Source organism: Lygodium microphyllum, chromosome 14, assembly GCF_053477565.2.
Source record: "Lygodium microphyllum isolate KBCC chromosome 14, Lygodium_microphyllum_v1.1.10, whole genome shotgun sequence".
NCBI lineage: Eukaryota > Viridiplantae > Streptophyta > Polypodiopsida > Schizaeales > Lygodiaceae > Lygodium > Lygodium microphyllum.
In genome coordinates, this window is record NC_141148.1 from 115,539,331 (window position 1) to 115,611,419 (window position 72,089).

Below are 72,089 nucleotides of genomic sequence, written 5' to 3' on the forward strand. Positions count from 1 at the left end.
GAGTGGACTATCTCTAAATCCTTGCTAAAGACCCCCCATTGGATATATCCTAAAGATCCATGACTTAACCACGTTTCATTGTTCATATCAACTAAGCTATAATATTGGAAATCAACTCCCAACTATGGCAATGCACCCGATTCCATTGTGTTTTCGAGTTAGTCTAGGGCAAGAATGTTGCTTAGATATTTTCCAATGATGAGAAAAAAAGTACTCTCCTGAATGTCCTCATAGATGCAAGATGGTCCTTTATCTATCACTCAAGCTACAACCCCCATATCACCATCAGGCCCCATAATATCATGAATACTATCTTGAGAGCTCTCCTCCAAAACTCCTAGCTCTGGGATAGTCCAATAGGCAATGTCTATGTGTCTCCTCTGGCTCATCACATCATGCTCATGCCACTAGGTCCCTACCATATCCAAGCCAAGTGCCAACTACTACATTTCTATAGGCTAGCAACCATAGAAAGAGAAATCTTCCGAGTCTTCCAAAAGTTTGATAGTTATGAATATAATAGATATTGTTATTGGACTTCACACTCAACCTAGCAATTTTTTCATTAAAGATAGTTCATTAGCTTTCTCCTAACCCATTAAGGGACTACTTTGTGATCCCTACTATACAACATAGCTATGAATGTATTAGTCCTTTTGCTCATTGAACTATCTCCAATATACGGTAAATCTTTGTTGTAAGCTCTTACCCCAAGCTTGTCTAAATAGTTTAGGTGATAGTTAAAATCATTACTTAATTAGTTATTATTAGTTTTAAGCATAAAAATATAAGTTGAATTTTATTTTAGCCTACTCACATAGTTCTATGTCATCATTTTAAGCTTAGGCGACCAAACTACAATCTTCATAAATACAATCTTTCACAACATTAGAATCCAAAACCAAACTACAATCTTCATAAATTCTATCTTTCACAACAGTAGAATCCAAAACCGCTTTCCTGTTTCCCCCTTTTTTTTCTTTCTAAAATCAGCTATTAAAAAAAACAAAATGAAATGAGAACTCACATCTTGAAAGACGAGTAAATTACACCTCCCTCCATAATTAGCATTCAATCAAATTTGATTAGCTTCAATCAAATTTGATTAGCTTCAAAAACTTGCGAGTGTTCATCTCATCCATAGCTTAAAACACATGTATTCAATTTGCTTAGATATGGGTTAAAACACATTCAATTCAGCAAGTTAATGATCTATTAAAAGAACAAGCATTCAATTCTCCCATATTACAAAAGATGTGTATTTATTTTTTCCTAGATTCCCCAAAGTGAATGAATAGTGTTACCCCAAACTTTGATAGCATTGCAAGTTGGGGGTACTTCATTCACTAAAATGTGGCTACAACATTGCTAGCCTACTCAATAAGACCATTTTCCTACACACAAAGATGTGTTCACATTCCATCACATTACTAAGGAGATTGCAATAAATATACTCCAATGTCACAAATTTCATACAAGAAATCGTTGTTTAAGCATTACAACCTTTTGATGATAACACACACTACTGCTGACGTCTGACTTATTCAGGTTGCTTGTAACAAGTGCTAGGCAATTTGACGTGAGTTGTCTGAGGTTCTGGTCCTGGATTTTAAAGTTGCAACAGTAAGCTTTTGGTACTTGATGAAACATCCAACTGTCTCTGTTCTGTAAAAAGTACAATGCCATGGCCAGGAGCTTATATTCTAATTCCAGATTGGAATTACAGGCCCATGAGATAACACATACAATAACACTGGATGTCAACAGCATTACAAGTTGGTTGCACTACAAGACACATAATTTTAAGATAGGATATTGGAGCCATAACATGCTGCCATTGGTTACAATGATCGATTGGTTCACTGTAAGCTTTGAAGCCCCTGCATTGTGTTTTTGGGAGCTAAAAAGGTAACATGCAGGGTTGAAGGTTTAAAATCGCCAATGGGCTAGTAGAGTGACACTTGTATATATGCCATCATTCCTTATATTTGGACACATCAGCTTTTATGACCAATTCACCAACACAATTTGAGAGTTAATGGTAGTGCAGCAGTACTCTTTCAGCTCTACACAGCCACACAAAAGTGACTATTTTGGGGGCCTTTACTTTATCAGCCTTCGTATACTACTGTATTCCCTGAATGTGGTTGAACTTTCGTTTATCAGCTCAGAGTGTTTTCCTATGCAAAAACAAGTATCCGCCTTAGGTCATGGCATCACTTCGCTGTCCACCACAGTATCCCATCTATACACAAAGCATACAGAAACTTGGGAGACTTACATTAATATATTCCCTCGTATAAACAAGCATACATTCAGGCTTCTTATGATGCACACGATCACCATTTAAGCATTATATAAATGCCTGATCATAACCCATGCCAATATATTCCACTGCTGATGTCTGGCTTATTTCTGTTGCTTGTTAAAAACTACTGGCTAATTTGAATTAAATTTTCTGAGGTTCTGATCTGGGATATTAGAGAAGAGGGGTGTTCGATATTTTATAAACATCCAACTGTCTCTGTTCTGTAAAAAGTTACAATGTCATGACCAGGAGGGTATGTTCTTATTCCAGATTTCAGATTACAGACCAGCAGGTATCACATATGGTGGAGAGTAACTGGATAACAGAGGTCCCTCAGTGGATGGCAGTCAAAAGGGAGCCCAATAAAGGTCAGATAGGCTAAACAAACTGCCAAATGCAAATGAAGAATACATGTGAGCCTGGAAAAATAAGTGTTTACAATGGCAGTGCAACACAACCAGAAAAAATACAGAAGACCTCAAGACCAGGCAGGATAAAGGACCTGACAAACAACAGGGAGAAGAAATACTAGCTTGAGAAAAGATGTACAGATCAAGTGACACTGTAAGCATCAGCAGGAAGGTAATACCAGCACATTGGAAATATTAGATATAGGCCTGCTGAAGTCTTAGGGCTTCACAATCCACTTTGCATGAATCAAGTAAAATTTATGCAGTGTATCTACTAGAAGGGGGCTTCCAGTGGTTCATCCCAGACTTCACCGCTTCCATTTGAAGCATCCTCGCCATTTTCTTCCATTGACAGCCGTATATATTCATGATGTGCAAAACGGTCCCACTCTGTAAGACTTGGCTCTTCCCTCTCCTGCCAAATTTGAGAAGGGGCTTGTTATACAGCTATCAAATCACTCCAGTTAGACATGAAAGTAGGTTGAGAGAATGGAATACCTGACGGACAAGTATTGGATCCCTGGTCTCGAATGCCACAAATTTATTTAAATTGAAGAGGATGTTAAAAAAGTTTCCTGATAGTTTACACCTTTTCAGGTCACGCAGAGTTAATAAACCTTCCTTCTGCAAGAAAAAACCATCACCTTGAATCAAGACTACTGAGTTACCATTCCACTTCAAACGAAAACACAAATCAACCAGAAACTGCAGGGTCCTAACATATATCCTACATCAACCAGCCCATAAAAACCCTCCTTTTTCAAATATTTCCACAAAATCATATTAATAAGCTTGCACTATGAGCCATGCCAATTCAATTAACAATCTGTCAATGCTGATGCAGTCACAAGGTTCAAACCCTAACCTCCGGAGAAACCATGTCAATCATCTGGCAAACTATATCTTCAAACAGAACTGGTTCATGTGCCATGCACTCCATGCGATGCAGTTGCTCCTCATAAAAATATTGCATCTCCTTCAATGTAATTACTCCATCAGAATCCAAGTCAATGCACTTGAACCTGAACATTCAAGGATGGTATCAAAATGCTTCTCCATGAGAGTTGTACAATTTGTTAGTTAACAGCTGTCTTTGCATCAACCACCCTAACCAGCCAGGAACACAATACCACTAAACCTGTTGGCAGAGGACAAGCTGCATACCAATACTCCAAGCTTGCTTCTGATGTTTTATCTTCCTCAGAGAGTATGAACCAAACAAAATCTTCGTAGCCCATCTTTCCTGGCTCTTTACAGGTGAACTTTTTAGGTGCCTACACCAAACTTCAAGGCCATTTTAGCCACATGAACACTTTCCACAGAAACCAATATTTGAGGCAAATATTCCCACAGTCATACCTGAGAGAAAATTCTATCCACAATACGGTATGTCAAAGAGTGGTTCCCATACTTCAGGAGGTCATCCTTATCAATCTTGAAATCGTGATCTGTGTCGAGCTCCCAGAATTTGCAGTATATAACATAGAAATGTTCGTACGAAAAGTACCTATAACATGACAACAAGTTAGCTTTCATTTAGAAGCATTCTCAAAATACAAATATTGAAATTTATGTAGCCATGGAGGATTCATTTTCCTTAGTTCCTTGCTATTATTTTCCTTTGTACGGAATCTTCTACTGTCAGTCATAGTTTTGACTCGTGTGCTTTTTAGAGAACTTTCTGTTATTGGAGAACTAAAATTGATTTTGTTGTGACTTTAAGGTCGTTTCCCACTCCAGCAAAGCAAAAAAAACATGAAAGAGACCAAATTCCAAGTAAGAGAAGTTGGCATGCCACGTGCAACAAAAAATACAGTTAGGCAAGGGCTTTCTTTTCCTGAGAAAAGAAAATTCTACTGATCTCACCTTGGAGAAAAATCCACCTGAGGTACAAATACAGTGTTCAAAGAATGCTCTGTAAAGAGCAATTGAACAAATAATACGTACAATGGTTGCATGAACAAAACTGGTGGGCTATAGTGCCACATTATATGAGGGGCTAGGTGAAAGATGCTGCAAACCCATCTCCAGACTCCACATGAAAGCATCTCTCCTCCTTTCCCACTCAAAACCATACTACAACTTCTCCCATCGCTAGTGGAAAATATGGATCATCTATGCCCATATCCCAAAAAGAGCCTTTGCAACGGATGTTGAGTCAATGCTTAGCTGTAAACAGGCACATGCACATGGATGCACACAGTGAATAATAAACAGTGAAAAAGAACTTAGAAGAGAGATTGTTGGAGGTACAATCCCTACGGTATTATAGTACCATACCCCTGAAGTACAGTACTATAAGGTCAAAAGTGCTCGTTTATAAGGGGGCATTCACACTATAACAACAAAAAAAACGCAATGAGTATACTAAAACCCCCTCAAAGTGAACGAGATGAGCGTACACAAGGAATGTCAGATCAATCCCCCGAAGGTAGTAAGTCTAAAATAGTACAGAAGGCTTCAAACTTTTCTCCTGAAAGAGCATTAGTAGATACATCTACCAAATTGTCCTACAAAGGGACATAAACCAAGTCAATCACCCTTGCATGGATCCTCTCTCTTATATAATGATAATGCACCTCGATATGCTTACTGTGAGCATGAAACACTCCGTTTCTCACAACTACCATGGCACTCCGACTAGCAATATACATAGTGTGAGACTATTGTCCCACGCTAAGGTCAACCAATAGGCGTCTGACCCATACACATTCCAATGTAGCTCTAAATGTTGCCCAATGTAGCTAGATGTGGCCACTATAGACTATGCCTCTTACTCAACCAAGAGATGGATGAATCACCAAGCATGAAACAATTACCACTAGTGGACACTCGAGTGTCAAAGCAACTAGCCCAATCACTATCTACAAATGCATGCAACCAAAGAGAACCCCCCCAAGGCTAGAAGAGCCTCAATGACAAAGTGCCCTTGAGATACCGAAAGACAAGTTCAACTTCTTGCCAATGCTTAGTAGCAGTGTTGTGCATCAAGCATAACAACTTAGAAATCCCGAACTAAATATCTAGCCATGTATTGCACAAATACAAAAGACAGCCAACTACCTACTACACAGAGAGATATCAAGGGATCTCTTGCATTCTGAAGTGTAAACATCTAGCCTATCTCAACTAGAGTAGGGATAGGCTTGCAATCTTGCATATGAAAATGATGATGGAGCTAACCAATGTACTTAGAAAGTCTCAAAACAATGCCCCCCTCAACTGCAATGAACTATATGCCACAATAGCAACACAAATGGCCAAGATTCATAGCACCAAACGAATGTTTGATTCGGCCTTCAAGGCTGAAATATGCATCAATAGCATATCATCCACATGAAGAATGAGAATCAAGAGATCATCTCCATTCCTAGAACATAGTGTGCGAGGCACTGAACCCAAGAGCAATCAAGTGAGTATGTATCTACTTGTACCATGTCCTAGATGTCTGTTTCAAGCCATACCAAGCCTTCTACAACAACTAGCACACCTTTGCTTTTGACCCTTTTTTAAGAAAGCCAAGATATTGAGTGACATAGCCCTTCATATCCAACCAATGTGCATGCCAATCAAAGTAAGCAACCAAAGCAATAATACAATAAATGGCCACCATACCTAAACTAGGGGCAAAGGTCTCATCAGAGTCAATCCCATGTTGTTGGGCATACCCTTTGGTAATTAGCCTTGCCTTGTAGCAATCAATGCTACCATCATATATGTGCACAATCTTGTAAACCCACTCAATGACTACAAGATGCTTGCCAAGAGGCAAGTCACATAACTCCCATGTGTCATTTCTATCAATAGTCCAACTCTAACTCAATGGCCACCATCTAATGCTCATCGTCCCAAGCATCCTCAAAAGAAATAGGCTCCTTGATGCATGCAGTAGCAGAAAGTATATACACAACCAAATTGCCATGTGCATAGTGAGTGGCTATCTACTTGAAAGTGAAATAGATTGTTTGTTGTGATGTAATGTTTCCAACAGCTATCTAGGGACTGTTTATGCCTCCTAACTAGCAACCCTCTTTATCAGCCACTTCATCATCAACTATGGCTTGATCAGTGGGCTGTAAATCAAGCTGTTGTCTGGCATGAGTATACTCCTAATTTTGATGCTATATATGCTCAATAGGTTTTTGAAATTAACAAAACTCTAGTGCTAAACTAATGATAGAAAATTGTCAAATGTATCCGTGGGACCCATATTTGGCTGATATTTGTAGTTCATGAAGAGTAGATTAGCATATCTAGAAAGTACCACATCTCCACCAACAAAATTTTCTATGTATAGGGTTCCTATAAACACTGCCCTTTACATTCTACACTCTAACCAATAAAATATATTTGAGAGTCCTATCTTGCAACTTGTGACTTCATGGCTATTGACCAAAGCATATACCAAACAACCAAATACACACATGTGACACCATTGGCTTCCATCTATTCCAACCCTCATAAGGTGTACATTCAGCCAATGCTTGTCAACACATGAAAGCATCCAACCAAAATTCTTGGTGCAATGTCACAAGGTGTGAAAATTTATTGCGTTGCTTAGCATTTGATTAAAAGTTAATCAAATGTCCTAATGTGACTTACACATGTCAGGTGCAAGTTAATTATTTTACGATGTGAAATCTACGACCCCAAAATATCAGTTGGTGCCAAAGGCAGAGGTTGTAATAAGTTATGTTTGACAAGCAATAGGTGGAACCCAGTGTCAAATTTTAGTCTAGACCAATTTATTGGCCACTACTATCAATGAACGTTAGTTAGTTAATTAATTAATTAATACTAGTCCAAGGGCTAATAACTATTCACGAATACTTGGAAAACAAACTGGTCTAGCCAATTTAATTACTGGCTAGTGAAATTATTTTTTTGAACGCAAGAATAATTGTTAAATTGATTTAGGCGACTAGTGGGATACCTACTACATTCATTGTGAGACAAAATAAGTATGTTAGAGCGCAACGAGATCCTGTTGATGTGATTTGCAGCCACTAAGGCCCAATCCTACAACATGTCATAGTAGTTTGAAGCCCTCTAGGTGCAAGTGACAATAGCCCAAGGTCCTTCTGGAACAAGTGATAACATATATGAGGAGGCACCAACCTTTATGAAGGTCCTAAGCTTTAGGTGATAACTTCCATGGTTATTTGAGCAAGGCAACATCATCATCATCATCATCATCATCAAAGCCATCTGAGTGCTCATCAATCTCATCTTACAACCATCTCTCAAGTTATCTCAACAAAATCCAACCATGTGAGTCATCAGAGGTGGAGATATGGAAAAATCTATATTGTAAACCCTAATTTATAGAAATTAGATTTTGGCAAACAACTCCGGATGTATACTCAAAATTAAGGGTCTAAGACTTGAATTCTAGCACCTGAAATTAAAGTATTTCAAGGAGATTCACGAGGCCAGCCAACCTATATCAAATTTAGGGCCTAATTTGTCTTTCAAGAAACAGGGTAAAGATCAATCTCCAAGTAAACCAAGAGGCAAATCGGTTTGAAGACTTGTTGGTCAGTTTAGAAAACAAAAGACACTTGGATTAGTCGATGAAATCAAAGAATCTCAATTGTACTCCATCCATTTGCGAAAAAGCAAAAGAAATACTACAAGGGGCACCAGTTTTGGGGCCAATAAGCTGTCCATTGTCTAAGATTAAAGTGGTAAACTGTGTATTTTCAATTTATGTGAATTTCTCCTTGCCAGAATTGTTGATTAATCAAGTCATTACCACCCAAAGAAGAAAGGCTAGTTTCACATAGCTTATTGTGAGTTAGCATACCTCAAGCCATCTACACGAGAGATCTATTTTCCCTCTCAATCACACCATTTTGCTATAGCCTATAAGTCAAGAAATTTTTGAAGCATAAAAACACCCCTAGCATTTTCAACCACAGTCAAGAAATTTTTTAAGCATAAAAACACCCCTAGCTTATGCTTCAATGTATATCACCAACAATGATGTGACATGTCATCCATGAAAGTGACAAAGTACAAGTATCCTTCAATAGATCAATGTGCATCGCACCACACACATCACTATATACAAGCTGTAATTTTTTATCAACCACATTAGATCCATTTTTACGAAAGCAAACACTATTTTTTTCCAAAATACAACCCTCACATATATCATTTACTAGTGCCTTCAATTTACAAAGATCTAGCACCATATCCTTGCTTCTAAGAAGAAGCAAACTGCCATAGTTAAGACAACCAAATTAAGCATACCACAACTCACTGTCATCCATGGCCAATGCATCCTATGATGTTGTCCTCTCATACATATCAAGCTGATAAAGACCATTATACAATATGCCTATAACTACAAGATCTTCCCCATCACTACAATCATGCATGCTACATTATTCATGTGAAATTTTACCATGAATCCAACACATGCAATCGTTGAAACTGAAAGTTAGTTCTTTAACTCCCAAGTACATGCAAGACATCTAAGACCTCTAAGCACAATGGTAGCCTCATTCACTGCACCAATCGGATAAGCACAATGGTAGCCTCATTCACTGCACCAATCGGAATTTATCAATGTTCTAGACTTGACAATAACATCTCCATCCTGAGATCATATACAAAGTGCAATAGTCATTCCCGAATCGCAACCAATACTGATCTGTACAAATCCTTGAGCCAAATAGAATGTTTGCTTCATTAACAATAATAAATTCATTGATTGTCCCAATTTGTAAACCATCAACGCCCTTGACAGCATAAGAAGAATTATTGGCCAAGAATGATAACTTTTCCCTTGGGTGTATTTTGCAAAGAAACAAATACGCTTGAAACCAGCCTTCCTTCTCAAAGAGGGTGGTAAAACCTCATCAAGCACTTAATTACAGCAATTAACAACTAAACATAAACTAAAATGCACACTTTACCATTACATTCTTGGACATTGGACACCCTGTCGGCTCCAAAACTGGCACCCCTTGCGGTATTCCTTTAACTTATATTGCTATGCTATTGGATGGAGTACAAACTGAGATTTCTTAATCTCCTTTGCTGATCCCAAAGCCCCTTACTATCACAACTGATTAGCAGGACTTTCTAACAATTTGCCCCTTGATCTTCACCCAAGACTCATACAAATTGGACCTCTAACTAGCCAAATGCAACGCCAAATCAAACGCGATGGGCTGGCATTTAAAATTCCCGGCCATTCCTCCTTGAATTCCAGCTACTCATTTCAATGTATGATGCCTCTAACTATTGGCACAAGTCCCAAGGTGGCCACTAAACCCTAATTTCTGTTGAAAATTAGGGTTTACAGCATAAATCTCACTACTGTCCACACCAAATCTAGCTAAGAAACTCTTCACATAGCTAAGAAATGCTAAGATACTCAGAGAATGGACTGGGGAAGGTACAAGATTGCTGAGCAGAGAGAAATTTCTGAGTTTTCATGCGGGAAAACACCTAATGATAACTGATGTCTGCCCTAATCAGCCCCAAATGCTATCATCTGCTGCCAAGAGGGAGTCAACCTATTGTCGCATGCATTAAATGTTGTGGCCTGCATCTGTAGGCATCATAAAAATTTCACGTCCCTGTGACATACAACTAAAATACACACTTTACTGTGATATTCTTCGACATTGAACACCTTGTTGGCCCCAAAACTCGCACCCCTAGTAAGATTTCTTTAACTTGTATTGCTATTGGATGGCATACAAAACTGACATTTCTAAATCTCCTCTACTAATCCAAAAACCCCCTTGCTGTCACAACCAATCAACGAGTCTTTCGAGCAATTTGCCCCTTGATCTTCACCCAAGACTTATACAAATTGGACCCCTAATTGGTCAAATGCTGCCCCAAATCAAATGGGATGGGTTGGCATCTAAAATCCCGTGCCATTCCTTGAATCCCGGTTGTCGATTTCAATGTACGATGCCTCTAACTACTGGCTTGCGTCCCAAGGTGGCTACCAAACCCTAATTTCTATTGAGAATTAGGATTTATAGTAGAAATCTTCCTATTGTCCATTAAATCTAGCTAAGAAAATCTTCAAATGGTTGAGAAATACTGAGATACTCAAAGAATGAACTAGAGAAGGTGAGAGACTACTAAAGAGAGAGAAATTTCTTAGTTTTTCACACAAGAAAACCCCTAAAAATGAATGTTGCCTACCTTCATCGGACCCAAATATTGTTGCCTACTGCCAGAAGAAAATCAACCTACTATTGCCTAAATCTGTAGGCATCCTCATAAATGTCCCCAACAGTAGCAAATTCTCCTCGACACCCTCTCTCTCTCTCGCTCGCTCTCTCTCTCTCACTCTCTCTCTCTCTCTCTCTCTCTCTCTCTCTCTCTCTCTCTCGTTGAACACACTCAATGAGTCTCTCCCAACCCCAAACAACCTGCTCTCCAATTGCATCACCATTTTTGCCAAGTGGCTGCCTTCTAATCCCATTTTCCAACAATTCCCAACCATTTTGTTAATTTTTAGAGTGTATTAATTATGAAAATTATTTTCAGTCCTTCTAACCCTACCCAAAATTGAGTGTGCCCATCCACTATGTAGTCCCTAGTGTCGCCACTGACACTTTTGCTCCATTAATTATCCTAGAGCCAAACTAACACCAACTGACATCCAAAACCCAACTGATATAACTTGTCACAACTTTTGCCTTTGACACCCGTTACTCCTTCAAGTCCTTGGTCTGTTACCATTAAATAATCGCCGTGTGCATCACATGTGCCTTACAACATTGCACATTAGATAATTAAATTAATCAAATGTTACTAGCAAGAGCTATCATAAACCAATCAATCTCTAAAATATTACAGCAAAAAACTGGCTAAAACAGCTCCAGGATGCCTAGAAAAGTTGATTCAAGGCCTTGATTCATGTCAGTCATGCAAAATGAAGCATAGAACAGCAAAAATACAATATACAGGGATTGGTGAGGCTAAACAGCACCATGTTTGTGAACAATTGCACTCTTATGCTGATCTCCAGGAAGAGTGCCTGGTCAGGCTTGCAATTAAGCACTGCATACAAGTCCATGATCCCTAATACCAGCTGTCAATTTGATACTTCCATCGAGGCAGAATCAGTTTAACAGCAGCAAAACTTACCCCTCAAACTTGTAGTCAACACACTACTATCCACTTGGGTGCCCATCCAACCCTGTCAATCGACTGGTCAATTCAGGAGTCACTCTTATTTTGGAGAATACCTCAGATAGTCCATCCATGTCATATACATACATTTATTTGCAAAGTCAGGTCGGTTTCCATCTCTAAAACAACTCTCTGAAGTGGCTGCTTCCACTTGAGGGAGTTTTTAATAGTACTGATTATTTGCAGGATCCACAATACAAAACGAAAAGCAAATACAAGAACAGGAAAAGCAAATACAAGAATAGGAAAATCTTCACACAGTTGAATTTAAAGCAAACAACGAAACCAAATCACATAGCTAACCAACCAATGAACTTTTCTTAACCAATAAATACCTTAGAACTTTGTTAATGTCCTCTTCTTCATCTACTTGCTGCAGTGCAGCAACCAGGTTGCTGCGCTTTAGTTCCCTGAGCTGCAGGCAGCCGTTTCCACATCTATTTAAATGGTAAAAGATTCTATATATCACAGTATCAGCTGTTTGACAACCAAGACAAGTGAAGGTGAGACTCTCAACTCTCAACACACACACACACACTCTCTCTCTCTCTCTCTCTCTCTCTCTCTCTCTCTCTCTCTCTCTCTCTCTCTACCATGAGGATATTCTCTTGTACATGGATACGTCACATAGGCTGAATTGGTCTTCAGTAGCATTAATCTCTTTCTCTGTCATAGGCTGATTTTTGTCTCAGAAGACGAAAATCTCTCTCTCTTTTTGTAAATCTCTCTCTCTCTCTCTCTCTCTCTCTCTCTCTCTCTCTCTCTCTCTCTCTCTCCAAATCAGTGGATTTAAACCAATAAGCCCCTCTCAACACATGGGCGAATATAGTGAAACAAGCACAAGCCGAAGTGGCCGAGAACTCCAAATGGATTGAGGTAGCCAAGAAGTCACCAACAAAGAAGGAGGAGTTTGTGAATGCAGCACTGGAGGAGGAGAAAAGGAGAAAGCTTAGAGCGCTCCACATCCGGGTGGTCGGATGGAAGGAAGGGGATAGCCCCTTGGCAGACGCCAAGCAGATATGTGAAAAGCTGGGAGTAGAGGACCCTCAAATAGTGGAGAATGCATGGCGCGTAGGGAAAGACCTCACCAAGGAAAGGCCTCTTATTCTCAAATTTGCCAACTTAGAATCCAAACGAGCCTTCCTCTCTAAAAGGACAGCTCTAAAAGGGGAAAAAGTCTACCTGGAGGATGACCTCACACCCGCACAGGTGGCACACCGTAAAGAATGCATGCCACAGATCCGGGAGACTCGCAAAGCGGGAAAATGGGCAGTATACAGAGATGGTCATGTCATCATCACAGATAAACACCAATGATGGGGCGCGGCCTATGAGACCCACCTGAGGTTTGCAGTGTGGAACTGCAACGGAGCTATGAAAACAGATGCAGGATTATTCCAGGAGACCTTCACCAGCAAGGACATCGTCCTCTACACAGAAACCCACCAAAGCCCAAGCACCTACTTACCAGAAGTGAGGGGATATAGATGGGAGACTACATGCCGCCCTAGAGCCCGAACAAAAGGAGGGAGCCGAGGGTCCGAAGGGGTGGCTGTGTTGTACAGGGAGGAGTTACAGCCCATGGTGCAAGTCATGCGGAAAGATGAGGAAGCCCGGTTCATGTGGATCCGGATACATACAGATCGCCCCCGAGACATATACATGGCGGTGTGCTATTTCCCACCAGCACACTCCCCATACGCATCACCGAAGGGCGAGTCACCATACCTACCACTGTACGAGGATATCATGCACTACTCCAGCTTGGGGGATGTCATGTTGGCCGGAGACTTCAACGCACGCACAGCACAAAGGCAGACCCCCTTCTTCAAGAGCGAAGACCGCATGTACAAAGAGATCACATTGGAGGAGATAGGACTCAAGCGGGCATCACAGGACACAGCTGAATGCACCGAATATGGTGAACACCTACTGGCGTTAGGGGGGGCACACGAACTAGCCATCCTCAACCGTCTCGACAAATGGCTCGGGTCAGATGCCCTCACATGCTTCCCACACAAGCACGCAGCCAATTGCATCGGACGGGGGGCACATGGAGCACCCACATAGAAACTGGGAGCAAGCACAATGGACTATATCCTCGGCCCTCTATCACTTATCCCCGACATCCAGTCCTTTAAAATATCACCTCGCCCACTCGCAGTGGCTGCCGACCATGCCTACCTGCAATTTGACATAACATGCAGGTATGACCTAACCCCCCCAACAAGCAACCCCCCAAGATTCCCCATGAACCACTTTACCAGGCTAACTGCGAGCGCATACTCCGACCATCTCTACTGGAGCCTGCATCTCTACTGGAGCCTGCAGGAAATGGACCCCCACGCACCCCTGGAGGAGGTCACAGCACAGTTGGCGGGCACACTACACACCTCAGCTACCGAATACTTCCCCCACACATCCCCCCACTCCACCCCTCCGAACAAGAATGTCCCACAGAATAGCTGGTACGACGCAGAGTGCAGGGAAACCCGGCTCCGTCTTCAACAGGACGAAGCACGCGAAGTACACACGCATAAACATGCACACTTGATCTTCCGTCGTCTAGTGTGACGGAAGAAACGAGCCTACCTCTCCAAAGTGGAACACGAATTCTACCAACTATTCTTAGGACAGGACAGCAAAGAGGCATGGAAGGCGTTTCAGAAACCCCGAGCCCAGACACCCATCACCTCCCCGAACACTTGGCACGCATATGCAACCTCACTATACCAAGTACCCAAGCAGCCCCAGCTACCCCGGCCCTTTAGGGAGCAAACCCGGATCATCCACATTCTTCAGCATGGAGCGGGTTCGGGGCGCCATTGATAGACTCCAAAATGGCCGTGCCCAAGACCACGAAAGCTTGGTAGCAGAGCATTTGACCCATGCCAGAGACATACTGGCACCTCTCCTAGCACAAATGTTCAACAGAGCCCTATGGGAAGGCTTCCCTGCCAGCTGGTCAGCCAACACATAATACCTATCCTGAAGGCCGGAGACCCTATGGTTCCCACGAACTACCGAACAGTCATGGTTGGCCATGTACTAGCCAAGCTATATGGATCCATACTGGACCACGAGCTAAGCAAGTGGACAAAGCAACACCAACATCGGGCGGCAGGACAAGCAGGGTTTAGGAGGGGGTTCTACACCCTTGACCATATCCTCACACTGAGAGCCATCATAGAGAGGGCAGAGCACATGGAAGACGGGTGTATTGCTGCTTCGTGGACTTCCACAAGGCCTTTGACATAGTCCCACGAGCGAGGCTCATGCAGAGACTCAGGAACTCGAGGTCCCAACCAAAATGTGATGGGGGATACTGGCACTATACGAATCGGTAACGGGCCGAGTTCGAGCACCAGGAGGGCTATCAAAGGAGATAACCAGCACCATCGGAGTCAAGCAAGGATGCCCACTCTCACCCACCCTATTTGGCCTCTACATTGATGAGATCTCAGAGTACATAGATAGATTGGGCGAGGAGGGATCGAGCCTGGGAGGGACACTGATACCCATCTTACTATATGTGGACGACATAGTCCTCATCTCCAGCACACCCGAAGGGCTACAGCGCCAACTGGACGCACTACACGCCTTCTGCCAAGACAAAGACCTAACTGTGAACCTGGGAAAAACCAAGGTCATGGTGTACATCAACCCAATTGCTCCGACAGTCGGTACCCCACTTCACATACGACGGAGAGACCGTGGACGTGGTCCAAAGATACGTCTATCTGGGGATTACATTCTCTGGACCGAGATTTACCCTGAGAAAAGCAGCAGAAGATAGACTAACCCGAGGCTATGCAGCCCTCGGGTCAATGGAGAACCAATGTGCCCGCATACAGTTCCAGGAACCCCGGACAAAGCTTTGGCTTTTTGACACCTTGGTCACACCAGCCCTCCTGTACGGGGCTCCCATATGGGGTTCCAGTCTCTACTACACGCAGAGGGCCCCACAGGATCAACCACTGCCTAAGGAGGAGGCCACCTATGAGGGATGGGAGCAGATGGAGAGACCCTTAATACTTATGATCTCACGGATGATCCGAAGCAAGCCCTGCGTACCACACGAGATCATCCGCGCAGAGCTGGGGGCACCGCCCCTCGTGGCTAAGGCCCTCTTCCAGACCGTGACCTTCTTGCACCGAATATGGGACCTGCCCCGACACCGATACCCCAAACTCACCTTGGAGTCATCCAAACAGCTAGCAACACAAGGAGACACTGAGTGCTGGTATGCCCGAACAGAGACCTAGCTATGGCTCCATGGCCTGCACATGGACCACCTCCCCGCACTACAATACAACCTAGACTGCCCACACTTGGAGCTCAGCCGAGAGGAGGTGAATCGCATCATCAGAATGGATATCATCCAGACAGACACAGCCAGGACATGGGTGACCCCCACGTCGGAACTAGGAACCAAGAAGGCTTTCTACCGAGAGCACTTCCTGCACATCTCCCCGGATGGCTTCATCACCCACCCAAGCTACATGGACACACACCTGTCTCACGGGGTCAGAAGTGTCATCGGACAGATCCGCATGTCTTTACACCAACTACGGGTCGAAACGGGCAGATATAGGGCCAACCCCCTCCCCCCAGAAGACCGAATCTGTCAGCTCTGCCATCTCGAGCCAGAGACAGAGGAACACTATATCTGTAGATGCCCAGTGTACTACGAAATCTGGGGACGCTTCCACTGCCTATTCAGCGAAGGATTTGGACCACTCTTCAAGGTGATGGAATTCAAAGACCAGAGATGCCTGGGGCTCTTTCTACTCGAAATACGACGCTACAGAGACCACCTCCTACGAACCACGAAGCAAAGACAAGGAGCCACCAACCAACGCACACTCAACGAATTCTACCAAATACTAGCTACCCTCCCCACCACCGAGCCCTTACTAGCCCAACTGGCCTCCCGACCCTGGGGGACCACCTTAGAAATAGCCACAGCGAGAGGCAAAGCCCGGCGCCCACACCCCGCCGACCCCCATCCCCGCAAAAGATACATGTCGAAGATACAAGGGATACTACGCCGCCATCGAAGGGTCCTGCCCTGACGCTTTAGTCTCTCCATGTTAGACCGACCCATGCGAGACATCCTAGGATGAACACTCCAGGAGCAGTTCCACACTGCACTGGGAGTACCTCTAGATTGTATCTAGTCTAGATATCATTTTGTACCTACTCAATTTAGTCCAACATAGCATAAATGTTAGCTTCACTGGGACTTTTGAAATCTCCCAGACATTTTGTATGCAACATTTTGGTCTCATAGGCCAACTTGGCCTATTGTAGACGTTAATATAACTTTCTTTCTTCTTTCTTCTCTCTCTCTCTCTCTCTCTCCAAATCAGTGGATTTAAACCAATAAGCCTCTAGCATTGCATACATATATATAGACAGCAACAGAACCAGATCAAATGTTTTTCACTCTTGTGATGCATCACATGAGGCCCCAAAACTAACTACTACTATCAAGCACCTATCTTCTAGCTAATCACAGGTCTTAAGCTTGGATTCATCTATCTTGATGCTCTTCTTGCGAGCAGCCTCCTTGCCAAATGTGTTTGTGCTTACAAGCCCACCCTTGCGGCCCATCTCCTATGATAAGCTTCCCTCCCAATTCGCTCCAAGTAACTCTACATTCCCTTGCAGCCTCCTTCAATGATTTTTTGTTGAGCCACCTCTGATATATCTCCCCTTGCCTCTACCTCCTCAAATGGCTTGTAGCTAGGAGTGTTGTCCGCCTTTGTAATCCACCTTTCATCCCATCATTGTGCACCCTAGCTTGAGCCTCCTTGGACAGGCTGCCACAATCATCAGACATGATGGTAATAGTCCTATGTGGTAAAGCACTCAATAATCCAAATCGAAAACACACACACATTCTCTCTCTCTTTTTTTCGTGAAGATAATTGAATTAAGTAGTAAATATTTACATCAGACCATCACGTCAGCATTCTCTCTATATCTCTTACTTTACACACACACACACACACACACACTCTCTCTCTCTCTCTCTCTCTCTCTCTCTCTCTCTCTCTCTCTCTCTCTCTATGCGTGTCATCCTTGCGCAGGGGCCATGCTAATCTTCTCTGTATCGTTCCAATGTTATCAGATCTCTCTCTCTCTCTCTCTCTCTCTCTCTCTCTCTCTCTCTCTCTCTCTCTCTCTCTCTCTCTCTCTCTCTCTCTCTCTCTATGCGTGTCATCCTTGCGCAGGGGCCATGCTAATCTTCTCTGTATCGTTCCAATGTTATCAGATCTCTCTCTCTCTCTCTCTCTCTCTCTCTCTCTCTCTCTCTCTCTCTCTCTCTCTCTCTCTCTCTCTCTCTCTCTCTCTCTCTCTCTCTCTCTCTCTCTCTCTCTCTCTCTCTCTCTCTCTCTCTCTCTCTCTCTCTCTCTCTCTCTCTCTCTCTCTCTCTCTCTCGTGAAGGTAATTGAATTAAGCAAATGTTTTGCATCAAACCATCAGGTCGGCTTAGAACTCTCTCTCCAAAAAATATATACATCAGACCATCCGGTCAAGATTCTCACTAAATCTCTTACATTCTGTTACATCAGACCATCAGGTCCTCCAAGAAAGTGACGAAAGACTATCAGGACTTTAACACAAGAAGAAAATCACACTGCTGGTGTAGAGCGAACAATAGCCAGCCAGGGGGCAGCAATGTCAAGAAGAATGAGGTCAGCTGATATCATAGAAGAAATCTGCCATAACACCAATGTGAAAAGCCCCAAAATTTCTGCAGTGAATCTGCTCCAATTGCATCAATACATCTTCACGAGCATCAAGTACGAGCTAATGTTGCAAAAATTTCATGATTTCTGCAAAAGCCCCAAATTTCGGGGTCCAAGAGTACACAATTTGCAAGAAATTTGCTCAAACAAGTAAAAATTTCACATGCATCTGAAAATCCCCAAAATTTCTGAGACCCGTGCACTCAATGTCTGCAATTTATGGTTCAAAAATCACTAAATCATGTATCTGACTCCAAATTTGGGAAAAGCCCCAAATTTTAAGGAGCAAAAAAGTATAGATGTATGGTGGTAAGAAAGTCACTAGTGGAAACAGCTTAGGATCCACTTAGGGGTACTCTACACAAAGAGATACATATATATATACTACATGATGAGAATGCATTGTTGAGCTAAAATACATTACAAATTGATTAGCTCTTTAAAACCCTAATTTGGGAGGATCCTTCTAAATCTATAAATAGACTAGCTGCCCACCATTCAGTCAATCCTTGTCTTGCAGATTTCGGCCATCAACCCTCTTCCACTAGCTATCCCCCGGCCCCTAACGACAGTTGCTATGTGGTCTACAGTTGTCGCCCAACCTCCCACTATTGTCCATGATCAGCTACCATCATCTTCAAGCAATGACATTGCTGCATTTATAAGCTCTAGAGACTACTACATTTTGGTTTCCAGCCTACTTCCCTTCCATTTACAGCATCAGCCTGATTTGTGTTTGCAAATGTATGTCACTTTTGTGTTTTCAACACTTTTCTTCATCAACCTCTACTCCCATCGTTGGTGGTTATTGCACTCGGGATCTGTCTTTGGTAAACCACACACATTGACACCTCCCTCAGTCCACTCCCATAAGAGCCACCGGTGGACAGCTCATCCCTTAAGCATTCTATACATTCTCTCATTCATTTACTCTTTCTTCTCTATTTGTATTTGTGTTTTTGCTTTTTGTATTGCATGTTGCATTTTTGTGTTTTACGTTTTGCACTTCACATTTAGGGTTTGCATTTATTGTATTACTATTTGAGTTATTATGTGACAGTCGTGTTCATACATTCTGTGTTTTCTCTATGCAAACCCTAGCGTATCTTCACATGCACAAGTAGCAAGGTGCCACTTAGACAATGCCCCCCAGGAAGATTTATGATGATCATACAATACAAAGGGTACATAAGACAAAGAAGGAAGGATGTCAAGGACAAATGATGGACTTGTAAATACCAATGAAGATTAGAGACCCCCTCTCATCCATAGATGCCCATGCTAAAGGAGGAAGAGAAACCTAATGTCGGTCTTCATGTGGTGCTGAGAACCACTATGTAGAATAATGTAGGTGGGCCTAACACTCCTTAGCTAGAATAGCCAAAAGAGAATCTACCATCTAGTACACAAAGCACGCATGTACTTCACCTTGGGAGAGGAATCCTATGGAAGTGGCATCGGTAAACCCGGATCTCAACCTCGAGAGAGGGCATATGCTAGCCAAGAAGTGCTAAGATAGCAATCCACCATGCAAAAGGAATGAAGAAAGAAGACCTGACAACCCCCCAACTAAAAGAGTGAGGAAACCAAGGTGATGGAATGTGCTTGTACTCAATCTCAGATGATGGCTCCAATGTTGATCAATTCTCTTGGACATGCTTGAAACTCGGCCTCGAGAGACCGGTCCTATACCAATCAAGAATATGAAGGCACAACCAACAAGGTAACATTCAACCTAACATGAAAAATAAACAAACTACTAGCATAAGAAATAGTATTAAATAATAAAAACACCTCAACTAAAAGGAAAGAAACACAAGTGCTAAGAGAAAGAAAGAGATGCCCAAGGCCCAGTCTCGGAAGAGAAGATACCATCTCCATCTCCATCTCCATGCTAATGGAGGCAATAATCACCGAGGCAAGAACTGATAAATCAAACCTTCAAACCAATTAGGACCCCTAATTATTTACAATGTTACTCTTGAATTAAAATACAAAATCTAGCATAAAAGATCTAACACCCACACCAAAAAAGAAACCCTACATACCATATGTTTCATATTGAGATGCTTTGAATGCTATGCCAACTTAAAAAGAAAGCAAAGAGTGTAGGATACAATAGAAGTAATTGAAAATAGTGAGAGTGAAATAGAAGACTTAAAAAAAGTTAAAGATACAACTACGCCTATGGTAGCCTAAAGAAAGTGGAGCTTACCTAAGGATCTACCACCCACACCAAAAAAGAAACCCTACATACCACATGTTTCATACTGAGATGCTTTGAATGCTATGCCAACTTAAAAAGAAACCAAAGAGTGTAGGATGCAACAGAAGTAAATGAAAAAAGCGAGTGTAAAATAGAAGACTTAAAAAAAGTTAAAGATACAACTAAGCCTATGGTAGCCTAAGGAAAGTGAAGCTTACCTAAAGTTCCCAAGGATGACCTAGGACTTCTAAGAAACTAGCCCAATGGGAGGTAATGACCGAGCTAGTTAGAGATGTCATAAGGCACTGACTTAGGGGCAAATCGAGGATCCGTCGCACCAATGGCTAGCCATTCATGAACACAAATACCAAGGGGTGAAGAAACTATACAACCTCCTTGAGGAACACCCTCTCTGAAGGCACAGACCTAGGGGCAAATCGAGGATCCATCCCACCAATGGCTAGCCATTGATGAACACAAATACCAAGGGGTGAAGAAACTATACAATCTCCTTGAGAAACACCCCTCTGAAGCTCCTTAGAGTGGCACTACCACTGCTGAAAGGGATTGAGGTTGGTTTGGAAATTGGTAATGGATTCAGCTTTGGAGTGGGTAGAATACTCTTAGCTATGGATGGTGTGATTTTGGGTGTGGGTCTAATAACCTTGGCCTTTGAGCGAAAATTGCCACCTATATGGCTCAGTTTATGGCAAAAGGTACAAAAACTATTCTTTTTAGGCAAGTAGTGCCAAAAGGACCTTTATGATGGTTGAACTTTACCACTCTTTTTCTTTCAAAGAAGAAGACTGAGCATCAACATGAGAACGTGGTTTGTGTTTAGGATTAATCAAGAAGGGCAAGATAGAGTCTAAATATGCAAATAATTTATGTCCGATCCCTTAGTCTTCCAAGGAAAAAGGTGACTCAATAGCACAAGAAAAGGGTTCATGTGTGTTTGAGCAAGCGGGGAGGTTGGTACTCTGTGCAACAGGGCAAATTCCCCACACAAAAGGACCAGAGCGAAGAGAATGGCACACTTGTAGGCATGGAAAAGGTACATAGTACAAGGATAGCATTCTCGACAACAAAGCACCAAGGTGGGGTGCAAAGTGGCACACATCTAAGTGTCTAGTTATGGCCTAAAACCTAAATGTGTATTAAAGCCAATGTGAGCTAAGAATGGATAACCTATGATAGTCCTAAAGTAGGGTTCTAGATGGAAGGGAAAAATTGAAGTGGGAAGTGATAGTGGCAAGGAAGGGCAGGAAATGTAAAGATGAATGTGAAGCACCAAACTCAAACTCAAATGAAAGAGAAAATAAAGGATCACCAAAATTGCTTATGGAGAACTTGAACTTCAAGTTGTGTCCAAAGTGGATAGTCTTTCCTTAACTAAGAGGTGATCAATCTCGTCAATAGCGACCCAACTGATACAATATTTATAATTGAGGCTGGTCCATGGCATCCGTACATTGTCAGACCTAGACGCCTTGCCCAACCGACAAGTATCAAAGCACATAGCATTGCAATTGGAGGTATGAGATCTATCTGGGTCCCACAAGGTGGCATATCTAAAAGGTTCACTAACAATTGTCGTTCTACAGAGAAAGCCTTCAGAAATGTTCCACCTTAGTAGAGCTATAGTCATCCATCATTCACTCCCCCAAGTCATAGGGAGCAACTTCACAGAGCTTGTAGTATCTTCAAGAGCTTTGGCAACAATTTATTCATGCATGGGCATGCCACACCATGTTCCTCTCACTATAGGATGGCAAACCTAATAATGTTACACTCCACCGCATGCCTACTTTCACCCATACCCCCAAACTGCCCTATTTTATTGATTGTATTTAGACTATTGGTTATGTCTTAAAGGAGACAACAAAGAAGTAAAAACTTATAAAGTTCCTTGCCAATGTGCTTTTTTAAAGCTTTATCATAATCTAGTTGTTGAGCTAAAACTGAATTAGCTTAACTTAAACAACCCCAAAACATGCTTAATTAATGAACCAAACCTTTTATTTTAAAAAGAAACGCAATCCTAGATAGTTATTGTGTCCCACATGCAAAAACCTAATTTGGGTGCCCCGAACTTCCTATAAATAGGCATTCAGCCCACCACTCTCCCTCAATCTCATTTTTGCAAATTTCAAGTCCTTCACCTTGCTGCCCACACCTGGGACGCAGAGGATGTTGCGATCCAAGCCGGCCATTGCTATCTACAACAATCTAGTGCCTATTTACAACCGATCACACATTGTTCGGAGCTGATTTCAGCCGGCTGACTGTTGTTGTTGCTGATCTCCTCACTTGTGTTTTAAGTCTTTCTCTCTCCTTACCTACGTTTTTAGTCTTTCTCTCTTTTACACTACCATTTGCATCAGATCCAGTCTTCCTTCGTTGTGTTTGCTGGCGTTCGACATCTAGAGGTTGCCTTGTTGCATTTCGAGATCGGTTCGGAATATGACACACTCTTCAGCTCATCATCCCTACCCTAATCCTCAAGATACAGGAGTTGTGGTACCATAGCAACTAAGAAACATGTTTCTTTCAGTTTGAAACTTATAAAACGTTTTAAAGAATAAAAAACGTGGGTGTTTTCTTTTTTGTGAGTTGGAACCCAAAACGTGGTTTTTTTGGTAAAAACTACTGGGCAATGTTAAATATGATGATGATGATGTGTAATGACCCGTGAGGGCTCAAGATTTTGGATGAGAGGTTGATTTTTTTGTAGTTTTGTTTAGTTATTGGACTTTGTTAATCTAGTATCTATTCTTGTCTTGAGAATTGATTATTATACGACTTTAGTCTCATTTATGAGTTATTTATGATATATTATGATTCATTCTTGATTTTGACATTTCATCAATTTGTTTTGAAATGAGAATCATAATGTTGCAACTTGACTCAGTCTATATTGTAGATATGGCTATTTACATATTTATTTCGATTTTCTTTGTATGATATATATGAATCATAATGTTTGAGTTCTAAACCATAGTATAGCTTGTTCAAAGACTAACTTTGACATAAGCGACAAGTCAATAATGAATCACGGATATGTAACGTATTATTCTCAATTGACTCTATTATCACTTAACCTCAATTGGCCATTCTTTATTTAAGAGAGAGTTCCATAGAGGTTTATAATATCTTTCTCTAGTTAAAACTATTAAAAATCCCTATATTAAAAAACCGACGTTTCTTATTTTACCTCTCTTGAAAAAAACTTACAAAACTCATTTCTAACATTTCGTTTCTAAATGTTTCTGACATTTCTGACTGCTATGTGTGGTGCAGTATTCACTCTTTACATAGTGTATTTACTACATGAGCATTGTATATTCAACAGTCATTCATTTCATTATTATCTATGTTCAGTCTTTGAGTTACCCTAACCCTAATTGTGTTCTGCATTATCAGCTTATGTTTGTCGTACGATTAGTATTCTATTTTTATGTGTGAAGCATCTCATCACATGGTATCACAACATCTCGTCCATTGCTAATTCCATCCGTCTTTGCAAGACTTCGTAGACTCCTCGGAAACCGACGTGCACCCTCGGTCCGATACCTTGGCCTCTCTGGGGTGATCAGTTGGGCTCCCTTGGTAAGATAACCATCGCCTTTGTAGTCTTGATAGGTCACTGGGCAGCCGATGTTCTCCCTTTGGCCAATGCCCTAGCTGCTTTAGGGTGGGACGTCTTGGGGTAAAAGACTATATATGTTAAGGTTTTATTTCTCATGGCTCTATTTTAAACCTAAGAGAGGATATTGAGCTAAAAATGCATTAGCTTAACTTTAAAAACCCCAAAACATGGTTAGTTAATAAAGCAAACCTTTTATTTTAAAAAGAAACGCGATCTTAGAGAATTATTGTGTCCCACATCCAAAACCCTACTTTGGGTATCCCAAACTTTCTATAAATAGGCATGCAACCCACCACTCTCCCTCAATCTCGTTTTTGAAGATTTCACATCTTTCAACTTGTTGCCCACGCCTAAGACGCAAAGGACATCGCCATCCAAGTTGGCCATTACTGTCTACAACAGTCTGGTGCCTATATCCAACCTACTGCACACTATTTACAGCTCATTTCAGCCTACTGACTGCTTTGCTAGTCTTCTCACATGCGTTTTTAGTCTTTCTCTCTCCTACACTGCCGACAACATCAAATCCAACCTTCCTTGGCTGAATTTTCTAGTGTTCAACATCTGAAGCCTGCCTTGCTCCATTTTGAAACCATTCAAAGTACAATACACTCTCTAACTCATTACCCTTGCCCTAATCCTCAAGATACAGAAGTTTGTAGTACATTATTCACTCTTTGCATAGTGTGTTTGCTGCATGATCAATGTATATTCAACAGTCATTCGTTTCATTATTATTTGTGTTCATTGTCTCTCTGTTACCCTAACCCTAACAGTGTTTTGTGTTATCAGTTTGTGCTTTGTCGTATGATTGGTATTGTGTTTTTGTGTTTAGAGCATCTCGTCTCCATTGCTAATTCCATCTGCCTTTACAAAACTTAGTAGGCCCTTGGGCAACCGACACACACCCTTGGTCCAATGCCTTGTTCTCTCTAGGGTGATTACTTGGGCTCACTTGATAAGATAACCATTGCCTCTATAGTCTTGGTAGCTCACTAGGCAACCAACATGCACCCTTTGCCCAATGCCTTGGTTGCTTTGGGGTGGATCGCCTTAGGATAAAAGACTATATATGTTAAGGGTTTATTTCGCATGGCTTTGTTTTAGATCTAAGAGAGAATGTTGAGCTAAAAATGCATTAGCTTAACTTAAGCAGTCCAAAAACATGCTTCACTAATGAAGCAAACCTTTTATTTTAAAAAGAAATGCGATCCTAGAGAGTTATTGTGTTCCACATGCAAAACCCTAATTTGAGTGTCCCAAACAATCTATAAATAGACATGCAACCCACCATTCTCCCTCAATCTCGTTTTTGCAAATTTTAAGTCTTTCAGCTTGCTACCCTCACCCCAGATTTCAGCCTACTAACTACTGTTACTGTTAGTCTCCTCACATGTGTTTTTAGTATTTCTCTCTCATGTGTGTTTTTAGTCTTTCTCTCTCCTATACTATCGTCTGCATCAAATCTAGCCTTCCTTAGCTGCGTTTGCTGATATCCGATATCTAGAGACCGCCTTGCTACGTTTCGGAATCCATTTGGAGTACAACATACTCTCCAACTCATTATCGCTACCCTAATCCTCAAGATACAAGAGTTTGTGGTACAATATTCACTCTCTGCATAGTGTGTTTGTTGCATGAGCATTGTATATTCAGTAGTCATTCATTTCATTATTATTTATGTTCATTGTCTTTGAGTTATCCTAATCCTAATTGTATTCTGTGTTATTAATTTGTGCTTTATTATACAATTGGTATTGTGTTTTTATGTTTAGAGCATTTCATCATACTAGTCATAATATTTTTTGTCTAAAAGTGTATTGTGTTGGAATTTGATTATCGTGTGCTTTGTTTGTGAATAACAAAGTTAGTTAGTGATAAATGTGTTTCAAGGGGTAAGTGCAGTAGATCCTTTTCATCCCAAGGTATTCTTCTTTTGTTGAGATATAGCTAGCATAAAAGAAAATATATTTTTACCTATTTATTAAGTGCTTTGCCTTGACAAACATTGTGTAAGATCTATTTATCCTCATGTATGAACACATATTATTGTCTAAAAGTACATGTTTAGATGTGAACATCTTTTACACCATTTAGCATTAAATAAGGGTCAAAGTTATAGGTGGATACCTTGGCCTATATATTCAAGCCCTATCACTTGTACTTTCATCTCACTCATCTCATCTATCATTATCAATCTATCTTTCAATTTAGTGTGCACTTGCAAGAGAGCTCTCTCTCTCTCTCTCTCTCTCTCTCTCTCTCTGTGTGTGTGTGTGTGTGTGTGTGTGTGTGTGTGTGTGTGTGTGTGTGTGGAGTTCTATCCGCCAATAGCTTGCTGGTCACACGTGAGCTGCATGCCCGACACCTTGTACACATGTTTGATTTGATCAGCATTTAGCTCTAGCTAGATTGTCAAGCACTTGTAATTCCTTGAATTTGCTTTTGAATAATATACTTAGCCATGTTTATTTTGCCCAAAAAAAAAAAAAAAAAAAAATTCTCGATTCTTCCAAATCATCTCATTCCCTCATTTTTTATGCTCTTCTTTGGCTCATTCATGCACCTCAGCCCTATTTTTCTGCTGGCATTTTTGGTGTTCTTCCTTCACCATCGTCTACCATGCCTCCTAGAGTTGAACTCTTCATGCCCCATATGCATACAAGCACTCTCTGATGCTTCTACCATACACACGCTCTACTGATTGGGTTTCTCTCCATGTTTTCTTTTTGCTCTACAATAATGATTGAGCCCAAGATAAGTTGTTTCCTTCGAGCATCATCAACCATTTGCATGCATGTCCTATTGTTTTGTGGACAGTCCCTGCTGCTGTTTTTGCATCATATAGGGATTTTGAACTCGAAAATTTTCACTTAAGTCAGTGAAACCTTAAAGTATGACCTGCTGAACATAGTAGAATTCCCAAGTGGACAACCAAAATGTGGTTTCACTCAAACAATCCATCCAGGGAAAAGAGGCTGCTTGCAGCATTACTTACATCCTTCTTGATGACACAGTCATCAACTCAGTTTCTATTTGTAATGCTACTTTAGATTCTGCTAGCTGCAATTAAACTCCAGAGTACCTAACTGCCTGATGTTGTCCATATCACATTCCTAAGAAACTGCATGATCAAGATATGAAAATGACTATATAACTCCCACACAGCATTTGCTTTTTCTGAGCAAGAAGTTAAAAGTAATAGATCTACAAAAGGCTTACGAAAGGGCTTATGAAAGACCTCCTTCAACAAGTCTGAAATGGTGAATTGTACTCACCATATCTTTCTTGAAATTCTAGTGTCTCTTGCAGAAACTCTAGCCCACGATGAGTTGCCAATAGCTCCCTTAAAACTGGCCTAAAGTCATCCTGTGCATGAGGCAGTCCCAGAAATTTTGTTGAATATCACCAGTTAGTTTGATAAGTATGTATGTGCATAGAGCGACAGCAAAGTAGTAGCAGCAGTAACTTACTTGTGTCAGATAATTTTTATCAGGTTGTTTCAGAACTGTAAAAATTCTGGTAGCCATGTCAGCTGAGACCATGTTATTCCCCATCCAATAATCAAGAAAAGATTTTCTGCACAAAACAATTAGATGAACCCTTAACACTCAAAACAAAAGCAAGAGGGAAACACAAACAGGTAATTTCTACAATGCTGCTTTGCTACTAAGTAATCACATGGCCTTTACCTGGATATGCCCCTTCCTATAAGTGTAATGAAACAAATACTATCAAGTACTGAAGTACATACTTACAACCAAAGACACAGGTAAGCATATGCCAAGAGCATGAAGCAGTAGCAAAGAGACAAATGCCATCCTGAAGAACTGAAAAGTTTCAACTGAATAGAAATACAATCATATCCCTTGCGTGTTTGATAGACTATCTAAAAAAGCAGAGCCTCTCAATGCCTTCCACAGCTTGGTTGAGGCTCTCATGTGTACAACACACAAGCTGCTACAGCAACCTTATGATCTTCTATGCGATGTGCAAAGCATGTCTAGCATGGGCCTCTGATTCTTATGAGCATGGAGTCCACTCTCGTGCATCTCAATATGCCTAGAGCATCTAAGATAATGCTCCTAGACATATCAGCATACAAGACAAGACTAACTAACACAATTGGGTAGGCCATTTCAAGTATATTAATGTGGTAAGATCAGCAGATACCTTCACAGAGAAGTATACGTCCTTAAGATTGGACTTGAACATAGCACCTCCAAATCATAGCAGACGCAGTTCAATGAGGTGACACTCTGAAGAAGCTTACTCCTTATAAGACGATCATGAGTGCCAGAAAATGCGTCACAAGCTTCAATTTTCAACATACCAAAGCCAGATCATATGATTTCATTGAAAGAGCCAAAGTTCCTACATGTTTTTGCCAAGGTATGAAGCCATGCAGCTCAGGCCAGCAATAGTAGTTATGGAAGCATACATCAAAATGACAGGCATGGATCTAGCCCACTACCATGAGACATAAGCTCAGGAGCTGTTCTTACACACAGCCTTTACTCTAAGAGTGAACTGATATTTCCAGCTTCAGAGGTTTCCATCACAGAATCAAGTGATGGTAAGACATGTATTCAAACATCCTTACTCCGACTCAGTTTCCTAAAGGTCCGCTTAACTAAAGATCAACAATGGTTATTTTATGCTAGGATGCTACTATCGACACTACAAACACTGTAAATGGCATGAGACAAAACAACCACCAGCGGAAATCATAGATATCCATTGCCACTGCCTCCGCAGATTCTTAGCTAACTACAAATTATAGTTGCTGAGCTGCATGTAACGTTTTTAAGTAGACCAAATCAAACACACAAGAGACACTTCTCATACATGGCATACAAATGATGAAATGCAATGAGGTATAGATGCTTGAAATCCTTGCAAAGGTATATTTCCCTGAGCTTTTCTCCAAAGGTGAGAAAATTTTGTGAGAGCAAGAAGAGATCGAAGCTCAGCTGAGAATGAAGTAGATAGTGTAGAGTGTGAGAACACAACACCCAATGCAATAATCTGAAGTGTAAGGTGCAAGTACAAAGTACAACCCTTAAACCTTAGGGTTGTAAGAGGGTGTTCACACCCGAAGTTTGTGAAACACGATAAGTGCCTAAAACATTGTAACGTAGACGCATAAAATAAAGGGAATAAATCTGGGGGGGAAAACCTCTTGTACAAAGAGTAAATAGTGCCCCAATGTCCTACTAAAGATCATCGACACTTCTCTGTGAGTATAGGCATGAGTCAAACCCAACAAACCCCCCTAGAGTGAAGAGTGATCAAGATACAAGGGTCATCCACCAAAGGAGATCAAATTTAAAGCATTGTGAAATGCTTCAAATTTGTCACGAGGAAGAACTTTGGTAAAGATGTCCGCCACATTACTGGTGGTAGGACACTACACAAGGCTGATATCTCTTGCATGTAGCCTCTCTCTAACAAAGTGATAATGAATCTCAATGTGTTTCATGCGTGCATGAAACACTGGATTCCGTGCCACTGCAATGGTACTCTGACTGCCAATGAACAAAGGAGTAGGTTCCATGATAGATACATCCACATCAGCTAACAAGCATCTAAGTCATACGCATTCAACTCTGGTAGTGAAAGCTGCCTTGTATTCAACTTCACATGACAGTGTGGCAACAACGGATTGTTTCTTGCTAAGCCAAGGGATGCAAGATGAGCCAAGAAAGAAACAATTACCACTAGTGGAGTGACGAGAATCATAATCACCAACCCAATCACAATCACTATAAGCATGTAAGTGCACTAGTCCCCCCTTGGCATAAAGCAATCCAACAGTCCTAGTACCCTACAAGTAACGGAAAACATGATTGATAGCTTGCCAATGTGACATGCGTGGCTAATGCATATATCTGCTCAAGGCTGAAACCGAAAATTGTACGTTCGGCCTACTGTTGCATATGTAGATAAGGCATCCAACTGTTAGAGCATATGTGTGGATACCAAACAAGTCACTCTCATCATGCAATGACAACTTCAGTCCAAGTTCCATTGGTGTATAGACTGGCTTACAATCTTGTAAGCCAAACCTCTCAAGAAGTTTACCAATGTATCTCGACTGTGACAATCCAATGCCTCTAGCATCATGAATGAACTGAATGCCCAAGTAATAGTGCAAAGGCCCCAAATCTGACATCTCAAAACTTAGCTATAAATTTTGTTTGAATGCTGAAATCTGATCAGCATGAGTCCCCGTAAGCAAAAGATCATCAACATATAGACATATGACCAGCAAGGATCCCCCCCCTTTACATACGTAACGGATAGACTCAGATGAGTTGTTTATGGACCCTTGGCTGAGTAAAAAAGCATCAATCTTTGCATACCAAGCTGGAGGAGCTTGTTTCGAGCCATATGAAGCCTTTTTTAGCTTACAGACTAAGTGTTCAAATCCCTTAACTGCAAAACCAATGGGTTGTTGTACATAAACCTCTTCATGAAGTTCCCCATATAAAAATGCAATCTTTATATCTAGCTGATGCACAGTCCATCCATAATGGGCAGTCAAAGCAACCATAGACCTAATGGTAGTCATGCGGGAGGTAGGTGCAAACGTCTCCTCATAGTCAATGCCTAGCCCTTGGCCACAAGCCTGGCTTTATATTTGTCAATGGATCCATCTGCATTACTTTTCAACTTCTAAACCCATTTTGTTCCAATGGCTTTCTTCCCAATAGGCAAAGACACTAAATCCCATATTTGATTCTTTATGATGGAATCAAACTCAGCTTGCATTGTTGCCATCTAATGCACACTATGTTGTGCATCCTCAAAACATTCACGCTCCTCAGCATCAAATATATCTCATCCCAAACTCCATGATATGTGCACCATTATGCATACGAGCTTGCCTTCTAGTACGACCAGCAATAGGAGCATCCAAATGACTATTTTTCATAGTCTGCAAATACCATCTAGGCATTTGTCTAGCCTCCTGACTATGTACAAGCTCTTGCTGAATTTCATATTCAACGCCTTGCTGAAAATTCAAATCAGCCATGGGCTGACTTTCTACATTACCCAGTGGAGCAAAGCTAAACATTAAGTTCATTTGCTAAAGCTCCAGCTGTATCACCTAAAGAAATGGGCAGCAACTCTTCAAATACATCACTGGCAGCTTGATATGTGTCAAAACCAACAAGGGATAATTCCGATTTTTAATTGAAAACTACATTCCGACTGACAAATACCATTCTAGAGACAGGATCATATAATCTATATCCTTTACTCTCACTACTGTACCCCACAAAAATGCATTTGACAGCCTTGTTATCCAACTTCTTCTTGAGTACCTTGGAAATGTGTGCATATGCAAGACACCCAAAAGTACGAAAATGCCCAACAAAAGGTTTCCGACTGTTCCAAGCCTCAAAAGACGTAATATTCTTTAATTCCTTGGTGGGGCATCTATTCAAGACATGGCAATCACACATAATTGCTTCCATCCAAAAACTATGGCAAGCTCTTTGCTCATACATCTGGCCATCTCCATGAGTGACTGATTCTTTCTCTCTGGAACCCCATTCTACTTGGAGTATAAGCCATAGTGTACTTATGAACAATGCTCTTCTACTTCAAAAAAGAATTTAGCATAGAGAACATGCATTGCCCCTCTCGGTCCAAACCGAGAGTCTTCACTCTGCAGTCAGATTGATTTTCAACAAGTGCTACAAAAGCCAAAAATGCATCATACACTTCTGACTTTTTCACCAAAGAGTAGACCCAACAAAAGCAAGTAAAGTCATTAATAAAAGTGACGAAATAGTAACAGCCACCCAATGATTTTGTCTGCATAGGACCACATACATCTGAATGCACAATCTATAACCTGGCAGTAGCTCTAAAAAACAATGCATTTTTCCCAAAATACATCCCTCGCATAAGTGCTCAGGAGGTCTCTGCAAGAGAGATAAACCATCAAGCATCTGTGTACGTTGCAAAACCATCAAGCTACCATAGTTTACATGCCCCATGCGAGCATGCCATAACTCCGCCTGAGGCATAGCAAGAGTAAGAGTGGATGTTAAATAGACCAACTGATCAACTAAAAGAGCATCCAACTCAAATAACCCATGACACAGAGTGTCAATCAAAACCAAAGTCATGTGTTCCTTATCTCTCACCATGCATCTGTTATCATCAAAGGTGACCTGTAAACCACACCTTGTCAAAGAAGAAATAGATAACAAATTCTTCTTTATACCTAGCACAAACAAGGCATCCTACAAGCAGAGAATAGGACCATCAATGGCTGTCAACACAATCTCCCCAATACCTCTAACAGGGTACGATGCATTGTTGGCACACTGTATAGACTTGCCAACCGGGGCTGCAATAACAAAAGTAAACAAATCTCTGTAAGATGTGATGTGCCTAGAAGCACCATTGTCAAGAAAACATGTGTCTGCATCCTCAATAGAGCTAAATGCTCTATCAGCCCAAGAAGAGTTATAATTGCATGTGTAAAATCATTAATCCATGTCTGCAACAAAGGACGCTGACTCAATAGCAATGAAAGGTGCATCAGAAACACAAATCCTTGCCTCCTTCTTCTCCTTCGCTATGCACTTTCTACACTCAATAATGTAGTGGCCTAGCTTCTTACAATAGTGGCACTTGCCCTTCTTGGCTTGCGTGTCCCCCCTGTTTCTTACTGCCCTATGAAGTGCCTGAAGTCGCAGAGCTCTGCGGAGCATTCTTTGCTTGGCTACCCTTGCCCTTCTACCATGCCATAAAAGCTTACTCAAAGGTTATAATATCAACACCACTAATCTTTCATGTTTGCTCTTCCTCTAAGAGCAAACTGACCAGCTAAAGGAAAATAAGTGGCTGTGGGGCAATCCTCATGGTGAGGTTCAAGGCCGTATGAAAGGCCAAGTATGAATGCGGCAATGAATTCAAGGTAGTAGATATCATCTATGCATCTAAGTAATACTCATCGACATTCATAAGCTACTTACGCAAGTCTTGAATTTTATTTAGGTGACCTTGCATAGAATCACCCTCATCCATCTTCACTGTCTCAAGCTCTTTCTTCAAGAAAGAGACACGCGTCTCATTCTTTCCAACAAACATCTACTCCAAGGTCAGCCAAGCTTCTCGTGAAGAAGCTGCATGCTGAATGTGAGGAATAATAGACCGCTAAACTGCCAATGCAATCAGCAACAAAGCCTGTGTATCCCGTGTATCCCATGCCTTTTGTGTTGTTGATCTCTGGAGAAGTGGCTGAGCCGGAGTAGGTTGAATACGCTAAGCTTCTCATTGTCCACATCCTCCTGGAGGAGGAGTAACAGGAGCCATAACTCCGGGCCTAACTTCTTCATCACTGACATAATCCCAAAGATTCTTCATAATCAACACATTCTTCATCATGAAGGACCAAAGTGAATAGTTGTTACCATCCAACCTATCCGCCTTGGATACGTAAGTAAATACATCACTTCCCTGATTTGCCATCATAAACAATGCTTATCAAAGAGCAAAAGAGCAATGTCTCAAGCTAGACCAACCTGAAAATCTCAAAATTTCCAGAAATTACAACAAGTACCTTGCTGTAATTAGCAAATTGAAGCATACTCTATCAAAATTGTCTGAAATGCATGCTGTCCAAAGTGCAATAAATGCTCAGCAGCACTGGAGATGCAAAAGCCCCAAATTATCTTGTCCCAAAATGTACATAATCAGTCTATTTCAGACTGTCATAGATGTACATGTGTCGATCAGTGAGCTAACTGCAAAAGCCCCAAAATGTCTGGCCCAAATGCATGAAATCTCTGTTGTAATCATGTCCCAAAAACGTACTGAAGCTAAGAATGCCTGCCTGGGCAAAAGCCCCTTCCAAAGAATTAAAGGGAATTAAAAATTGATTTTAAAAATTTGTTTGTTACCTCTGATATGGACTGAGCTGGCCGTTGAGGTGACTGAAGGCAGTACGGACCAATGGCAGGCAAAATTGTTGGGGTGACCTGGCAGGTTGGAGCAAACCTGTACTAGTGGGTGCTGGGAGTTGGAGCAGCAGGCAGCACAGCCTGTCAGACCTGCAGCAGGCAGCACTGCTCAGGCGGGAGCACCAGGTCTTCAGCAACATCCAGGCGCAGGGGTGGCACAGGGGCAGTGACGACAAGTCTGGAGCAGGCGGGCAAGACAGGGCGGTGCAGGCTGACAGGGTGGCACAGGCTGACTGGTGCCGCTTGCTTCAGGGAATGGACCAGGTGCAGGTTTCGTGCTGCCTGGCAGGGTAGACTGGCGTGTTGTGAGAGACACTGCGGCTTGCGGCCTGCTGTGGCTCTGCTGGAGATGGTGGAGCTGCTGACAAGGACAAAGGAGCTGGAGACGATGGCTCTCAGGTCAGCAAAGCTGAGGCTGAGCTCTGATACCAAATGTGAGAGTAGGAAGAGATCGAAGCTCAGCTGAGAGTGAAGTAGACAGTGTAGAGTGTGAAAGCATGACACCCAATGCAATAATCTGAAGTGTAAGGTGCAAGTACAAAGTACAACCCTTAAACCTTAGGATTGTAAGAGGGTGTTCACACCCGAAGTGTGTGAAACACGATAAGTGCCTAAAAATGTGTAACATAGGCACATAAAATAAAGGGAATAAATCTAGGGGAAAAAACCTCTCGTATAGAGAGTAAAAAGTGCCCCAATGTCCTACTGAAGATCATCGACGCTCCTCTGTGAGTGTAGGCGTGAGTCAAACCCAACAAATTCTAACACGGAGATCTCATACAAGAAGAAGAAGAAGCTCTTTTCTAAAAAGTAACCATAGTTTGTTTCTCTTCTAAGTCCGATTAACTCCTATTTGACCATGTTACCTTCAAGATCACATGAAAATTTGATGATACTAGGAGGCATGTATACACCACAAGGGTACAAGGAGAAGTCTGAGTTATCGTATGTACCCCAGTCGCACTATTAGGGGGAAGGCAAAAGATAGTGATAGCAACAACCCATAGAGGAGAGAGGATATATACTCACACCGTAACAAAAGGGAAGAACCACAGACATACAAAATACAAAGTCAAGTGTAGTTGTACAAAGAGAAAAAAAGCCAAACAATACCTTCAATGGACCTATTTATAGGCACTCATGATCATTGGTGAAAAACTAGCCATTGGATTTGTACATTGGACACATGGCAAAAATCTAGCCATTGGACTTTTCAATTGGAGCTAATCATTTGAAACCCTAGCTCCTCCTATGAATAGGAAATTGATATGTGGAAACTTAGATGGGTAAGTATATAAAGTGGATTTTTTTGCATTGTGTCATTTAGAATCCTCTCCTAGATGGACCTTGTTGACTCTTTCTTCCTAAGCCCATTTGCTCAAACTTGTTTACAATAGGGTGATAGCACCTTCATGGTAGCCATGGGCATCCTCCATTATGCCATGATGGCCATCCTCTCTCCAACATGTTTGCAATGACACGATAGCACTTTGCTAGCCTTTGTGTCTACTCTCCATTGTGTTGTGGCGGCCATCATCCCTCACTACATGGTAGCAAGTTTTTGGCTTTCGTCTGCAATAGCACAATCTTGTTGACCTCGCCTCTAGAATGGCCTCTCCTTGTGCCGTGATAGCCTTACTACATGTTTGCCAACTATTTGCAATAGTACAATCTTGCCGACTTGGCCTTTAGGATGACCTTTCATCACATCATGATGACCTTATTGCACGTTAGCCATCGCAACCATTGCCTACAAAAATGGCATTATTTTAGCCAAATGGCCTATAGGAAATCCTCTCCTCACACAGTGATAACCATCATCCCTTACTGTGCTTCACCACCTTCTCAGTCATCATTCGTAAAACGTTGCAATTGTAGACAAATCATACTCCACGTAGTGCTCTACTCGCACCATAATGGCCATTCTTAGCATCTTTCGAGCTTCCTCTTCCTTCTCCTCTTACATTTGAGAAAACAGATTTCCAATGGTAAGGACCAATTAGACCACAAGGAAGGTCAATATCTAATAGCCACATCCACAAGCCTCTAATGTTTCATCAAAGAAACATATTGACTAGTATGTACCAGATTTTCCTAGAGTCGCTCAGGAGGTTCCCCCACTGAGATTCCCGTTGAAGCAACACCTCTAAATGGTAGTTCTCCTAGTCCTTAGGCTTCAATTCCTCTTGTTGTTCTTCGCCAAGGGGAGCATTCACCTCCTTTTGGTGCTCCCTTGGGCATGGTGAGACTTCAGCCACACCGATTGAGGAACCTTCCAAACCAACCCTAGTCAAGAGGAAAAGGAAGTCAATGTGGTTTTACATGTAGAGATGCTTTAGAGAAATAAAAAAAGGCCTAGAAAGCAACCAGCCATCTTATCCCAAAGGCCACATTTATCAGAGTGGTGAAGGATATCTTAAATAGATTTTCCAAGGTTTCCACAATTGATGGACTCCAAAGGAAGCGACAACTTTTAACTATTCTATGTTTACAAGAGGCTACAAAGGACTTCATCATAGTTTTACGAATGATGTTTACATTGATGTTGCCCATGCACATAGGGTCACATTGATGAACAAGGACTTCAGTATGGTGAGCAAGCTTAGGTATAGGTTTGACAAAGTGTCTGATTATAAAGCCGTTGAGATTCTCAATGTTTCCCCAAAGTTGAGAAAGGTGAGAGAGCCTATCATTGAATATGTCAGTCACTTATGTCCAACTAGAATTGCAGCTCCTTAGAGAGAGATTGCCATGGAGGTAAAAATACAATAAGAGACCTGTATAGAACTTGTAAAAGACATCCAAATGCTAAAGCAAGTCTAATGCAGGGCCTGAGTAAAAAGTCAGTCTGGCAGTCTAACCTGACGTGTACATATAGCAAATAGTGTTTTCAACTAGAAGCAAAATCTGCTCTCTCCAAATACATTTCAGGAGTAAAATTAAGCATATAAATGCCTAATCCCAAACTCAATCTCTATTTGTAATTGCACAATAAATAAAGTAAAATAGTTCATGCATGAACAAAGTGATTCAAGGTCTCTTGTGTGAATTCAAATCATGCATTGTTAACAAGTCCGTGTGAAAGAGTAAATATATAAGGTTATATGCCTTTTTCCAATCATGCTAACAGAAAACCTCACATATGCTGCCAGTGAAATTGTCCAGCTGTGTGAAGAGTTCACTGCTAGCAACCTTTCTGGTTTCCTCTACACACTCTTTTTTTGCAAGTGGTGCAAATCTCAGCCAATTGAAAACACCAGTGACTACCTATAACTTCATCGTCACATTTTCCATTAGATCACAGCAGCCTACGACTAGTCAGAAAAGCCACCAGCTTGTCTTTGCTGAAGTATGATGTGCACACCCATACATTGTGCAAGATGTACAGTAAACGAAACTAAGATGCGAATAAGTTCGCATGTACCAATGCTCAGTTGCATATAAGTGCCATCTTCTTAAGAGAAAAACCTATAAGAGGTGAGAATCCAGGAGCATCAGCTCCAAGATAAACAGTTGTAGCAGCATATGCGGCACTCACAACTTTACGAGTTGTTATTGAGACTATGCCTACCATAAGTCTATTGCTAACTAAGATTATGTGTTGTTTGACGACACTTAAACAGATACACACATATCATACCTTCAGCAATCTGCCACTAATGTCAGTTAAAAAAAGGAAGATATACTTATGAAGGATAGATGACAGCACATAACAGAAAAAATCACTGCACTCATTAATTACAAATCCAACCTGGTCACCATGCCTGTGTTATGGACATCAATTTTCCTGAACAAAGAGCTGGAGAAAAATGATGGCAATTTGCACACTTCTTTTGTGACTGGTACAAATGCTGTAAAATTAGCCCACCTTCCTTCATGAGACGAGCAGAAAACATACGGCACATTCTTATTTTATAAGCTCAGAAAACAAATCCTTCTCATGGCAAATTGTCAATGAAGTCACATATACCAGCTAATGGAAGACCATCTGGGTGGCCAGAGAAAAGCTGATCGATTTTATATATACACTCCTCAGCAATTTCTCTTGGAGCAGGTGGCCCATTTGGAAAGTAAAACTACAAATAGCCCCACATTAAAATTTCAATACAGGCTTGAAGGCTAACCGAATTCTTAGGGAAAACAAAGGCCAAACTGAAATCAGTTTGACAGAAGGCATCAAAGAATGTCACCTGTGGAATAATCTCTCTTACAGGTTCACTAGACTTCTTCAAAGGAGATCCAAAATCACGTGATCCACCAGAACCAGACCGCCTCATAGGCGACTTTGGTGAAAGAGGTGAATTAGAAGCACTCCTAGGAGAAAGAGGAGGTGCACTGCCAGCTGCAAACATAGAAGGCAAAATTGAAGCAGCCATACTGGTACTCCCATTCCCAGCCGCCCCAGGGACAGATAATGTGACTCCTGCTTTGGCATCTTCAAGTAAAGACAAAACCTGCAAATCCATGAATATTCTTTACACATCAATTTTTTTCAAAAGAACCCTTGCAGTGCACTTTATGCTTGAAAAGGGCCCCACATTAAGCATGCAGTTGGCAACAAGGCCTTCAAGTCAAGTAAGACAATTTGCTACTATCTTATGATAAACAACATCAAGAGTCACCAAAAACGTTTCAATATTTCAAGATTTCAAGCTTTCCTTTCATTAGCTACCTTGAGGTTTCAAGGTTTCAAAAAATATTATTTATAATAATAAAAATCACCATACATTACTAATATTAGAGGAAGAAGAATGGATCCATAAAAGGAAAATGCTGATTCCACGTAGATCCTAGAGTCAAAATCCTAAAGCCTGAAACAAAAACATCCATTTCACCTACCAATACAGAAATTAGCATTCACAACTCACAAACCACAACATATAAGCAATAACATAGATATAGTGCACAATGTAAAGTAAATGTAAAAAGTAATGATCATTGGTGAAATCCTTGTGGGGAGGCATCTTTCGCTGGAGGTGGAGACGTAAGGTAGAGGAGGAGGTGGAGGAGAAGGTGATGGAGCATGCAAGGAGAAGGGTGTGGAAAATACACGCATTGTAGAAGAAAAACAACTTGTATGTACCTTTAAACAAGCTTTTTCATTGTGTGACCTTGTTTCATGAAACAAAACAATGTAGGAAGAGATGGAGAACAACTGTGCAGAAAAGATACAATGTCGGGTTTGACTCACCCCTACACTCATAGAGGAGTGTCAATGATCCTCTGTAGGACCCCAGGGCACTTTTTACTCTCCTTATGAGAGGCTTTTTCCTCCAAATCTATATTCTTTTATTTTGTGTGTCTGGGTTACACAGTTTGGGCACATCGTGTTTTACACCTTTCGAGTGTAAACACACTCTAGCAAATCTAAGTTTTAAGGGTTGTACTTTGTACTTGCATCTTGCACTCCTTGATTATTGCATTGGGAGTTGTGCCTTCACTCTCACAAACACTCTTCACTATCAATTGTACTCTCAACTGAGCTTCCACCAGTAGCTCTAGCTCAACCGCCACTTCGCTTGCTTACACTGCCAGTGCCAATAGCACCGCCCCAACCTCCAACAGTTCTTGTCTGCACCGCCAGTTTGGGCAACGGCTTTGTCTGCGCCGCCAGTCTCCAGCCCTACAGGCGCCCACCCCAGCACCTATCAACCTGCTCCTTTTGCTCCTTCCAGCAATGCCCGCCACCCAATCAATCACTTGCCAGCTACCTGAGTGTCGCCACCACAGCACCAATACCTCTAGCCCTGGTTAGCCACCACCCGCCAGTTCCTGCACCACCTATCCTATCAGCCACACACCACCAAAGACCCCCACCTCAGCCACAAATCTGCCATGTCCGCCAAATCTGCCCGCCTTGCTCTAGCTCCGCTCTGCTCAATCAACATTATCAGAGGTAAAAAGAAAAAAAAATATTCATTTTTTATTCAGATTTAATCTTTTGAAAGGGGCTTGTGCCTGGGAAACACATATCTATTCTTGCAAGTGTCATTTCTCAAGGAGATTTTGTGCATTCGAATCAAAAATTTGGGCCTTTTGATGTCAGCAGATTGGCAAATATACATCAGTGACAATCTGTAATAGATTGAATTTGTGCATTTTGGGACAAGAAATTTTGGGGCTTTTGCATTTTGTGTTGCTAAGCACTGTTTGTACCTTGAACAACGTGTACATCAAACAGTTTTTGATAGAGTGTGATTAAATTTGCTAACTACAGCAAAGTGCTTGCTATAATTTCTCGAAATTCTCAAATTTCCAGGTTAGTGCAACTTGAAGTATTGCTCATTGTGCTCCTTGATCAGTGACATTTACCATAGCTGATTAGGGAGGTGATGTATTCATATATGTGTCCAAGGAGGATAGGTCAGATGGCAATAACTATTCTCTATGATCTTTTATGATGAAAAATGTGTTGATTGCAAAGAATCTTTGGGATTATGTCAACAGTGAAGAAGTTCAACCGGGAGTTGTGGCTCCTGCTACAACTGCTCCAAGAGGAATGGACGAAGGGCAACCCGGCCCACTCAGCCTATTCATCTCACTCCAGCTCAACCACTTCCCCCAAGAGATCAACAACACAAAAGGCACAGGACAAACATGATGCTCGGGCATTTGATTGCATTGGTAATTCAGCGGTCTATCATCCCCCACATTCGGTCTGCAGCTTCTTCACGAGAAGTATGGCTAATCCTAGAGCAAATGTTTGCTAGAAAAAATGAGACACAAATCTCTTTCTTAAAGAAAGAGCTTGAGACTATGAAGATGGATGAAGGTGATTCCATGCAAGATCATCTTAATAAATTTCAGGACTTGCATGAGCAGCTTATGAATGTAGATGAGTATTACTCAAATGCACAGTTGATCTCTACTATTTTGAATTCATTGTTGCCGCCCTCGTGTTTGGCCTTTCGTATGGCCTTGAACCTCACCATGAGGATTTCCCTACAACCACTTACTTTTCTTCGGTTGGTCTATTTGCTCTTAGAGGAAGAGAAAACAAGAAAAAACTAGCTTTTTATGGCAACACAAAAGGACAAGGGCAACCAAGCTAAAAATACTCCGCAGAGCTCTACGACTTCAAGAACTTCACAGAGCAGCAAGAAACAAGGGGCACACAAGCCAAGAAAGACAAGTGCCACTATTGCAAGAAGCCAAGTCACTACATAGAATGTAGGAAGCACATAGCCAAGGAGAAGAAGTCAAGGATGCATGTTTCTAATGCACCTTCCACTGCTACTAAATCCACGTCTTTTGTTACTATTGTTTCTATACATGTAGTTATGACTCTTCTTGGGCTGATAGAACATTTAGCTCTCCTGCGATTGTAAGCACATGGTTCTTTGACAGTGGTGCTTCTATGCATATCACATCCCACAAGGATTTGTTTTCATCCGTTATTGTGGCTCCTATTGGCAAGTCTATGCAATGTGCCAATAATGCATCATACCACGTTAGAGATATTGGGAAGATTGTGCTAACAGCCATTGATGGCTCTTTTCTCCATTTGCAGGATGCATTATTTGTGCCAAGCATAAAGAAAACCTTATTGTCTATTTCTTCTTTGGCAAAGTGTGGTTTGCAAGTCACCTTTAATTATGACAAATGTATGGTCAGAGATAAAGAACACATGAGTTTTGACTGGCACTTTATGTCATGGGTTATATGAGTTCAATTCTTATTTAGTTGATCAGTTGGTCTATCTAGCATCTACTCTCACTTATGCAATATTACAAGTAGAGTTATGGCATACTTGCATGGGGCATGTAAACTATGGTAGCTTGATGCTTATGCAGCGTACACAAATACTTGATGGCTTATATCTCTTGGAGAGACCTCCTAAGTATATATGTGAGGGATGCATTTTGGAAAAAATACATCATTTTTCATTTTCTCGTGATATTGCTTTTAGAGCAACTGCCACATTACAGATTGTGCACTCGGATATATGTGGTCCTATACAAACAAAGTCATTGGGTGGCTATTACTATTTTGTCACTTTCAGTGATGACTTCACTCGTTTTTGCTAGGTCCACTCTTTGGTGAAAAAGTCAAAAGTATATGATGCATTTTTTGCTTTTGCAGCACTTATTGAAAATCAATCTAGCTGCAGGATTGAGACTCTCCATTCAAACTGAGGGGGGAAATATATGTCTTCTATGCTGAACAATTTTTTGAAGCAAAAAGGCATTGTCCACAAGCACACCACTACTTATATTCCACATCAAAATGGGATTGCAGAGAGGAAAAATCAATCACTCACGAAGATGGCCAAATGTATGTTGAAAGTAAAAGCTTGCCACATAGTTTTTGGATGGAACCAATTATGTGTGCTTGCCATATTTTGAACAAGTGCCCTACAACAATCGAAAACCTTCTATTGGACATTTTTGTACTTTTCGATGTCTGGCGTATGCTCACATATCCAAGGTACTAAGAAAGAAATTGGATAACAAGACTGTTAAATGCATTTTTGTGGGGTACAACAGTAAGAGCAAAGGATATAGATTACATGATCTTGTCTCTAAGAAGGTATTTGTCAGTAGGGATATAGTTTTTGATGAAAAATCAGAATTATCCCGTGCTGATTTTGATACATATCAGGCTGCCAATGACGCATTTGAAGGGCTAATGCTCATTTCTTTTGGTGATATAGTTGGAACTTCAACAAGTGAACTTAATGTTCAGCCAACCGCTCAACAAGAAGCTGAATTTGAGGTTCAGCAGGAGCTTTACACAGTTAGGAAGCTAGGTAGATGCCTAGATGGTATTTGCAGACTATGAAAGATAGTCATTTGGATGCTCCTGTTGCTGGTCGTACTAGAAGGGAAGCTCGTATCCTTGATGGTGCACATACAATGGAGTTTGTTATGGCAACAGATACACTTGATGATGAGGACCTTGAATGTTTTGAGGATGGACAATATTAGTGTGCATTGGATGGCAGCAATGCAAGCTGAGTTTGATTCTATCATAAATAATCAAACATAGGATTTAGTGTCCTTGTCTGTTCGGAAGAAAGCCATTGGTACAAACTGGGTCTATAAGCTAAAAAGGAATGCAAATGGATCCATCGACAAATATAAGGCCAGGCTTGTGGCCAAAGGTTACATACAGGAGAAAGGCATTGACTATGAGGAGACATTTGCTCCTACATCCCGCAAAACTACCATTCGGTCTATAGTTGCTTTGGCTGCCCATTATGGTTGGATTGTGTACTAGCTTGATATAAAGACTTCATTTTTACATGGGGAACTTCAAGAAGAAGTCTATGTACACCAACCCATTGGTTTTACACTGGGATCCAAACACTTAGTATATAAGCTGAAAAAGGCTTTGTATGGTTTGAAGCAAGCTCCCCGAGCTTGGTATACAAAGATTAATGCCTTTTTACTCAGCCAAGGGATCATAAACAACTCATCAGAGTCTACACTTTACGTATGTGAAGATGAGGAATCCTTGCTGGTCATATGTCTTTATGTTGATGATCTTCTGCTTACATGGAAACATGCTGATCAGATTTCAACATTCAAACAAAGTTTGCAGCAAACTTTTGAGATGTCGGATTTGGGGCCTTTGCACTATTATTTGGGCATTCATTTCATTCATGACACTAGAGACGTTGGATTATCACAATCTAGATAACAGTATTGCATTGATCAAACATGGCCCGTGGTCACGCCTTTAGATCCCATTGTCCATCTGCACAAGGATACCTCGGGTCTACCTTTTGATGCTCATATCTATCGTTCTATTGTAGGGAAATTACTTTGGTTGATTCACACTAGGCTAAATCTTGCATTCTCAGTTAGCTTGCTTAGTCAATATTTTAATACACCTAGAATGTCTCATTGAATTGCTTGTCTTTGTGTATTAAGATATTTAAAGTATACCTCTAATTTTGGACTAACTTATGGACATGGTTTATACTTGAGGGGGTATATTGATTCTAACTAGGTGGATACGGCACCCATCTCTTAGGCCAACCGTAAGCAAGAGACGATAGCGGCTTCCACGGCCAAGGCAAAGTATTAAGCTCTCTTTGATTGCACTATGGAGGCCATCTATCTGAGCAATTTGTTGGCCACGCCTCAATTGCCCCTTGAGTCACAATTGTCTACTGTGACAACCATAGTGCCGTTGCCATTGCGTGCAACAATCCTATCATCTCCCCTCGGACATGGCACGTGGTAGTTCACTACCATTTCACCAAAGAACTGGCTGAGCTAGGTACTATTTGCCTAAAGTTTGTGCCGTTAAGCGACAATTTTGCAGACCAAGGTAGCCAACCGGCCGAACCTACAATATCTTCTGTTGGGATAAAGGCCCGTTTAACCTTTCCTATATAGTACAGGCACATTATTTAGTTGTACATGTGAATGCACCCTTACATGCCCTAAGTATAAATACATTTTATTCTTTGTATACCAACATGATTGTTGGTACACTCATCACATCGTACTTTCACTCTACTCACTCTCTAACTAACTCTCACCAACAGTCACACTCTCACGCTCACTCCTTGAACTTCTGTTGCATCCAACTAAGCTCTAACAGCTGGTATTAGAACCTACGGTACAAAATCATTAGGCGTGCAGGAAGTCGGCTAGAGTTCGTGACCATCCGACTCCAATCGAGCAACCAAACTGGAGTCGGCTAGAGTTTGTGACCAGGCGACCATGCTACTGACCCACGTTACCAGTCTACACCAAGTGACAGCATCCAGAGGGCGAGCAATAAGCGTGTGGTGACCAGTAGGCGTGTAGCGACCAACAAGTGTGTGGTGACCAGCAGGCACCACGACTGGTCACGTGCAAGCGACGTGGCAAGAACGCAATGGGCAACAAGCGCACAAGATTGGCAGGCCCAGTGGGCCAACGGGCCGCAGGCGAACGTCAATGGGTCGCCGGCAAGCGGGTGACACAATGCGCTAGCGAGTCAACGGGACCCCCACCCCATTAGTTTTTTTTTTTTCCAAAGGAAATCAAAACTTCCTTAACTTCACATTTTTCTTTTTTCCTTGACAAGGGGTTCACACTGAAAGCGCAAATCACAGATCTGTGCAAATCTGGCCCAAAAATTTGGGGCTTTTCCCAGATTTGATTTTGTTTGTGCCTCGCAATGACATTCATGTCAAAAATTGTAGACATTGTGCATGTTGACCTCAATCAAATTGGGAATTTTGTCAAATTTGTCAAAATTTTGCTCGTTCAAGTAAAATTTCTTGACATTGGACCCGAAAATTTTGGGGCTTTTCATGTATTGGTAAAATTTTGCTTAATTGCGTCAGATTGGCTGACATTTATGCAATTTTGGACCTGAAATTTTGGGGGTTTGTGCACAATTTGGTAAATTTCTGCATTTTTGCCCGTGTGGTGGCTAGTTCATGTACAAACAACAGAGACGTATTTCTGGTCGAGGAAGAACAGCAGTGTGTTTACTAGTTCAGCTTGTGCTTTTGCATTTCATGGGCATTTACTCGTGCTCGTGATAAAATGGTTGCAACTTCTTCCAATTCACACATCAAGAGTTTGATGGAAATCAAACGGTTTAATGGCCATGGCTTTGACTTTTGGAAAGATCATATGCAGGGCGTTTTGTTCCTAAAGGATTGTGAGGATGCTTTGCAGGAAGATAAACCCACACTAATGTCTGATGCAGATTGGGCCAGAGTAAACAAAAAGGCTATGGCTTACATTAAGATGGGTGTCCCTAATGACATCTTGACTGACATTAGGGGTTTAGATACAGATTATGCAATGTGGGAGAAGTTGAAAATTACCTATGAGATCACCACACCTATTAATCAGGTGCATTTAATGCACAAGTTGGTGAATATGCGACTGGGTGAGTCAAAGCTTGCAGCTAAGCACTTGAGTGCATTTACAAGCATTTTAAATCAGCTCAAGGATGCAAATTTGGAGTTTGATGATAAGTTAAGGGCAATCTTTTTTATCATGGCACTGCCTGACTCTTGGAAGACCTTGGTGGTGTCTCTCAACAATAACCCCAATCTCTCATATGATGGGGTGAGGGGTTCAATCTTGAAGGAAGAAATTAGACATATGTCTAGTAGGGAAGGTAGCAACTCAGCTTATAATGTAAGAGGCAGGGCTAAAAAGAAAAATGCAAATGCAGGACAAAGAAACAGGAGCAAAAGCAAAGGAAAGGAAAAGAGTGACATTACTTGCGATCACTATAGTCGGAAGGGCCACAAGAAACCTGATTGCAAGTATTACAAGAAAGAACAAGAGAGAAAGAAGAATACAGGAGATAAAAAGGAGGAGGATAAGACAGATGTATATGAGGCAGCAAAAGGCCAATGTGGCCTCTAGTGTGATCATAGAGGAGCTTTCATATACACAGGCTGATGTATTATGTACAGTTGATTATGATGCCCTTGTATATCACATACGGGATGTGCAAATTACCAAGGCTGATGTGATTGGTGCACTTTTGTTAGTTGATGATGGTGTCACTCTGACTTGGATTGTAGACTCTGGTGCCTCTTTCCATGTAACTCCTTGCTTGGAGTGTTTTGCTATGTTCAATGAATGCAGTTATGGAAAGTTGTATCTTGGAAATAACCATGCTTGCAGCATTGAAGGGATTGGCACTGTACACTTGTCTTTAGACAATGGGCAAGAGCTTGTGGTGAGAGATGTCAGATATGTGCCTAGCATTAAAAAGAGTTTACTATTTGTTGGTCAACTTGATTTGCATGGTTACACTGTATTGTTTGGTAATGGCTTATGGAAAGTGAAAAAGGGTTCCATACTGATTGCAAAAGGAACCATGAAGGGCACTTTGTATTGTTTGCACTGTAAAGCCTTGAATGGCAAGTTTATTGCAGTTGCTGAAATTTGCAACCACTTGGAGTTATGGCATAAGAGAATAGGCCATATGAGCCAAAAAGGACTTGATGTCCTTACCTCTCTGAAGAGGGTTGATGGAAAAGGCTCTAAACTTGACTTTTGTAATAAGTGTCAGTTTGGACAGCAAATAAAAATTTCATTTTACTCTGGTGTCTCTCATAAGTCCAATATCTTGGAGTTAGTGCATTCTGATGTATGTAGTTTGCCTGTAAAATCGTTGGGTGGTGCTGCATATTTTGTCTCCCTTATAGATAATTGTTCCAAAAAGATTTGGATATACCTGTTGAAAAAGTAAAGTGAAGTGTTTGCTGTTTTTAAAACTTTTCATGCATTTGTGACCACTCGGACAAGTAAAAAGCTGAAATGCTTCAGAACTGATAATGGGGGTAAGTTCACATCAACTGAATTCAAGTCCTTTTATAACTTGCATGGAATTAAGGAGCTTACAGCCCCTTACAGCCCTTCTTCAAATGGGGTGACTGAAAAATATAATAGGACTTTATGTGAAATAGTGCGGTGCATGCTGTCCACTTCTAATCTCCCTCATGAATTTTGGGGAGAGACTCAAAACCGCAATTCACATTTGCAACCACTCTCCAAACAGGTCCTTAAATAATGGCATCCCTGAGGAGGTTTGGTCTGGCAAATCGGACTCATGTGACCGTTTACGCATATTTGGCTGTGATGCTTTTGTGCATCTTAGGGATGAGCTAAGGAATAAACTTGACCCAAAATCCACCAAAGACATTTTCATAGGCTATAGTGATGAGGGTGAATTTGGCTACAAAGTGTGGTTACCTCAGTCCAAGAAAATTATTCGCAGCCATAATGTTGTGTTTAATGAGACTAAATTGTTGAAAGTACTTTAGCCTCTGATGAAGATATGAAAAAGGTCAAATTTCAAAGTTTGCAACCACATATTCAGAAAATGAGCCTCATGGTGCTGTACCACACGCTGAAACTAATGATCAGCCGGTTATTTTTTAGCCTGATGATGATGGATAGCAAATAGGAGCACAAGGAGGTCATGGACAGCAAGATAGGCTTGTTGATTATGAAAATGCAGGTGCTGGTAATGAAAATGAAGGTGATGTACAACATGAACAGCATGCTGAAAATGACTTACAACAGCCAATAAATGTTGAAAATAATATACCTCTAGATGTAGATCCAATTCTTGAAAATGTTGATCATTGGGTACGCAGGTCTACATGCGTAAGAAGGAAACCACATAGGTTTGACCCTTCCTTGCATTATGTAATGCTTATAGATGAGGGTAAGCCTCTTACATACAAAGAGGCCAAGTCATGCAAATTCAACAATAAGTGGGAGCTAGCTATACAAGAAGAGATTAAATCTCTATATGCAAATGATACTTGGGATCTTGTGTCATTACCCAAGGGAAGGAAGCCACTTCCAAACAAATGGGTATACAAAGTAAAGACAATTGATGGAAAACCCAAGTACAAGGCAAGACTGGTTGCCAAAGGGTATGCACAAAAGGAAGGGATTGACTTCCAAGAGGTCTTCTCACCTCTTGTGAAAATGACCACTCTACGTGTGCTTTTTGCTCTCACTGTTGTATTGGACTTAGAGCTGTATCAAATGGATGTAAAAACAGCTTCCTTGCATAGTGACATTGATAAGGAAATTTACATGAAACAGCCCGAGGCTTTGTAGTTCCTGGAAAATAGGAAATTGTGTGTAAACTAAAACACAGCCTGTATGGGCTGAAGCAAGCACCACGGCAGTGGTACAAAAAGTTTGACATTTTTATGCTATCTCATGGGTTTACACGCAGCCATGCAAATCATTGCTTGTACATGAAAAAGAATACAAATGGCAGCCCCATCATACTTGTTTTGTATACGGATGATATGTTGCTAGCTAGGAAAAGAAAGACTAGCTTGGATGCTCTCAAAAATCAACTGAAATTAGCCTTCTCCATGAAAGATTTGGGAAATACATAGCATATTTTGGGCATGAGGATTTGTAGAGATAGAATGCAGAAATTGTTGTTTTTATCTCAAGAAAAGTACATTGAAAAGGTACTGGACAGATTTAACATGGTTGAAGCTAAGCCTTTTGGGGTACCCTTAACTCCTTATCTTAAGCTTAGTAAAGCTAACAGCCCAAAAGATGACGTAAAAGCAAATGCTATGAAGGGAGTCCCTTATGCATCAACTTGTGGCTCTCTTATGTATGCTATGGTTGCTACTCGTCCAGACATTGCTCATGTAGTGGGAGTTGTTAGCAGGTTTATGTCAAATCCTGGCAAAACACCTTGGGAGGCTGTCAAGTGTATTCTTAGATACCTCAAGGATACACAAAGAAAGTTTATTTGCTATGGGCAGGGTGCACTTAGTTTGCAGGGTTATTGTGATGCAAACATGGCAGGTGACTTGGACACACGAAGGTCCACTAGCGGGTATGTCTTTAATGTTGCTGGTGGGGTTATTTCTTGGTGTTCCAGGTTATAGAACGTCGTCGCACTAGGTATCACTAAAGCTGAATATATATCAGCTACTGAAGCTTCTAAGGAAGCTATGTGGTTGGGCAGACTTGCAAAGGATCTCGGCGTGTCTATGGGTGCTGCAGTTTTGGGATGTGATAGCCAGAGTGTTGTGTATCTAGCTAAGAATGCCATGTATCATTCACGCACAAAGGATATAGATGTGCAATATCACTTCATTAGACAGATTCTGGAAGATGGTTAAATCACATTGACCAAGATCAAAACACAGGACAACCCTACAAATATTCTCACTAAAAGTCTAAGCAAAGCTCAACACAAGCATTGCATGCGACTAGTGGGAGTTGGTTAGAGGTTCACTTCGGACCTTTAAGTGGGAGGTTGTTAGGATAAAGGCCCGTTTAGCCTTCCATGTATAATACACGCACATTATTTAGTTGTACATGTGAATGCACCCTTACGTACCCTAAATATAAATACATTTTATTCTTTGTGTACGAACACGATTGTTGGTACACTCATATCACATCGTACTTTCACTTTGCTCACTCTGTGACCGACTCTCACCAGTAGTCACACTCTCACGCTCACTCCTCGAACTTCTGCTGCATCGAGCTGAGCTCTAACATCTTCTACCACGAATCAGCTCGAATACACCCTTCTCTACTTCTTCAAATTGACAAGGAGAGAGCTTTCCTCTTACTTTCCTTCCAATTTAAGAGGGAGCGGTTTTCTTCTCTTGATAGTAACAATGATGATGTTTATAGCTTTTCACTTTTAGGCATTTGTTTACTATATATTAATATTATGGACGTTTTTAGGTTTATCCGCACTATCAAGATAACATGATTGTAAAAGGAGGCTTAAGCAAGTAAACAATTCCCTTGCAAGGACATTATCCAAGTAACACCATTGCATCGCATTTTGTATGAGTATGAAAATTTGCATTCCCCTTTGCATTACTCCATGCATCAGCATTTTATTCATGTAAACATGCATTTGTGCGCATTTGTCTCTTTTCGATCATTCTTGGAGTGGTCGTCTCTAGATCCAAAATGATCGTGCCATTGCACACAGCAATCTCTAAAGGCACTATTTTTCCCATGCTTGCACGCTGGCTTTGCTTGTCTTACTTACTTACTTACTCGCTTTGCCATTCACTCCACATATTCTCCATATGATTCACACACACACACACACACACACACACACACTTAGCTATCCCTAGGCACTTCTAGTAGTGTGTGGTATTATTTTGCTAATTGTATGAAGGTAGTGGTGCAATGATCGTACCATTGCACACAGCAGTCTCTAAAGGCACTATTTTTCCCATGCTTGCAAGTTGGCTTTGCTTGTCTTACTTACTTACTGCCATTCTCTCCACATATTCTCCATATGATTGACACACACACTTAGCTATCCCTAAGCACTTCTAGTAGTATGTGGTATTGTTTTGCTAATTGTATGAAGATAGTGAAGCTATCCATCCTTATTTTCCCATACTTCAAGGCACCAACCACCTTTTGGAAAAATCACACTAACCGCCCAAAAAAAAAAAGTCCATTCCTGATTTCATCCGCCTTTGTAGGACTTAGTAGCTAAGCAATCCACGAACTCTTGTCTAACACCCTACTCTTTAGGGTGATCACTTCGGCTCCCTTGGTAAGATAATCATCGCATCTATAGTCTTAGTAGGTCACTGGGCAACCGACGTGCACCCTTGTCTGATGCCCTCACTACTTTGGGATAGGACACCTTGGATAAAAGAATATATATTTTTTAAGTGTTTATTTCTCATGGCTCTGTTTTGGACCTGGGAGGGGGTGTTCAGCTAAAAATGCATTAGCCTGACTTAAACAATCCCTAAACATGCTTAATTAACGAAGAAAACCTTTTATTTTAAAAATAAACGCAATCCTAGAGAGTTATTGTATGCCACATGCAAAAACCTAATTTAGGTGCCCCAAACTTTCTATAAATATGCAAACAACCCACCACTCTCCATCAGTCTCGTTTTGCAAGTTTTAGAAGCCATAACTCTACTGCCCTCACCCCATTCGATCGCAGAGGACATCGCGGTCAACACTTCCACGAGCCACCTACCATCTCGTGTATGATTCCAACCTTCTACAACATTTGCTACTGTCACCACACTTGTGGAGCTATCATCTACAATTGGGAGCTGTCACCCACAGTTAGATGCTATAGAGAGAGGTGTTTGCTTGAAGGCTAGGATGCTTAGATAGATGGTGATTGATTGGATACTTAGAGGATATTTTGGATAAAGCCCAATTGCATATTTATAGTATCCTTGGTATCCTTGTTGCATTATTTTCTTACATTTTATGACTTTATTGATTACACAAGTGTGGTGTAATAATTACTTAATCTCTTTGTCATATTCTACAATCCGTTATAGAGAGAGAGAGAGAGAGAGAGTTGCTAGTGACAGCCCTAAGTTTGTTTTAAGCTCATAACAGAAGTTTGTTGGCAAGTGGACTATGGCAGGCAAATAGTGGAAGTCCTCACTCTGCTGTATAGTCATAACTAATTGAAGTTTGTAACTTTGTTGGCAAGTGGAGTCGCACGTGTTATGCTCATAACTGAAGATTGTTCGTAAGTGAACCGGTAGAGAGAGACAGCTGTTAGTGGCAATCATAGGTCTAAACTCTATATGCTCATAACTAAAGTCTATCAGTAAGGACCGGTAGAGAGAGACAGTTGTTAGTGGCAATCATAGGTCTAAACTCCGTATGCTCATAACTAAATTCTATCAGTGTGTGTGTGTGTGTGTGTGTGTGTGTGTAGAGAGAGAGAGAGAGAGAGAGAAACATATGACTCCACATCCACAAATGAACTATCCTTGCTTTAGTCCATACTAGCTAGATATGATCTTGGAACTAATCTATACCTATGGGCCTGGTCCACAACACATTTCTCCAACGGTGACCAAGAGAAAAATGGATAGAAACAACTCTAACCAATGCCAACATCTTAAACAATTAAACATTAAATCTTAAAGACTACTTAACGGTATTATTTTTAAAGAAAATTCTAGAAAACATTAAGCATGATGATTCAAGCATTCAAAAGAGAAAGCAATTAAAGAGATGTGAACATGAACATGATGATTAAAGAGATTATGAACATGACAATTAAACACTAAGCAACCAAGCGCAAAGAACATGATTAAATAAACTCTAAACATTCGAGCATAGCCATAAAGAACATGATTTTAAACGTTTTTATTAAACCGCTTTAATAAAACTGTTAGAGCATAAAAAATGTTTTGAATATTAGTATTTTACATGTTTTAATAAAACAATAATATTCACATCATTATTCACTCTAAAAAACATTATACACAATAATATCCATGTTTTGGATATTATCTTTTTACACGTGAATATTATTCACTAACGTATTTTTACGTGAATATAATGACTTTAAACATCATTATTCACATTCTGAATATTATCATTTTACACTTTTTTTTTTTAACGTTTCAAACTTATCAAGAAACAGACCGACACAAAACATTTCCCAAAGGGAAACCGCCACGTGGCAATTGTTTCCCCAAAGGAAAAAGTTTCAGATAGGGAAACGCATTTCGAGTCCTAAAAAACATCATTATTCACATTCTGAATATTATCATTTTACACTTTCTTTTTTAAAAACGTTTCAAACTTATCGAGCAACAGACCGACACAAAACATTTCCCAAAGGGAAACCGCCACGTGGCAGTCGTTTTCCCAAAGGAAAAAGTTTCAAATAGGGAAACACATTTCGGGTCCTAAAAAGGGGTGTTTCTTGCTTCTATGTTTCATGATAGCACTCCATGTGAAATAGTCAAGGCCATGAAGTTTATCATCAATTGAGCAATATGGAGGTGCCATTTGGAGAGGATAGGAGGATAACATAAAGAAAGAAGAGAAGCGGAGAAAAAGTACAACCAAAACATAGCATAGACTACACTTGACATGAGTTTACACAGTGTAAACATGGTCTATCTCACATGGAGTAAACGTGTTCAAAAACAGCAAATAGAGAATCAACTGAAAGAAAACAGCCAAGCATCACTGCCAGAAGCCTAAAAACATAATTGCCCAACTTCAAAGAGTATTAAATGCAGAAAACGAAGCAGTTGTAAGTCAAAATGCAGACTGGTCAGACATTAAACAGGGAGTCAACAATAAAATAATGCAGGAGATGAAAATGCGGATAGCTGAACAAAAATGCAGGCTGTAGGGAGTGAGAAACAGGTCATTTGGCAACAGATTGGGATCAACCAAGCTCAAAACAGCTGGCAATAGTCAGAGAAGATCAGCAATAGCAATTGGCAAACCTGCAAATAGCAGAAAACAACACCAAGTTCCTAAACACAAATGTCCGATACCATGTCAGAAGTGGATGCAACAATGGAAGCATAGAAGATTGTTGTAAAAGACTATGCAACAAAAGAGAAAAGAGAAATAGAAGAACACTACAAGGAGAACTCCGAGATATACTTGGGAATGGAATCCATAAACCAAGACATGACACAATCACATACAACAATGAGTCACTCATTGTGTGGGCACTAGCACCAGCTCCCTTTCTCCAACAAAACCTACTCAAAAGGAGACCGTGCCATAAATAGACCAAGGATAACAAAAAGTCAGTCAACAACAAAATCATAAAATATGCCATGTCAACCATCAATAGTAATGCCAAACAACCACAATCTGACATTGAAAACTAGTGCCCACAAAAGGAAATGCACAAATAATGTGCCCAACCCACACTACATGCACAAACTCACGTGAGCTACTAATCTACTAAAAGGGATTAGGCATTAACTAATTAATTAATGCTAGTCTATTGGAACAATCAAATGTTCTATGGGGGTTAGCACATTAAATGAGGTTGGGTACTACTTCTTGGGCAAGGTCAAATGGATAATTATTTTAATTCTTTGGACAAGGTCAAATGGATAGTTATATTAATTCTTGGGGCCATGGATGTGGCTAATTAAGAAGGTCAAGCAAACACTTCAAAGATCACAAGAGAAGCAAAAGAGGGCAACTAATCACTATAGATGTGCATTAGAGTTTAAGAGGTCGATTGTGTATTGCTGCATTTTAAAAAGGCAAGGCTGAAAAAGATGAAAGGTAAAGAGCATTTGTATCCTAAACTGAATATGCATTATTATGGATTCTTTCGGGATTTGGAAAAGTTAAGTATGAGGCATATAAGATGAAATTGCCTTAGGATTGGAAAATACACAATGCCTTTCATTTTAGCTTGTTAAAGCCTTTTCATGGGGAAGTGGCAAAGAATGTATTTGACAGAATGCCTTTTGTTTTGGCTTTTTAAAGTCTTTTCAAGGGAATGCGGCAAAGAATGAATCTAACACAATGTCTTTCATCTCAGCTTGTTCAAGTCTTTTCATGGGTATGTGGCACACAATGTATCTATTGAAATTCAGCCAAAGATTGAAGAATAGGATGGGATTTTGGTACCTGAGAAAATATAAGCATGTAAGGAAAGGAGGCACTGCTGGTCACATTGAGTGCTAATTACCTTTATGCTATTGTACCCTTTTTTCTCATGCTTTCATCTATGCATTTCCTTGCCTTCGTTCTTGGGTTGTTTGTTCTTCTCATTCTCTATTCATTCAGTCGTTTGTGCTTTGTGCTTCTTGCTTCCACTCACACATTTCTGCGTCTTTTTTTACCCATTTACAACACATGGTACTAAAAATCCTCAGGTTAAATTAAATAACATTGATCCATTTGTAACGCATGGTTCTAGAAATCCTCAGGTTAAATTAAATAACATTAAGCTTGCACTGCAAATTACTCGAATGCGGCCTGCTGAGAACTGAGACCACTGGGTTGTCCTCACAGTGCAAATTACTCGGGCTAAATCAGATCAATTTATCCTCACGCTGCAATTCATTCCAAATCTATTTATTGTGAACTAAGGTACCTTGTAAGTCTTTGCTCTCATCCGCACCGCAAATTTCTAGCACTAAATCACGGTAATTCAATCCTCACACTGCAAGTCACTCAAACTAATTACTCCGTTGAATTTTTTGTTCCGGACTACAAATTGATGTACTACAGCCTGGATTCTCAGAAAGCAGGTCTTTGCTGCACAATCATGCCGGATTTGAGAATATACCCTGATTTTCAGGAAGTCAAAACTAAATGCAGGATGGAAGGATCCTGAATCCTGGTAAAGTGAGAACCACGTCTCCACTTTCCTGGTGACATCGTGGCAGGCAAATGGATCCTGCTACAGCTTCCTCGGGCAATTCCAGGGGTTTGGGGGTAAAGGGGCAAAGACGTCTATGTCGAGACAACAACTGTTAATGAACATTCTGTTCAGATAGCCTTGAACAGATGTGATAGTTGGAGCTTTGAACAGATGTGATTGTTGGAGCTGTGCTGCGAGAGGGAGGAAGGAAGGACTCACCAGGCGTTGCGTTTCGGGGAGGGAGAGCCACTGTGTGAAGAGCTCCTCCAGGGGCAGCCGGGTGGGGCTTGGCTTGTGAGGGAGCATGGGGTGGTCCAGGAGCTGCAGCAAGTCTGGATCCAGGGAACCTACCTCCAATGCCTCCATGATCGACTATCCTCCCCACACCTCTCTCTCCAACTCTCTCTCTCTCTTTCTCTCTCTCCCTGTCTCTCTATCCTCCCCTCTGGTCTTTTCTCTTTTTTAAAGCGTTGCCCGTTAGGGCGTCTGCTCTTACAATGGTCTGGTTGCATAGCAATTTGTCATTCAAAATTTAGTAGAGTTTTATTTATTAGTTTGTTTGACAAATTTGAATGATCTAGTTTAATCTAATTCATTATTTGCATAGTATTTTAAGAGTTGATTTACTTGAGCTTCATTTTACTCTTTTTAAGAACTCTCTCTCTTGATAAAATCAAAATCTTTGGTCTTTTCTCTTTTTTAAAGCGTTGCCCGTTAGGGCGTCTGCTCTTACAATGGTCTGGTTGCATAGCAATTTGTCATTCAAAATTTAGTAGAGTTTTATTTATTAGTTTGTTTGACAAATTTGAATGATCTAGTTTAATCTAATTCATTATTTGCATAGTATTTTAAGAGTTGATTTACTTGAGCTTCATTTTACTCTTTTTAAGAACTCTCTCTCTTGATAAAATCAAAATCTTGAGGGAGAGAAAGTCACCCTTGCTCTAGGGAAACAATGGATATGCTAGGAAAAGCAGTAGATCTTATTAGAAACAAAAGTGTAATGCTCTAACGCACCCCCGAAAAGGAAAACGTGCCCTACCCCAGTTGAGTGACAAATTGTGAAAAGATGTAGCTTTTTTAGCTACTTAACGTTCTGATATATATTTATTTATTTATTTTTTTAATTGCAAATGAGCTTAGTGTGAGTCAAACAATTGAGCCATGTTAATTTTTTTATATTTTGGATTTTGTAAAACCTTAAACCAATGCATCCTTGGAGTGTGACTCTATTGGCCCCTCACTATCACTCTTTTATGAACCCTTCGTTTTTTTATAACTAAGGCTACTTGATTCAAATATCAAAATATCCCAATGTTTTTTCTTTGAGCTCAATAAGATATAAATAGTTTGATCATTAAAAAATATTTTTAAAACTCACTTTTAAAAAAAGTTATAATGAAGGATTATTAGATATCACTCTATTTGACCCTTTACCCTAGAGGGAGGATGGTTTAAACTCAAACATTGTTTATGCTTTGGTCCTCCCTCCTCCTCCCCTCTATGGCTTTTCATTAAGGCTATCTTTATTCATCCAATGATAAGAAAAAAAGTACTCCCCTAAACATTCTCATAGTTCCATGCTAGTCCTTTGTCTATCACTCAATCTACAACCCTCATGATTTGGAGGAGAGCTCTCCTCCAAACCCACCTAGCCTTGGGATAGACCCATAGGCAATGTCTCTATGTCTCCTTTGGCTCACCACATATCATGCACATGCCACTAGGTCCCTACCATATCCAAGCCAAGTGCCAATTGCTAAACTTCTATAGGCTAGAAGCCATAGAAAGAGAGAAAACTTCCTAGGCCTAAAGCTACCATATAACCACCTCAAAAGTATGATAGTTATTATGAATATAATAGGTATTGTTTTTTGGGCTTCACATTCAACCTAGCAATTTTTTTTAAAGCATAGTTCATGAGTATTCTCCAAACCCATTAAGGGACTACTTTGTGATCCCCATTGTCTAACATAGCTAGGCTCTTCTAGATGGTTTAGGTATTAGTTAACATCCCAACCTTGCCTTCTCTCCCGTTAGCATGTGCCTCCTTTCTCTCCACTTAGGGATTCATTCATGACCCATGCACTTTCTGCGATTGGCCTTTGGTAGGGATGTTGAGACTAGATAGTCTTTGTCTTCATTTGAATGAATGGGAATTTGCAAGGATAGGGAAACATTATGTGCAAGAATAAGCATTGCATGAAGTGTTAAGTAGTGTTGTTGTGAAGTTTTATTGCTTGATATCATTGCAAATGGCATTGCTATGAATAAAATGCATGAATGATTGGATCAATTTTGGCAAATCTAAGGGAAAAACAATGGTTGTCTATGGATTTGCGGTACATAAAAATATATGATTGCCATACAACATATGTTATGAAGATCTCGAACCATTTTGTTTGAGCTTCGTAGAGGCGTGGGCTTTGCTTGAAAGGAGACAAGAAAGAAGAGAGATGAACCGAGAGCATACACACACACATGGAGACTTGGGCACACAAAGAAGTAGAGTTGAAATCTTCTTCTTTTTCTTCTTCCATACAAAGGAACTTACTATAAAATATGATAAAAATTCAATATGAACGTATTTAAACATATATACATGCAATCACAAAAGTTTAAATGTACTAAGAATAGATGAGGTGGCACAATGAATATGTTATAACCAAGAGTGGACTATGTGGTTGTAGTCCAGCTATAGAACCACTAGCATATCCTCCATGTCGGTCAACTAACATACCAATGAGCAAAGGCTTGCCACATCATCAAGGCATGTAGTGGCTCATGTGGAGCTCAACATCTCAACATTACCACTTGAGCTTAGCATGAGCTTATGAACTTCAATCATGGTCTTGAAGCATCAAAGCTTCTCAACTCCCAATGACCTTTGTGAAAATATATGTAGCCTAATCCTCCATATTGACATAAACCAAGTTAATTAATATCACCTTCCAAGTCCCTCTCTCAAATGAAATGATAATGGACCTCTACGTGTTTAGTCTGCATATATTGTATCAAGTTACTGGCCAATAGAATGCTACCCAGGTTATTCTTATCCACTTGTAGTCCCAAATCACCGAGTAGCTTATGTACTTAAGCTACCTCACACGGTGCAACTACAACACCCATGTACTCTGTCTCAATACTAGACAATGCAACTATAATTTGTTTCTTGTTGCTCAAGTAACAATAGCACTCCTAAAGGAAGACATAAAAGCACTAGTAGATCTTATGTTTGAAATACTTTTAGCCCAATTAGCATCTCTGTAGCCATCCCAGTCCAATGGTACACTTGTGGTGTATGAAAAAGTATAATCAAGTGTAGAGCTAACAAAGCACAATGTGTGCCATGCTATAACCAAAAACCTGTCTTCCATGGAAGGTGCATAAGTTGGCTCTCCAAACTAGCTATGTAGTTTACATCTAGCCCAATAATCATCAAGTAGATAAGGTTGTCCATCCTCAATCAAGTCACCTAGTGCACACTAATCTTAGTGTTAATATCCAAATGTATAAAAATTGGATTATAATCAATATACCATACTTTTTCAACACATCCAAAGCATAATGACTTTGTGAGACAACCATATCCCCTCTAGACTCCTTATTATCTCTATGCCAAGAAAATAATGTAGCTCTTCCAAATCCATTGTTTCAAACTTGTTCTTAAGAACACCCTTCACATGATCAATCTCTATCTTGTTATCACCCACAATAATCAAGTCAACTACATACGTAGTGATGAGACCACAATACCTCCATCACTCTCACATCAAAAAAGTGAGTGATTGACATGCACTCTGCAAAGCCCAATGCTAACAAGGCATTCTATAATTATGCCATGCCATGCACTACTTACTTCAACTCTTACAAAGCACATAGATAATCAAGATAACTCTCATCCACATAACCACGTTGCTACTCCATATAAACTTCTCCTTGCAACTCCTTATGCAAGAAGGCATTTTGAACATCCATTTGATGCGCAATCCAACCCTTTGATGTAGCCACTACTATGAGCTATCATAATAGCCATTTTAGCTAGTGCAGCAAAGATCTCCTCACGTAGCCATTGGCAACTAGCCATATCATATAGCAATCAATGTCTACTTTGCAAAACCCAATGCTAACAAGGTATTTTATAATCATGCCATGCCATGCCTTGCTTACTTCAACCTATACAAAGCCTTACATAGCCCACGTAGACAATTAAGATAACTCTCAACCACATAACCACATGGTTGCTCCACATAAACTTCTTCTTGCAACTCCCTATGCAAGAAGGTATTTTCAACATCCATTCAATGCATGATCCAACCTTTTGACACAACCACTACAATGAGCCATCACAGTTATTACCATTTCAACCAGTGTAACAAAGGTCTCCTCCTAATTAATGTTATGAGTCTCCACATATCCTTTGGTAACTAGTTGTGTCTTATAGCACTTGATAGATCCATTTGATTTATGCCTCACTTTATACATCCATTTGGAGCCAAGTAAAGGCACCAAATCCCATGCACCATGTTCCTTAGCCACTTCTTCATCAATAACGCAATCCCAATTCTCATTACTAGCTATATCTTCACAATGAGTGGGCTATATATCCTGCATAACTTTAGCCATGTATGCATACTGATGAGCTACATAGCTATTATATGTCAATTGTTGCACAGTTCGGTTGATTTGCATGGACCTAGATCAGTACCAAGTACCTTAACATCCTCTTTGCCTTCCTCATACCAAGTTTTTTTATAGTTGGAGTCACAAAATCATCATCCAAGTATTGTTACGATGTAAAGGCAAGTGTTCTCCTTAGCACTATGAGCAAGGAGAAAAAGTTAAGAATAGTGTTGGGTGTAGGAGGTCAATGCGTGTGTAGACAAGAAGGGTGAGAAGTTGGGGATTTGTGAAGGCCAAGAAACCTAAATCAAGAGTATATGTATAAGCTTTTAGATGTAGAAGATTATCAAAATGATTATTGATATTGGCATCATTGTCATCAAGAGCTTCTTACAAATTTCACCACATAAGCTTTTTTAATAAAAAGAGTTATGTCCAATTCGAACACATGTAGCCAACAACTTGAAAGACAACTAGTTTGCAAATGATGGATTTTAAGAATGAAACGAATGTATATATATTACTCCTCATCATCATTGGTGTCATCATCATCATCATCATTGCCATATATGATGACCATCATGGCTACCTTTGCTCTCTCATTAGTGCATAAGAAACTCATGCATACTCAAGCATTCTAACGTACAAAATATTTGTCGCATTCTCCTTAGACATTGTTGAGCCTCAATTTTCAAAAGAAGGTTCGACAATCTTCTTCAACCATGATGATCACAACAACAAGCTTAGATGTACAAAATATTTTTTGACGATGGATATGCTATGTTGTAACCTTCCAATCATTGCAAATCTTTTGTTGACTAAAATTATTTTTGCAATTGACAATGAGGGGGCCCAACTCTCATGGGTTACATCAAAATAATTTTTCAAAAAGTACTAGTGCACCTAAAAATTTTAATGCCACACTCATAGAAGCTGCTTCTGTTTTTTTTTGAAAACTGCGACTTTTTACATTCTTCCACTTTCTTTTACCTTTGAGATTTACATGGGGTGTGACCTTGTGCTATCCTACCCTTGATGTGCCCTAAGGTTGTGATGTGGGGGATGAGCTAGGGGTTCGAGATGGAGTCTACTAAGACTGAGGCCATAGAATGCATCTAACTTGAGGACCCCTAGATGGTGTGATTGTGAGTACACCTACTCTATCTCAAAGCTTATGATCTCTTTTATTTGTTTTTTTTTTCTTTTTTTTTCTCTCTTCTTTTTGTATTATCATTTTTGTTCTTTCTCCCTTCCTTGTATTGTCAAAGGGAGTGGGTTCACTAATGATCACTTGATATAGGCTTTGCTCATCATGTAGCTCTTCAAGACCAACCTTGTTGTGCTAGTTGTATTGTTGGGAGAAATTGGTTGCTATATTTTGTGAACATATTGACATTCATATCCTCAAGTAGTTTGAAATAATAGGTTGGTAACATGGTCACTTTGAGGATCAATCTCACCATGGCATATGCTTGGAGTGAGAGTGCATGCATGTCCTCTTCCTTTGTTGCTTTCTTTTGGTTTAGTAAGGTAAGGAGTGATTGTAGGTAGTTATCATGGCATATCTATTGACGCTTGAATTTATGTCAAAGTAGAGCATATGTAGGCCCTCTTTCTTTGTTGTTTCTTTCGGTCAAGGTGAGGGGTACTCACAAGTAGTAACATGTGGTGACAAAGGAGGGGTTTATAAATCTGAGAATTTTGCCAATAACCACTTGAATGAGGGGTACCAAATCCTTTTCCTAGAACTTGTGGCTATTCTCCTTCCAAAGAGCATTGACATTAAAGATGAGGGGAAACTCATATTTGCTATGTTCCTTATTGTCATAATCAAACCCATGCCTTTGTGGATAAGGCATGCAAGTAAGATCTTCTCATTCCAAGGGCATGGCACTACAAAATGCTATCCAAGCTTCAATGTTGACATCTCGGATGTTCATCCTATTTGGCTTTCATATACTTGCATTGTCATGCTATCCAAGCTTCAATGTTGACATCTAGGATGTTCATCCTATTTGGCTTTCATATACTTGCATTGTCCTAGGTACTTCAAACACCTTATAATGCCAATAGCCAGTTTGCTCCCATTGCCACAATCCATGGACTTGTGCTTTATGCTTGAGCCACTTTTTCCCTAGATGTGCTCCCACTTTAATTATTTTCTATGCACATCAAGAGGTAGTATTATTCTAAGTCCTTATAGTATATAAAAGGTGAATTGTATAGGTTTAACTTGAGACTTCCACCCAATATTCTAATGCAGCGATCTTATGGTCCAAGATGAGGTTGATCTCCTGCCTTTGAGGGAAGCGCACCTTTGGCACATGCTAAGGTGAGGCCACAAACTTCCTTCTAAAATTTTCCACTCTCCTTTCTTATTTTCCTAGCCTCTATCATAGTTTTTAAGGGAATGGGTTAACCATAAGCACTCACAAAGGGTGTTATCTCCTATGGTGTCGATTCATCACATGAGCTAATACCACATCGTTTTCGAGGGAATGGGTTCACCACACTAGTACTCATAGGGGGTGCTAGCTCTTGTGGTGTTTGTTAAGGATGGTGGTCAAGTTAGTGGTTCTTCAGTGTGTTGGGATTGCCTTTCAATAATTATTACACCACTCATTTTCACATCTTGTGTTGTAATCCCAACTTCTATTAATTGTAGTAAATCTTCCTTCATCATCCTATATTCTCATTGAGGTAGATTTATCTCCAAGCTTTTATTGAGTGCTTTCATGGGTGTGAGCAATAGCTTTTTCTTCAAATCCTCAACCGAATCTCTTTTGCAAGGTTTTAACACATTTAAAAAGGTATTTGCAAAAAAATTATTGCATCTGCATCATTTTCTCAACTACTTTCCTCTACTATGTTTCTCTCAAATTCAAATTGAACCAACCTTGTGGCTAGATTAAGGATGATATGTGTTTGTTGCTTTCAATTGTCCAATCTTCTCCTTTTTTTGCTCTAGACCTCTATTTTGCCACTTCATCAAAATCTATATTGTTGCATCTTGCTCCTTCCTGTTGAGATGGCAAGCTCAACACATGCGGACATTGATGATGGACCCCTTGGCTAGATGGGTCCACACGTCTATAGTTAGCATGTTGGTGGTCATTATGATCCTCATATGGCCATTGACTTATCACTTATTATATTTAGTTTGTTACACCTATCTACAACTGGCAAAGATAGAGCGCCAGTCGATTAGTGTAGTTTGTTATGCATTGTTTGACTTAGTAGGTCACTTTCCTTTATGTTGTATCTTATCTATACTTTTGGTACATTGTATAGTGTGTGGAAGAAGAAGAGGAAATCAATAAGAAAACGTTTTGGCCTCCATCTCTCTTCTTGTGTTCTTGAGTGAGTTTCCTCTTGTGTATACGTGTGTGTTTGGCGCAGCAGCTCAAGCAAGTCCCCCCACCGCGCAATTCTTGACATGGTATTAGAGCCATGCCACTGAGAGGGGCTAATTTTGAAGGTTGAAGTGAAGGACAAGAAGCAAGCTTCGAGCAAGAAAGTAAGCAATGGGTAAGAAGCTCTCATATTCTTCCACTCCTTCTCTTGGATAGTGCATGTGGAGGCACCAGAAGCAGAGTAGAGTGAAAATCTTAGCTTGCTGTGAGATTTGGTGTGCGAGTAGAGTAGTGTATATTCTGCAAATAGGCCCTTAAGGGCATTCTCGTAGTTTTTTTGGGCATCTGAGGCCATTTCAGGCCCTATTTTAGAGCTGCAAGGTTGTGGATACACTGTGATTTCGACTGTATTGACCGAACGTGGGTGTATGGGTTACATATTTTGAATTTGTAATTTTTGAGGTGTTTGCCAAGAATCAAACATAAGGTTTATTTGCAAACAAGTTGCCAATTACATGTATTATTGAGCAATCAATGAAAAAGTTTGCTTGATATATTGCTGTGCACTTGTTGTGAAGGTTGCAGAAGACTAGCTTGTTGTGTTATATCCTTTTTTGTGATAATGGTAGAGAACATTGGAAATCCCATTATTAAGAAGCTTGATAAGAACAACTATCCTTCATGGAAGTTCTGTGTAACAAACTTCCTCATGAAGGGCCTTTATGAGTTTGTTTCAGGTAAAGAAAAGGAGCCAGAGTTGGGTATCCCTTCGACTGCGGATGAATTAAAGGCATGGAAAGAGTGGAATGCAAAAGATAAAAAGGTGATGTATTGGCTATCTTCAGTCATTTATAACACTATGCTAGGACATATCAGGAATGCAGAAACTTCACATGTAGCTTGGACAATTTTTGAGAACATGTTTTCAATAAATACAAAGGCACGAAAGATTCAATTAAAGCAAGACTTGAATACCTTGAAGAAAGAGAAAATGTTTATCAATGAGTATGCGTAAGGTGAGGAGCATTGTAGATGCTTTAGCAACGATTGATGCAATGCCTGATGATGATGATTTGGTTTCATCCACTTTGAGTGGCCTTAACAATGAGAAGGCATGGAAATCATTTGTTACTTCAGTATATGTAAGTCATTTCCAGATTTTGATGAGTTGATCTCTCTCATGATTATCGAAGAGATCAATATGCATGGTGACTCGTCTGGAAAAAATGGTGAACAGGTTCAAGCATTTTACTCAAGTTCGGGAAGGGGCGTGGTAGATCCTCTTCGAGAGGCCATGGTATATGACGTGCTAGCGATAACCAGCAAAAAAGGTTCAATCAGCAATTTGGTGAAATGCAAGTTTCAGGAGGCCGATGAAACTTTAGAGGCAAGGGGAGCTCTAGAGGAAGAGGTGGATAGCAGAATAGAGGTTTTGGAAATTCTGCTATTGTTTGCAATTATTGTGAAAAAACAGGCCATATTGTAGCCCATTGCTATGCTAAGAAGGATGATATTCGCAGTGGTAAATTGCAGCAAGGAAACTATGCATCGTCTTCACGACAGAATGAAGACAAAAATGAGTGCTTATTTGTTATGCAGCATATGATGAATGCAGTTACAGGAAAGGGGACACATGATGATGTATGATATGTCGATTCAGGTGGATCTAATCATATGACCAATCATGTTGAATGATTTGGAGAGATGCAGGACTTACAAAATCTAGGCTATGTGCAAATGGGTGATGATTCATGCCACCCAATTTCACACATTAGAAAGGTTCCCTTGTCCTTGCATGATGGCTGGACAAAGAGTCTGACAGATATATTACATGTGCCATCAATCACAAAGAATCTAGTGTTTGTTGATCAAATGGTAGAGCAGGGGTTACAGGTTCGATTGAATGCAAAAGGTTGTTTTGTAGAAGACTTTAAACGATAAGTGTATGTTGGTCGCCAGAGGAAGTAGAGTTGGTCGCATGTTCACTTTAGATGCTGGAATTCCTGCAATGGATGTTGTTATGTATGCTAAAGGAAAAGAAGTAGTTGTAGATATTGAAATATGGCATAAACGTATTGGGCATGCAAATGTGCAAAGACTGAAATTAATGCAATCCAGAGGATTGGTTACAGGGTTGCCTTCTTTTAGAGTTGCAGAATTGCATAACATCTATGAAGCATGACAGAGAAGTGAGTAGAAATATACTTGATGTAGTGCATATAGATGTTTGGGAGCCTACACAGAATGTATCTCTTGGTAGCAGCAAATACTTTGTCACATTTATTGATGATTGTTCAAGGAAGCTATGGGTATACTTTATGAAGGAAAAGAGTGATGTGTTTGAGCACTTCAAATCTTTTAAGGCAATTGTTGAAATAGAAACATGCTTGAAAGTGACGTGCATGAGATTAGATGGAGGGGGAGAGTACCTCTCTAAAATGAGTTTAGTGGCTTCTTGAGGACTCATGGGATAAAGAGGCAATTTACTTGCAAGTATACCCACAACAAAATGGGATTGTAGAAAGAAAAAATAGGCATATTGTAGAAGTCACACGAGCATTAAAAGAATTTGCCAAAATATTTTTGGTTTGAAGCTGTCCATACTGCTATCTATATTATGAACAGAATTTCCATAGATGCATTTCATGGGATGACTCTTGAAGAATGCTTTACTAGCAAGAAGCTTGACGTATCACACTTGAAGGTATTTGGATGTATTGCATATGTTCATGTGCTAGATGAGCTACAGAAGAAGCTTGATCCAAAGACTAAAAACCATATTTTTATTGGATACTCTTTAGAGCAAAAATGATATCGTTGTTATAACCCTATCACAGGTGAGTTCAGAGTGAGTAGGGATGTTATTTTTTATGAGATAAATATTTGGTATGCACCTGCTGGTGATGTATTAGATGATGATAATGATCATGATAGCTATGTGTAGAAAGAAAAGCAAGAATCATAGAGTCTTAGTGGACTAGAAACATCATCTAGTACTACACCTACAGTGAGCCCTTGGTCTGGGAGACTAAGGAGTAGCCCCACATTTTCAGATGGATCTATAAGTGTTGCAGACAAAGACAAAGGAAAGAAGAAAGTGCTGGATGGTAATGATGCATCTACTAGTCATTTGGGATATGATGGAGATTCTAGTGGTTCAAAGAGTTTGGATGATGAGCTTGGTATTCCTTCAGTTAGGACACCAGGTGTACAGAGAGCTCATAGTAATGTAAAGGCTCCATTGAGTGATCCAGTGGTACGCAGGTCTACTAGGGTCAGATACCATGTTAAAAGATTTGGTTTTGAAGGTTATGCATCTCACCATTATGCTTATATGGTGAAACTAGTTGAGGATGTTAAGCCCACTTGTTTTGAGAATGTTGTCGGTCATGCTCATTGGGATGCAACAATGGATGAGGAGATGGTTGCATTAGAAGCCAATAAGACTTGGGATTTGGTACCCTTGCCTAAGGTTAAGAAAGCTATTGGTTGTAAGTGGGTTTACGAAGTCAAGCATAACGCAAATGGTTCTGTTAGCAAGTATAAGGCTAGGCTGGTTGCAAAAGGCTATGCTCAAACATATGGCATAGATTATGAAGAGACATTCAATCCAGTTGCTAGGATGGCAACTGTTAGATGCGTGATTGCCTTGGCAGCAACCAAAGGTTGGAGTTTGCAGCAAATGGATGCTAAGAATGCCTTCTTTCATGGCGAATTGCAAGAAGAAGTGTATATGGAGCAACTAGCAGGTTATGAGGATTTAGAGCATCCCACATATGTGTGTAGGTTAAAGAAGACGCTCTATGGGCTAAAGCAAGCACCTAGAGCACGGTCTGACAATATTGGAGAGTATCTTGTCAATATTGGATTTTGTATTTCTAACGTTGATCACTTACTTTATGTGAGAAAGGGAGATGCAGGTTTGGTCATCATAGTCATCTATGTGGATGACTCTATTATTATAGGTGACAGTGACAATGGGATTGCTGAAGTTAAGGACTTCTTGAAGAAGAAGTTTGAGATGATGGATTTGGGTGAGCTGAGATACTTTTTTGGTATTGAGGTGATAAAATGTGATGATGGTATATGGCTATCACAAAGGCAGTATGGCTTGGATATGTTATCCAAGTATGGTATGATAACATGTAAGCCTCTTTCAGTACCATTGGAGCAAAATGTGAAGCTGAGTGTTGACGTTGGGGATGAGATAGAAGATCCTACTATGTTTAGGAGGATAGTAGAGAGTTTGATTTACATGACTATCACAAGGCCAGACTTGAGCTATGTTGTTGGCCTTGTCAGTCAGTTTATGCAAAGTGCCTAGAAAGCCTCATTTGGATGCAGTTAGATGTATATTGAGGTATGCAAAGTCCACTTTACATTATGGACTTCTTTATGAGGCAGGTAAGGATGTATAGGTCTTTGGATACACAGATGCAGATTGGGCTGGTAGCATGTCAGACAGAAGATCTATTAGTAGATTCACGCTTTCCCTTGGTAGTGCAGTAGTTACATGGAGCAACAAAAAGCAACCTACAGTTGCTTTATCAAGTACAGAGGCTGAGTATAGAGGTGTTGCTATGGTAGCATGTGAGGTGGTATGGCTGCAAAATTTATTACATGATTTGGATGTGCAAGGAGATGGTCCAATTGTCATTCATTGTGACAACATGAGTAGCATACAACTAGCTAGGAATCTAATGTTCCATGCTAGGACAAAACACATTGAGGTGCATTACCACTTTGTGAGAGAGAAGGTACTCGTAGGAGAGATTGACTTGGTATATGTCAGCACACAGGATCAGATAGTTGATATTTTCATGAAGGCATTGGGTGCAAAGAAGCTTTGGAAGTTTCAAAGCTTACTTGGAGTTGCAGAGATAGAGTTGAGCTTGAGGGGGAGTGTTGAGATGGCAAGGTCAACACGTGTGGACATTGATGATGGACTGCCTGGCTAGATGGGTCCACACGTCTATAGTTAGCACATTGGTGGTCATTATGATACTCACATGGCCACTGGCTTATCACTTATTATATTTAGTTTGTTACACCTATCTACAACTGGCAAAGATATAGCACCAGTTGATTAGTGTAGTCTGTTGTGCACTGTTTGACTTAGTAGGCCACTTTCCTTTATGTTGTATCTTATCTATACTTTTGGTACATTGTATAGTGTGTAGAAGAAGAAGAGGAAATCAGCAAGAAAAGGTTTTGGCCTCCATCTCTCTTCTTGTGTTTTTGAGTGAGCTTCCTCTTGTGTATACAGTGTGTGTTTGGCCAACAGATCAAGCAAGTCTCCCCACCACGCAATTCTTGACACTTCCAAGCTTGACTCATTTTTTACCTTTGCTACACTTCATAAGCTAGCTATTTTTAGAGAAACTCGTAAATATAATATTTCTTTGTTAATTAGCTATCTCCATGATTTTATATCCCCTTACTTAAATTCTTATTTGGATTTCTTTGTCTCTTTTAGCTCTACTAGCTCTACTAGCTCTACCATCAACTATTCTTGCAAATTTTTAAGTGCATTCAACTCTCCTTCAAATTGAGTTTTTTCCTTAATGGGATTTGCACATTGGATCTCTATTTGCAATCAATTCTCCCTTTCCACCTCACATTGCTTTTGTAGCTCTTCATAATTTCTTCCCATGTCCTCTCTTGCTCTCAACACTCCCAATTCCTTCTTTAGGTTGTATGAACCGCTTATTACTTTTTGTTTATAGGTGGCATGGGCATTGTTCTCTCCCTCTCAAATGCAGCTAGATTAGCTCTTCATTCTTCATCCTAATTATCATTTTTCTTCTTTAATTTTTCAAATACGTCCTCAAAGTCCTATGAGGGGACTTGAGTAAGAAGAGGGATGGAGCTAGATGATCCTTCGATTCTAGGCACCTTCGGCACTCTCTACTCTAACATTGCGTGTGTGATTACTACTCTTTTGGCACTTGTGACTATAACATTCTCTAATCTTATTTGGGATAAGGCTGCAATTTATGTTTCCAATTCATGCATTCCATCCTCCAATTTTCTTGTAGCACTGTTGTTAGCTATCGCCATTAGCATGATGGTCATAATTGATAGTAATGGAGCTTCTAATGGTACCGCACCCTTGCCAATTGTAGTGGGTGCATGGTGGCTCCTACTTGGCTTAGGCTTGCTCTTTGACTAGTTTGTCAAGGTTCTAAGATTTGGACTCACCAATGCTTATTCTTTTGCTCTAATTAGCTGCTCTACTAAGCTCTTGATGACTAGGGTTAAGTCTTTCCCTTCGTTCTATCTAAGCTTTTCTTCTTCTTCTCATTGCCTTTATTTCTATTTCTCCTCTTCCCTTTGACACTTTGTTGGATCTCTTCGTAGCATCCTCTTGTTAACATGCAATCCCCTATTTGTACAAGATAAATATAGTCAACTAGGTTCACAAGTAGCTTTTAGGCCCCCAACAACCTCCCACTTAAAGGAGAATATGCTTAAGTGAGGAGGAAACAAGAAATAAGTGACAAAGTACAATGTGTGTATATAAGCACAACTAGATGAGAAATAGATGCCATCTCATCTTATGCCCATCATAGTCTTAAGGAAGGCATAATGTTCCACTAGGAGGCTTTTAGTGAGCAGATCTATAGGATTCTCATATGTAGAGATCTTAACAAGCTCTATCTGCTTGTCCTTAACCACCTCTTTGATAAAGTGGTAACAAACCTCAATATGCTTGGTCTTCACATGAAAGACATGATTACGTGCAAAGTGAATGCCACTCATAAAGTTCAAATGCAAGATAGAAGTCATGTTTGTGATACCAAGGTTTGCAACCAAGGGATCTAACCATAGGGCCTCCTTTCGATCCTCAATTGTCTACAATGTACTTAGCCTTGGTAGTAGACTCAAGGTAGTGTGTTTCTACACCCTAGACATCCATGAAATAACACCTCCAAACATAGCCAGAGGTGGAGTTTCTACTATCTATATGTCACACATAATCCGATTCTATATAACCCATGAGTCTAGTGCCTTTGCTACCATAACAAAGGCACAAGTCTGATGTGCCCTTAAGGTATCTCATGATACCCTTCACGGTGTCCCAATGTCACCTCCTAGGTGTCACCATATAATAAACTCTCACTACAAATGCTATGTTAAGTCTAGTGGCTATTATGGCATACATCATGTTGCCCACCATAGATATGAATGGGATCTTGGCCATCTCGGCCCTCTTATCATTTGACTGGGGACAACAATCTGCTTGACTCACCTTCCTATGACAAGGTAAAGGGGTACCAATTGGCTTAACATTGTGCATACGGAACCACTCAAGTACTTTATGAATGTACTTCTTTTGTGTGACAAGTAGAGGAGTCCTTTGACCAATTTTAGTAATGCACATATGTGAGAAGCATGCCCCATGTCTTTCATCTCAAAGCTCTTCCTAAGCTAAGTCTTCAAAGCATCTAGTTTAGCATAAGCACTCCTAGCAATCAATACCAAAATGATAAGACTACTATCACATGCCTTTTTTGTGTAAAGACACAGATCCATATCATTGTGGGAATAACCCCGTGAATGCATAAAGACATCAAACTTATGATACCATTTCCTAGGTGCTTGCTTATCCATAAAGACTCTTCCTCATGGTAAAAATTTGAAGCTAAGGAAAACTAATTTTAATGTAGTATTTAAAGAGTAGATTTGAGTACATAATAAGAGTAGATGTGATGTGCCTCCTCTAAAGTCTAGAGGAGTCCTCTAGTATAGCTGATCGAAACTTTAAGTCCATGTGCAACACTGTCCAATCTTCCCTTGAGAAATGGGGGGAATTGGTGGGACATGAGAGTTTTGACTCTACTTCATAGGGGAGGCCTAGATAGTCACCCCTAACAACAGTTTGATTCCCACCTCAAAAGGGACACTTTGTAACCAGTCAAAGGTGAGAGTGGGCTAGCACTGCACTTGGTTCATAGAGAGTGGAGCTATCTTTTAAATTTCCATGGCCTTTGGGACCAATACTCCACAACACTCTAGTCCCTTAAAATGGTATTGAGC

General features: G+C 40.5%; 1 protein-coding gene and 2 pseudogenes across 1 annotated transcript; all 3 read right to left on the reverse strand.

Moving 5' to 3' along the window:
* Nucleotides 1-2,366: 2,366 nt before the first annotated feature.
* On the reverse strand, nucleotides 2,367-56,566 carry LOC148026014 (putative serine/threonine protein phosphatase 2A regulatory subunit B''delta). The gene is made up of 12 exons (XM_087693251.1): nucleotides 56,293-56,566; nucleotides 38,679-38,942; nucleotides 38,459-38,564; nucleotides 38,240-38,339; nucleotides 27,976-28,081; nucleotides 27,781-27,871; nucleotides 12,225-12,366; nucleotides 4,078-4,225; nucleotides 3,883-3,992; nucleotides 3,584-3,740; nucleotides 3,217-3,342; nucleotides 2,367-3,133 (listed from the first exon to the last, which is right to left on the reverse strand). The coding sequence occupies exons 1-12, from the start codon at nucleotides 56,437-56,439 to the stop codon at nucleotides 2,993-2,995; spliced, it is 1,638 nt and encodes a 545-aa protein (XP_087549377.1). The 5' UTR covers nucleotides 56,440-56,566; the 3' UTR covers nucleotides 2,367-2,992.
* Nucleotides 17,939-18,027, reverse strand: LOC148026015 (U6 spliceosomal RNA; annotated as a pseudogene).
* LOC148026016 (U6 spliceosomal RNA) lies at nucleotides 18,083-18,171 on the reverse strand (annotated as a pseudogene).
* Nucleotides 56,567-72,089: the final 15,523 nt, after the last annotated feature.

What these genes read in the sequence shown, in the direction of transcription:
- LOC148026014 (XM_087693251.1), bottom strand. Translation starts at nt 56,439, where the DNA reads ATGGAGGCATTGGAGGTAGGTTCCCTGGATCCAGACTTGCTGCAGCTC. An exon ending in TCCCCGAAACGCAACGCCTG is followed by an intron (nt 38,943 to 56,292) that starts GTGAGTCCTTCC and finishes ATGGATTTGCAG; the next exon opens with GTTTTGTCTTTACTTGAAGA. An exon ending in AGATGGTCTTCCATTAGCTG is followed by an intron (nt 38,340 to 38,458) that starts GTATATGTGACT and finishes CTAATTTTACAG; the next exon opens with CATTTGTACCAGTCACAAAA.